This window comes from Miscanthus floridulus, chromosome 1, assembly GCF_019320115.1.
Source record: "Miscanthus floridulus cultivar M001 chromosome 1, ASM1932011v1, whole genome shotgun sequence".
NCBI classification, from domain to species: domain Eukaryota; kingdom Viridiplantae; phylum Streptophyta; class Magnoliopsida; order Poales; family Poaceae; genus Miscanthus; species Miscanthus floridulus.
The window spans coordinates 60,989,702-61,059,952 of record NC_089580.1 but is presented as its reverse complement, the minus strand read 5'-3'; the positions used below and the strand labels follow the sequence as shown (position 1 = coordinate 61,059,952).

The following is a 70,251-nucleotide window of genomic DNA, read 5'->3' as shown; positions in this document are numbered from 1 at the left end:
GAATGAAACAATTGAATAGATTGGTTAAGCATAACTTAGTTAAAGGCTTGAAAGATGTTGTGTTTGAAAAGGATAAGCTTTGTAGCTCTTGTTAAGCCGGCAAACAAGTTGGAAACACCCATCCTAAGAAAAGCATGATGAGCACTAGTAAAGCATTTGAGTTATTGCATATGGATTTATTTGGGCCAACATAATACACTAGTATCGGTGGAAACAAATATGGATTTGTGATAGTGGATGACTACACTAGATACACATGGGTATTCTTTCTAGTGGACAAGAGTGATGTGTTTGCAACATTCAAATCATTTCTCAAAGGCATTCACAATGAGTTTGAAACAACCATCAAGAGAGTTAGAAGTGACAATGGTAGTGAGTTCAAAAACACTAAAATCGATGAGTTGTGTGATGAATTTGGAATTAGACATCAATTCTTGGCTAAGTACACTCCTCAATCAAATGGCCTTGTTGAGAAGAAGAATAGAACACTCATTGATATGGCAAGGTCTATGCTTAGTGAGTACAATGTGAGTCAATCCTTTTGGGCTGAAGCTATCAACACAGCTTGCTATTGTAGCAACCGCCTCTATTGTCACCCATTGAAAGAGAAGACACCATATGAGCTCTTGAATGGTAGAAAGTCCAACATTGCATATTTTTGGGTCTTTGGTTGCAAATGTTATATCTTAAAGAAAGGCACTAGATTGGGCAAGTTTGACAAGAAATGTGATGAAGGATTCTTACTTGGTTATTCCACTACAAGCAAAGCATATAGAGTTTGGAATTTGGATAATGGTACTCTTGAGGAAGTTCATGACGTTGAATTTGATGAAACCAAGGGTTCACAAGTAGAGAATGAGAACTTGGAAGATGTTAGAGGCATTCAACTTTCAAATGCCATGAAGAACATGGATATTGGTGAATTGAGGCCTATGCAAGTGAGTGATGATGAAGATGATCAAGTGCAAGTACTCTCTAACTCAAATGTGCAAGATGATATAAATCAAGTTAGTACAAGTGGCTCTCATGAAAATGAACAAGATCAAGTGGCTAGTACATCATCTCAACCCAATGATCAAGCAAGTGCAAGCAATCAAGTTCCAATCCTCCAACCAACCAATGTTGCAAGGGATCATCCATTAGACACTATCATTGATGATATTTCAAGAGGTGTGCAAACTAGATCAAGATTGGCTTTATTTTGTGAGTATTTCTCATTTGTGTCATCCATTGAACCAAAGAAGATAGATGAAGTATTGAAGGATGTTGATTGGGTAAATGTTATGCATGAAGAATTGAATAACTTCACAAGAAATCAAGTATGGGAGTTGGTAGAAAGACCAAAGGAACACAATGTGATTGGAACCAAATGGGTCATTAGAAACAAGCAAGATCAAGATGGGATAGTAGTAAGGAACAAAGTAAGACTGGTAGCACAAGGATATACACAAGTTGAAGGACTTAACTTTGGAGAAACATATGCCCTGGTTGCTAGATTGGAAGCAATTAGAATCTTGCTAGCCTATGCTTGTGCCCACAACATCAAGCTCTATCAAATGGATGTTAAGAGTGCATTTTTTAAATTGCTACATCAATGAAGAAGTATATGTTAAGCAACCTCCTAGTTTTGAAGATGACAAGAAGCCCAACCATGTATACAAGTTGAAGAAGGCTTTGTATGGATTGAAATAAGCACCTAGAGCATGGTATGAGAGATTGAGGGATTTCCTACTCTCTAAAGGGTTCACAATGGGCAAGGTTGACACCACTCTTTTCATCAAGAAGATTGGAAAAGATCTATTTGTGTTGCAAATATATGTAAATGATATCATATTTGGATCAACCAATCAAGACTTTTGTGAAAAATTTGGAAAGATGATGGCTAATGAGTTTGAGATGTCCATGATTGGAGAATTGAGCTACTTCCTTGGTCTTTAAATCAAGCAATTAAAGAATGATACATTTGTGAGTCAAGGCAAGTACATCAAGGACATGATCAAGAAGTTTGGAATGATTGATAGTAAAGCCATTAGCACACCAATGGGAACCAATGACAACTTAGATAGTGATACAAGTGGAAATATGGTGGATCAAAAATTGTATTGGTCTATGATTGGAAGCCTACTCTATGTGACCGCATCAAGGCCGGATGTCATGTTTAGTGTATGCATGTATGTAAGATTACAAGCCTCACCAAGAGAAAGTCATTTGAAGGCTACAAAGAGAATATTGAGGTACTTAAAGCATACACCAAATGTTGGTTTGTGGTATCCCAAAGGAGCAAAGTTTGAGCTAGTTGGTTACTCTGACTTAGATTATGCAGGATGTAAGGTTGAAAGGAAGAGCACCTCAGGCACATGTCAATTGTTAGGAAGATCACTTGTTTCATGGTCATCAAAAAAACAAAATAGTGTTGCATTATCAACCACCGAAGCGGAATACATATCCGTCGATAGTTGTTGTGCACAAGTACTTTGGATGAAGACCACTTTGAGTGATTTTGGAATCAAGTTCAAAAAAGTGCTATTGCTATGTGATAATGAGAGTGCAATCAAGTTGACCAATAATCCGGTTCAATATGCAATAACAAAGCACATTGATGTCTGCCACCACTTCATAAGAGATCATCAACAAAAGGGGATATTTGTATTGAGAGTGTGGGCACCGAAGATCAACTTGCTGATATATTCACCAAGCCATTGGATGAGAAAAGGTTTTGCAAGCTAAGGAATAAGTTGAACATATTGGATTTCTCAAATATGTGTTGATGCACCCCCACTCATATGACATGCCTCTCCTTCGAGCTATTCAAGGTAAAAGTTGATTGGCATGACATACATCCTTGCTAAGGACATGTTTAGTGCATCTAGTCACCTTTTCAATTTTATTAGGACATTTAAAGTGGTTCAATTTTATTAGGCTCATTCGTGAAAATCAAATGAATTTGATGTTTGTATGGTACCACTATTGCTTCTATGCTTGACTTGATCTAGTGGTAGCATATGACATGTTTATAGGCTTGTAAACCTAGTGGTTGATCTAGAAAATGAGCTCTAAGTGTTTAACTCAACATGGTACAAGATAACCCTTATTTGGAGGTGTGAAGAAGATTATCCTTGGATCAAACCGAGTTAAATATCTTTGGTAAATGATCTAGATTGGACCAAATTTAGGAAGATAATCCTCACCCCATTGATTGACATTGATAATCTCTACCTATCTAAAATTTAAGCCTTTGTGGTCATTGATGACAAAGGGGGAGAGAAACAAAGATATATGTGATAAGGGGGAGAAATAACAAAGATATTAGTACATGGGAGAAAGACAAAAGATACATTAGTGTATTAAGATGGTGAAAAGACAACAAAGGGGGAGAACTATGACAAAGGAAAGGGATCAATTAAAATTTTGAGCACATAAGTAGGGGGAGCAAGCTCATGAACTTGTATGGTGCATTTGAATGTACATTTCATATGTTTGCTTGCATGACACAAGTTTTAAATTTCAATATCCATGCTTGTGTGGTGCATGCTAGTTGTAGATTTGAATGATAAAATGAAAAACTAGCATGCATAGGATATCTAATGATTTCATTTCCAAGTATTTCCAAGTGGTATCTTTTCAAAGTATGTTTCCAAGTCATATAGAGCTAACCACGGTGGTAAGGATGGTATAATGGTGCACTCCGATTGGTATCACGCTTCAAAGGTCCATCTTTTATACCTTAGCATCATTTGGTAGACATTGTCTCCTATATTTCCTATCTAAGCATATGTGCAAGCTACAATCCAAACTCTTAGCACATATGTAGGGGAGCATTTGCTACCATATGGAGTTCATGAAACTCGTCCATATCCTTTTACACATGGTAAATATGCTTGGGCAAGCAACATGGATTCAATAGAATTTCAATTCATATCTTTGTGAAAGGGTTGTCATCAATTACCAAAAAGGGGGAGATTAAAAGCTCTAGTTTGGTTTTAGTAAATTGATGAAACCCTAAGTGCTAACCTAGTTTATCAAGTGATCTTGAGATAGGTAGCACACTCTAAGTGGTGAAGCAAATAAAGATCAGAGCATGATGATGATGATGTCATGGTGATGATCAAGTGCTTGTACTTAGAAAGAAGAAAGAGAAAAACAAAAAGCTCAAGGCAAAGGTATAAATTGTAGGAGTTATTTTATTTTAGTGATCAAGACACTTAGAGAGTGTGATCACATTTAGGTTTAATAGTCATACTATTAAGAGGGGTGAAACTCGTATTGGAATACGGTTATCAAAGTGCCACTAGATGCTCTAACTCATTGCATATGCATTTAGGATCTAGTGGAATGCTAACACCCTTGAAAATGTTTGTGAAAATATGCTAACACATGTGCACAAGGTGATACACTTGGTGGTTGGCACATTTAAGCAAGGGTGAAGAAGTTAGAGGTGAAAAAGAGTTAGTCTCGCTGGTCACAAAGTGACTGGACGCTGGTCTCTGAGGAACCGGCGCGTCCGGTGAATTGTAACAGCGAAGACGCTGGCATCGGTTAAACGACCGGACGCTGGGTCTTGGATAGACCGAATGCTAAGGTCTAGGGTCTGGTCCTATTGTCGGGCAGCGCACAGAGGCTAGGGTATCTGACCGGACGCTGGCAGGGTCCGATCATGCATGACCGGACGCGTTCGGTGGGCAAAATACATTTCTGGAACCTTACTAGAAACGATCGGACACCGGTGGCTCAGCGTTCGGTCAGTTATAGCATAGCGTCTGGTCAACTCAAGTGACCATTGAGATCAGGACACGTGGCTATCGTCGGGTGATCGGACGCTGAGGTCCAGCGTCCGGTCAATATGACCAGAGCGTCCGGTCAACCCGCGTTGTGCCTAGTGAAGGGGTACAATGGCTCTATTTCGTGGGGGCTTCTATTTAAGCCCCATGACTGGTTGAAGCTTTTATCTTTGGCCATTTTCATTGACATAGCAACCTTGTGAGCTTAGCCAAAGCCCTCCCACCCATCTCCATCATTGATTCATCATCTTTGTGAGATTAAGAGAGAATCAAGTGCATTGCTTGAGTGTTTGCATCTAGAGGCACTTGGTGTTCGTGTTTTGCTATGGATTTCACTTGTTACTCTTGGTGGTTGCCACCACCTAGATGGCTTGGAGCAGCAAGGATCATCGAGCGGAGGTTGGTGATTGTCTCTGGCTCTGATCGTGGTGATTGTGAGGGGTTCTTGACCTTTCCTCGGCAGAGAGCCAAAAGGTACTCTAGTGGATTGCTCGTGGCTTGTGTGATCCTCATCTTGTGTTGGTTGTGTGGCACCCTATTGAGGGTTTGGCGTGTGAAGCCAATTAGCGCGTGAACCCAAGTGAGTGAATCGCCACAACGAGGACTAGCTTGCCGGCAAGCAAGTGAACCTCGGTAAAAAATCATTGTGCTCATCATTGATTTCGAGGTGATTGGTCTTCATTGTTATTCATCCTTGTGATTGATTGGTTCCTTCATCTACACGGTGGTATAACCTTCTTGATCACTCTCTTTACATTACCGCAGACTAGTTATCAAGCTCTTTAGTGTAGCTAGTTGTGAGAGCTTGCTTGCTTGCTTGGTGAGGCTCTTTAGTTAGCCTTTGAGAGCATACTAACGTAGGGTAGTGTCATAGCTATTGTGTGAATAGATACTATCTAAACTAGAATTGTGGTAGGTGGCTTACATTTTGAGTAGGCTAGCGCAACACTTGCTTCGCCTCATAATTGTCTAACCATTTTGTGAAGTGTTGTTGTAGAAATTTTTATTAGGCTATTCACCCCCCCTCTAGCCATTAGGACCTTTCATAGATTGATAAGCAGAGGAGCGTGAGATCAAGAACAAGAAGGCAACAGAGACACATGAGTTAGACAGGTTTAGGCCGTCAGTATGACGTAATACCCTACTCCTATGGTCTGTTGGTTTGTATTAGCTATCGTCTGATATTGCGTGTGTTTGGAGGGGGTCCCTGCCCACCTTATATAGTCTAGGGAGTAGAGTTACAAGTCGGTTAGATCTGAGAGATAACCAGAAAGTAATAACTGATTATAGGAATCTTGGGATCATACATATCCTAACAGATCTCATAGTATCTTTGGGATATCTTCTAGATGTCTTGCGGAAGGCGTCGACCAAAGTCGTGCCCCGCAAGGCTTCGTCTTGTGGGCTGGGCCACCCTTGAGGGCACAACCCATGTGGTCTGCCATGGGTATCCAGGGTCATACCCCCCACACTCTAGGTTTAGGCCTAGTGTTTAGTGAGGTTTGTATACCTCTTACCACTCGGTGCTTGCGCGCACTATTGTTGTACATTGGAGGGGCTTGTAGTCTTGCAAGATCACACCAACCACGTTTGTGGTGTGGCCGCCATCGTGTACTGGAGAGAACAAGACCCACGGCATTTTAGATGGAAGCTTGATAGTGAAGACGGCAGGGAGCATCTAGGAGAGGCTTGTCGGAAGGCACGTTGGAGACCCACTTGCACGTGGGGAAGGTCCAAGGCTATCCATGGAGTTACCCTACCAGGAGCTTGGCCCTTGCGGGGGATTCCTTGCGAGGGGCTCCAACGAGGACTAGGGGGAAACTTACGTGCTTCTCGATACCTTAGTAAAAATACCAGAGTCATCGATGGGAGTTTGCATATCTCTACCTTGCTCTTTAGCTTCTGCATTTACATTGATTGTATTACTCCTTTTGCTATAGAGATACCAACACACTAGCAAAACTATAGCTGCATATTTAGATAGTTTATCTTTTGCATAGGTTTTGCTAAGGTTAGAAAAAGAGGCCATAGGTTAAAGTTAGATTTTTAAGTTGCCTAATTCACCCCCCCTCTTAGGCGTCATGGTCCCCTTCACCTTCTATGCCATAACCAACCCATGCTAGACTTAGTGAACAAGCATGTAGATAATTTAGCTTCAGTAGCATTGAAATCAACCAAGTATAGATTCTCATATCTAATGCCTTTGAAGATCAAGTTAGAGCCATCTACACTATGATTTCTACATCATCTACCCCAAATATGCATTTGAATCCAAAATCACACAATTGAGCCATGGATAGTAAATTAAAGTTCAAGCTCTCTACTGATATGCTCATGTCATTGGATATTGCAATCTTACCAAACCCTTTGACCTTGCCTTTGCCATTGTCACCAAATGTGATACTATCATAACCATCATTGCCATTGGTGTTGATTGAGTTGAACATTCTTGCATCACCGATCATGTGTTGAGTACACCCACTATCAAGAACCCAATGCCTTCCTCCAGCTTTGTAATTGACCTACAAAAGAAGATCAATTCTTTTTAGGTACCCAAACTTGCTTGGGTCCTTAAAGATTAGTTACTAAGCTCTTTGGTACCCAAAGGGCTTTCTTCTTTGAACCCATCTATGGTTTATCAATGAACTTAGCCTTTACACCATTTGCACCCTTTGTAAGCATATAAAGAAAATCAAGCTTAATGGAGGATACATTAGCATTTTTGCTCTTATTTTTGCATTCATTCTCTTTATGACCAACTTGCTTGCAACTAGTGCAAAACCGACCATTGTTCTTCACAAAACTAGTCTTGTGAGGAGCAAAGGCCGCCTTGCCTTTCTTGGGGGTATAGCCCAATTCCTCTTTGTAGAGAGAAGCTCTTTGGCTACCCAAGCACATAAGCAAGCGGTCCTCACCACCATAGGCCTTAGCCAAGGTGTGAGTGAGCTTATTGACCTCTTTCTTGAGGTTCTCATTCTCAACCATTAGTGAAGTATCACAAGTGAGACCATCACTACTAGATGAGGTGGAAGTAGAAGTACTACAAGAAGGGTTAGCGGGAGGAACAATGATAGGCATAGATAATGATTCATCAATTATATCATAAGTCAAGCCTACATTGCAAGTTTCAATATGCTTCTTTTTATTTTGCTCATCAAGCAAAGAGGAATGAGCCTTTTCAAGCTTTTTATGAGCCTTACCAAGCTTCTCATGGGCTTACTCTAGCCTCTCATGAGATGCATTGAGCTCATCAAAGGCTTGCTTAAGGGCTTTTAGTTCCTTACATAAGCTTTTGCATTCCCTTCTCTTGATGTCAAAGTGTTCTTTAGCATCTTCTAGCATGTCAAATAGTTCATCCTTAGTAGGTTCATCATCATCACTATCACTTTCATTTTTGTTTTCATTATCATTTTCCTCATCACTTCCATCAACACAAATTTATACCTTAGTGGCCTTAGCCATGAAGCATGATGGAGTGTCGAAGAGAGAAGGCTTCTCATTGATTGCAATGCTTGCAAGTGCCTTCTTCTTGGTGGTCTTGTCATCATCACTATCATCATCATCACTTGAGGAAGCATCACTATCCCAAGTGACCACATATGAACCACCCTTCTTCTTCTTGAAGGTCATCTTGTCCTTCTTCTCTTTCTTTTCCTTCTTGTCCTTCTTCTTGTTCTTCTTGTTGTTGTCATCATTGTCACTATTGTATGGACATTGAGCAACATGATGATCTTTGCTTCCACATTTGAAGCACCTTCTTGACTCTTCCTTGTTCTTGGATGAAGATTTCTTTCTTCTAGCACGATACCCTTTCTCCATCATGAACTTGCCAAATTTCTTGACAAAGAGAGCCATCTTCTCATCATCATCATCATCATCATCCCATGAGCCATCATCTTCACTTGATGTATCTTGCTTTGCCTTGCCCTTAGATGATGTGGCCTTGAATGGCACACTCTTCTTCTTCTCATCTTTCTTCTCCTTTGTTTCTTCCTTCTCATCATCATCTCTATATGTACCATCGGTCATTATATCTCCCAACACTTGATTTGGTGTCATGGTGTCCAAACCACTCCTCTCTAGAATAGTGACCAATGTGCCAAATCTTGAAGGCAAACATCTCAAGAACTTGTGGGAGAAGTCCTAGTCCTTCACCTCTTATCCAAGTGCTTTGAGATCATTGACAAGCACTTGAAGCCTATGGAACATCTCCAACACACTCTCATCCTCCTTCATCTTGAAGCTTGCAAACTTCACTTTGATAATATATGCCTTTGCACCCTTCAGGGCTTGAGTGCCTTCAAATGATTTCTCCAATTTCTTCCATGTCTCATGAGCTCTCTCAACATTCTTGATTTGCTCAAATGTTCTTTCATCCAAAGCATCATGGATGGCACTAAGAGCAATGTCATTATTTTGGAGTAGTATTTCTTCGGCGATGGTGGGAGCCTCTTCATCTTCAATCTAAATCTTTGTCTCTACCACCTTTCAAACCTTCCTATTGATTGACTTGATATAAGTTGTCATCTTAGCTTCCAATAGGGATAATTTGAGCCATTAAATTAGGGTGGCTTCTTGGTGTTGTTGATTTGAGCCATTTTTACACCGAGGGTTGTTAAGCCTCAAATCACGGTGACCTCGGCTCTGATACCACTTGAAAGGTCCTAATGGCAAGAGGGGGGTGAATAGCCTATTAAAAATTTCTACAACAACACTTAACAAACCGGTTAGACAATAATGAGGCGAAGCAAGTGTTGCGCTAGCCTACTAAAATTGCAAGCCACCTACCATAATTCTAGTTTATATAGTTTCTATCCACACAATAGCTATGACACTATACTAAGTTAGTGTGCTCTCAAAAGCTAACTAAAGAGCCACATAAACCAAACTAACAAGCTCTCACAACTAGCTACACTAAAGAGCTTGACAACTAGTTTGCGGTAATGTAAAGAGAGTGAGCAAGAAGGTTATACCACCGTGTCGAGGAAGGAGCCAATTAATCACAAGAATGAATAACAATGAAGACCAATCACCTCAGAATCAAATGATAACACAATAATTTTTTTACCGAGGTTCACTTACTTGCCGGCAAGCTAGTCCTCGTTTGGCGATTCACTCACTTGGAGGTTCATGTGCTAATTGGCATCACACACCAAACCCTCAATAGGGTGCAGCACAACTAACACAAGATGAGGATCACACAAGCCACGAGCAATCCACTAGAGTACCTTTTGGCTCTCCACCGGGGAAAGGTCAAGAACCCCTCACGATCACCACGATCAGAGCCGGAGACAATCACCAACATTCGCTTGACGATCCTCACTGCTCCAAGCCGTCTAGGTGGTGGCAACCACCAAAAGTAACAAGCAAATCCCATAGCAAAACACGAACACCAAGTGCCTCTAGATGCAAACACTCAAGCAATGCACTTGGATTCTTTCCCAATCTCACAAAGATGATGAATCAATGATGGAGATGAGTGGGAGGGCTTTGGCTAAACTCACAAGGTTGCTATGTCAATGCAAATGGCCAAGAGAGCGAGCTTGAGCTGGCCATGGGGCTTAAATAGAAGCCCCCATGAAATAGAGCCATTGTACCCCTTCACCGGGCACAACACGGGGTGACCGGATGCTCCGGTCATATCGATCGGACATAGGACCCCAGCGTCCGGTCGTGTGATGCATGCCACGTGTCCCCTTTCTTTAAATACTGAGCGCCCGATCCCAACGGTCAACTGATGATCGGACGCACTACTGCGAAGTGACTAGACGCTGGACCTCAGCGTCTGGTCATTTCTAGTAAGCATCTAGAAGTGAAATCATGATCGGACGCCTTCGGTCATGCTCGATTGGACTCACCCAGCGTCCGGTCACTCAGTGTCTCCTCTATACATTGCCACGTCAGCAGGACCGGATGCACCCCTTCAGTGTCCGATCACTAAGTGACCCAGCGTCCGGTCATGGACCGATGCCAGCGTCTTCACGCATCCACTGACCGGACGCGCCGGTCCTACCGAGACCAGCGTCCGGTAACTTACAGTGTCCTCTGTATTTTCTGTATAGAGCGCCAGTGGTACTATCGGATTGTCTGCACTCTACGGGCAGACACTCCACTGGTGAAGTTCCTAATCCTTTTTTTCAAATATGCCAACCACCAAGTGTATCACCTTGTGCACATGTGTATTAGCATATTTTTACAAACATTTTCAAGGGTGTTAGCACTCCACTAGATCCTAAATGCATATGTAATGAGTTAGAGCATCTAGTGGCACTTTGATAACCACATTTCGATATGATTTTCACCCCTCTTAATAGTACGGCTATCGATCCTAAATATGATCACACTCACTAAGTGTCTCGATCACCAAAACAAAATAGCTCTTACCATTTATACCTTTGCCTTGAGCCTTTTGTTTTTCTCTTTCTTCTTTTCAAGTCTAAGCACTTGATCATCATCATGGCATCACCATCATCATGTCATGATCTTCATTTGCTTCACCACTTGGAATGTGCTACCTATGTCATGATCACTTGATAAACTAGGTTAGCACTTAGGGTTTCATCAATTCACCAAAACCAAACTAGAGCTTTTAGCATTGCGGTTCAGTCTGAACCATTCGCGCATAGGTGGTCGGTGTGGAGCAGGCACCGGGTCAGGCCATGATGCAACTGTGGCCTCTTGTTCCATGTTTGGTGACTATAGTGGTGTGTGGATGGAGCAATTCGACTGGTGTGCCCCCATTCCCCCAGTGGGGAAAGAGCCCGCGAGCCAGTGTCGTGACGCGAAGCTCTCTACTTGTTGAACGATGGCGGTTTCCACTAGCACCTAGAGGTTCTGGTGGATCCCTTGCTCCTGGGGGTTGACAGGCTCGGGAAGGCCACATAGAAGTATCGCTGCAGCAATGATGTTCTAGCCAGCCCAAGCGAACTGTGGGGAATCGTTTCCTCCATCTAGGATGTTACGCTAGACCTAATAGATGCGACCCGGGCACCATTCACCAGGTTACGCTCGCGTGGCGCAGCGTGCTGTGCCGAGCGCGCTAGCGTAGGTGGCAGCTGGCTCTACCGCCTTTATCGTAACTCCTCACCATGCTCCTATGCACGTGCGAGGGCCTCCACACGAGGGTCTAGAGGGGTGTGAGTCTGTAGAGACTCTGCTACCACCGACGGCTGTCCCAAAGCATCCACCATAGTGCACTCCCAGGACAGAGGGTGGCTAGGTGCCATGACGTTACCGATGTTGGAGCCGTCGCTTTCAACCTCATCATCCACGAGGTCGTGGAAAGAGGCAGGAGCGTAGCCCACCATTCCCACAAATTCAGATGTGAGAGGGGATGGCATCAGCATCTTTTGGAGCCCCCCCCATGTACGTGTCTATGGGGGACGCGAGGCCATAGGGGAACCGACCGCACGGTGGTTGTGGTGGGGACAACGGGCTCTCTCCGGAGAGTCAGCGAAAGATATTAAATAGTGAGTAAAGAACAATATGTACGTTAGTCACAGTGGGGTTTGAGCCCAGCGTGGGCTCGAAACAAAACGTAGGTGTCTTGTCGTTGAGGTCGCCGGGTGACCTAGAGCCAACGGAGGGCGCTCCTCCTCCGACGGGCGCCGGGACAAGTGCCTCCTTGCGGAGGTGAAGCACGCCGAGCTGGTCGGCGATGAAGTCTAGGCTTTCAAAGAGGAAGGTCCGGAACGGCTCGAAGACAGGAGGAACCCACATCCCAACAGGCGGGAGCATGGAAAACTCTAGCGAGCCAAAGCGAATCGTATCGCTTGAGCCTGTCATGCCAAAGATGGCAGAAAGGTGGGCCATCCGATGACCAAAAGCATGAACATATGGCGTCCTCCCTACGGACGGCGCCAACTGTCGGTGCGAAAAGTGACCAACAAGTAAATATTTGTAGTTTTGCCATGCATTGTGATCGGATGTGGCCTAGCACTCAATGACACATAGTTTATACTAGTTTAGGCAATATGCCCTACGTCCAGTTCTAGTCGGTCGGTGACTTTATTCCTGAGCCCAGGTGCTCGAAGTTTACTATGGGGTTATAAACGAGTGGGGATAAAAGGGGGTGTTAAAGGTCCGGTCGGGCTCTGGACCGAAGGGCCAAGAGTGATGGGAGCTCCTATGTGCGCTAAGTATTAGAATGTATGCTCTGTGTAGCTTTAGAGTTCTAGAGCCGTGGAGCTGTTTGAGTGCTCAAAATATCTAAAGCTTAGCAGAGAGAGAGAGAGAGAGAGTTTGAATGACCGTCCTCCATTGGGAGATAGCACATCCCCTTTTATAGGTGAAGGGGATGGCCTTACAAGTGAGAGAGAGTGTGTGCTCGTGTTTTACTAAGTCTTATTTCCCACACTGTCAGGTATAAGATGGTCGTCGGCGCCCATAATACTGTTTATGTCAGACGCGTGTGGCAGGCTTTACCGTGTTCGCCTGGTATGGCAAATGACGTCGCCCACAACACTATAAGACAAATGTTGGCACCCACAACACTGTTCGGGTGGAAGGTTGCAAAGCACCCTTCTGGCATGGCCTGGCGATACTGTCCTATAGGTGTGTAGGGTACGGTCCTCAGCATTGTGGTTGACTTGAGTGCCTTGCCTTATCTGCTCTGCCTAATTCATGGGTCCTCACCGAGCGGGCGTCCCTAATGTCGCTCGTTCATGGTAAAAAAATCTAACGTGTGGACCGCAGATCAGATGGTGCTCAATTTTATATATTCTTTTGGCCTTGAAAGAATCCAAAACCAGACAGTGATACAGGGTGGCGAAATAGGACTTCAAAGGCGTGTTTAGAAATGTGTTCATGCCCAGCCCGGCCGACTAGCCTGGCTATGGCTGGCCGAAGGCTATCCCCATGGTACAACTTCATGTGTTTGGTGTTGTGTTTAGTAGAGCTGAGCCCACTCCGGATCATGTTTGGTTTCCTGGACAGAGATATATGACCACTTGCTCCTGCAATTTGGTAATGTTACCCCTCAAAACTTCCCTTTCTCTTGTCATTAGCATTTCGTCGAGAACATGACGGGTAGGAACAAGAACATCGCCCGACGACGAGAATGAGGCCGATTTCAGCTAGCTAAGTGACGGCCACGGTGGTGCCGCGCATCCATCTAGGGGCCCACGTGCGTCCGTGGAGGGGCGCAGCTCTGCCCGCGATGCTTGGGGGCACGCGAGGCCATGGCAGCAGACGGCGGTGGCTGAGACTGCTCCAGCAGCCAGGTTGCAAGCGACGGCATGGCATGGGAAGCAGAGCGGCGAAGGAAGCGCGACACGAGGAAGGGATGGCAAGGTTGGTTGGTGCGGATGCGGTGCAAGGAGAGGAACGGCGGCGTCAAAAGGGCGTGCTCGGCTAGTGGCCATGGCTACTGTTCCACGCAAGCAGCAGAGAGCGAGATGGAGAGAGCGAGAGTGGATTGAGGGAGAGGAAATAGGGCTCGAGAAGTGGCTGTGAACATCCATAGCTGCAGTGATCTCAGGAGCTGTTGGTGTCTCATCTCCATCTACAATTCGTAGAGCAATGAGAAGTGGTTGTGAAGCTTTCAAGCAATATTCCAATTTAGTCCAAAATGGTGCAGACAAGATAATATCCTCAACTCGTTTGCCTTCAGTAGACAAAGACAGGGGATTATTATGCCATTCCTCGCTGACAACTAAAGCTCTCAAGCCATTCTTATTTTTATACATACTTGCCAAAGTGAGATAAGAGGTAGCAAACCGAGTCATAGCTGGCCTCACAAGATCCCCACCTATTTGTTGTCTCATTAGATTAAGTATCCTCCCATGCTTGTATAGAAATATGCTCACCTTCTTTGCTGAATTTATGACAATGTTTAACTCCTTAATCTCTCCAATGTCTTGCAGTAGCAAATTCAGGCAATGGGCAGCACAAGGTGTCCAAAACAAGTGCGGGATCCTATCCATTAAAATCCGTCCCGCTGCCTTGAAGTTGGACCCATTGTCTGTGACAACCTGCACCACATATTCCCTTCCAATCTTGTCAATTTGCTTCTCCAACAAATTTACTAGCATATCCTTATCAGCTACCTAACTTGATGCATCCACTGAACCTAGGAAGAAGGTTCCTACTGGACTGTTTGCAAGAAAATTGATTAGATGACGATGGCTAGTATCTGTCCAACCATCAGACATGAGAGTGCAACCATACTCTTTCCAAGCTTCCTCATGCTTCTTTCTCAGTTATGTTGTCTTATTGACATCCCTTTCTAACAATGGCTCCCTAATTTCATGCATGGATGGTGAGCGGTACCTAGGTCCATACTGTCCAATTAATTCAATCATAATCTCCCAGCTTCTTGAGTTAATGACATTGAATGGTATACGATTTTCATAAAAGAAATCAGCTACATGGTCATTAGCAACTTGTTTGTTCTCTTTCTTTGTGCAATGCTCTAGAGTAGGCTAAGAAGTCTTGAATTTGTGCCTTTCTGAAACTACCTCTTCTGGTGTCTTCCGAAGCATGACAATAACTGACTTGGTGTTCTTTTGATTTGCTGGTTTAGATGAACCAGCAGCAGCCATATAGGCAGCGATGGAAGCTTGAGCTATTTTCTTCTTTTCTTGTGCTTGCTTCTGCTCGGTCTTTGTCCCAGAACTAGGCACTTTCTCTGGTTCAACTTCAGTAACTTCATCACCTTCACCCTCTTCAGAATCTTGTTGAACTTCAGGAACTACCACAACTGCAGACCTTGTATGCTTCTTGATGTCAGCATCCATCTCTCTGGCAATAATCTCAGGGCAACTTCCACATTTAATTGCATCACCATAACCTCCAGCAAGGTGCTATTTGAACCTACTGATTCCTGATGGAGTTATCTTCTTACAAAAAATACATTGCACACTGTCCTTCTTTGCAATATCTGGCCACCACCCATACTTCCATCTAGGGTCTCGAGATTTGGCCTTCTTCTTGGGATCTTTGGCTTCAGCAGCCATTTCTGGAGGTAGTTTTGCTATGGCCTTCTCAATAAGAGATGCAACATCTGGAGCAGCTGAGGATGCTTAACCAGCAACAGCTGAGCCTGAGGCAACTAAGGAGGCTGGAGCAGAACCAACTTCTCCTTGAACGGCTTCAGGCATGTACACTTCCACTGCACACTGCCGTTGTCGATCTAGATCTACACAAGTACACAGAGAAAGAGAGCATAAGCTTCAAGCACAGGTAGAGCATCAAGCTTGAACGAGGAGGTGATGACTTATGACTGACCTGAGGAGGAGGAACTCATCTTCGTTGTGCAGTCCTCCTACCTTGCACAGTTGGACCTGTGCACCTGCTGGATCTGCAGGCATGCGCGCCTGCAGCAGCAGCCACAAGGAAGAGGGAGGGCAGCTGGAAGGGAGGGAGGAGAGGGAGCAGCTGGGAACTGGAAGGGAGGAGAGGAGAGGGAGCTACAGAACTGCAGCAATGGAGGCGGCCGCTACTGCTAGACGGGAGAGGTGAGAGGAGTGAGTGTGTTCTGCTGACTTTTGAGGGAGTGAGAGGCTGAGGGAGTGAGGGGTAGGAAAGAAGAGAAACCCTAATGGGCTTGGGCCAAAATATAAGACAACTAGATATGCCTAACTCTGAGATACAGCCCACTCTCTAGCTGGACGCCCACACGGTCTGGACGGACGATTAATCGCGACTGGACGACGACTAATCGGACGTCCAATTTCCTGGACGGTATGGCCGAGTCGGAGGCCCCGGTCGAGTAGCTCCAACCGTCCGCTCCAACCGTCCAGGACGATTAGTCGTGATTAATCGGACGTCTTGAAAACATTGGTGGACAAACATCTTGTGACTGCATCTGTTCTACTTAAAATATTTGGATTTGCTTATAATTCTGTAATGTGTATTAGCTTACACTTTACAACACTATTGTTTCTTAGAAGTTGTGTTAATCTTCTCATACATGAAAGTTTTAAGTATCTACCTTGCCCATGTGCTGTTCACCTGTCCGGCATACCAGCCTAGTTTACCATTCTTATCTAGACTGGCACCTGCTTGGCTGTGGATTACCTTGTTCTAGAAGTTCCCCAAACCTGAGGTGCCACCACACTAACGAGGATTTGTGCTGTTTGGTTCAGTATATTTGCCCCGTCATCGATTCACAGCTCTAAGAGATCACATTGCTTCACGTTTGGTTGGGCCTAGTATATACTCTCTCTGTCCCTTTTTATCTGTCGTTCTCACTTCTCAAGAAGTCAAACGTACTTAATTTTGACTAAATATATAAAATAAAATATTAATATTTATAGTACATAATTAATATCATTACAAATGTTGTAAATATTTTCTACAAATTTAGTTAAAATTGAGAAAGTTTGATTAGCACAATTCCCACGACGACACTTAAATAGGGACGGAGGGAGTAATCTGTAACAGAGGGATCGGATATGGGATGTGCAACGCCGATGCCACCCACCTCCCAGCGTTACCTGATTATCTCCTGTTCTCTGCTCACAACTTTGTCCTCTCCACTCAGCTCGTGGATCGCCCCTACGCTTCGTGTGCTGCCAGCCTGTTTGTTCCCAGCCAACCTTTTACCTTTGTTGCTAGCCAAACACGATTAAGGAAATGCAAGATGTTAAAAATCGAACCAAACAAATTCCGTTTTGCCTTACACTGTGACGGTGACGGATTGCACTGCAACCTTATTGCATTAGCAGTACGACTCCCAGGACTAAACCAAACAGCACCATTAGTTGAATAGCTTTGCCCCTAAAGGCTTGTTATTGTGCGTCATCATCTATTTTATTTTGTGCGTAATCATTCATTTTGTTTTCTGAATTCTTGACATTGTTTTCCTAGTATACTTGAAAAATCAATAGTTTTAAAAAATGCCACATGCATACCAACGCCTGAATGAAGATACCTGACCATATTTTTTGTGTGCACTTGTCAGTATTAGTTGGTACATACATGTTCTGAAGCCTATTTTCTTCTTGGTACTCAGGATTTATGTGGAAGAAGAGAATGACAACACAGCACGATGCACCACAGGCAATTCAGTTTCAAGTCAGTGATAAAGGCAGCGGCAATGTTGGTTCTGAGTTATCAAGTCATCCAGATGTCGTTACAGGTTCCATCCTTACTGCCACTGAGAAGCTTGGGACCGCAGTTCCATTTGATAACGCCAAAGTGCTCATTGTGTCATCTGAGTCTCATGAAGGCTTTCATGGTTTGATCATCAACAAGCGATTAAGCTGGGGTGTCTTCAAGGATCTGGATAGCTCGATGGAGCCTATTAAGCATGCCCCAATTTTCTATGGTGGGCCTGTCGTGGTGCAAGGTTATCACCTTGTGAGCTTGTCAAGAGTAGCCTGGGAGGGGTCAATGCAAGTAATACCAGGCGTCTATTACGGGAACATAGTTGCCACAAGCCGGGTAGTCACACGGATCAAGTTGGGCGAGCAATCTGTCGAAGACCTGTGGTTCTTCCTAGGCTACTCGGGGTGGGGATACAGCCAACTTTTTGATGAACTATCTGAAGGAGCATGGCTTGTTAGTGGGAAGCCGATTGAGCATTTGGACTGGCCGAAGAGTTGAAAGGATTCTCTGGACCTCAGCTGTTTCTTTAGGAAAATGTTCAGTTCATCTTGCACATATCTGCCCACACTTCAACGTAACATTATACTGAGTTTCTTTAGAGACATAGCAGCACTGTGTTTTCATAGCATTTACACACCGTACTATGGTCACACATTTTTTATACATAGTATTTTTTTTAATAATGAAGCCTTCGTTTTCTCTGTTCTTCTCTTTGACTTCATCTTTTGTTTGAGATTTTATCGGAAGTTTTATTTCCTTCACAATCTTGAGACGATTTAAGATGCTACCTTCACAACTCGTACAAATGGCGCACGAGTTAAATTATATATAGTTTCTAATTTTTAGCTTTGTGAGATGGTTACTTCTTGAAACAACTCTCAGCTTTCTACCCCATCTCCATGTCATAAAGAAAGAAATTATTACGTGACATTGCATAAGACACCTATGAGCTTGCTAACATGTTCATTTATGTCAACTTTCTTCCCTACCTCCATATACCATAAAAGGATCTTATGTGACAGTGCTGGAGATGACTAAGACTCAATGTTTGGTTTGAGGAACCACTCCATGACTGTAACAGGGTGTTTGGTTTGAGGAACCACTCCATTCTATATGAGGTGGTGTATCATGATTCATGAGTTGATTTCTCAAATTTGGTGGAATGGCTTTATTCCTCGTACTAGTATCAATTATTTACTTACGAAAAACAAGGTGATGATGCATCATCTTATCCCATTCCAAAAAAAGTAAGGAATAAGTATAGATGATAAATTACCCATTCTTCAAACAAAACACCCTTTGTGGCGCCGTGTCCATCCAATGTGTATTCCGAGTCCTTTTTCTCCAAACCAGTTACAACCCAGCCCATTTCACTAAAGATTAGCCTGTATAACGGTCAGGCTACGGCCCACGGGCCAATTTGAAGAAATCCAACCCGTAACTCTCTTCCACCCGGTCTACCGCTGCTTTCTCTCGCGCGAGGCACGACGCTCATCGATTTCACAAAACCCTAGGCCCCAACTACCACCCAGACATGGCGACGCCGGCGTCGGCCGTCTCCGACGTGGGCGACCCACAGGTCGAAGAACCCTCTCAGGCTAAGGCAGCTGTCGTGGTGGAACCGGCGGCCGCCGCGGCGGAATTGGCAGGGGCATCCGATCCATCTACCGTCGCGGCGGCAGCCCCCGGAGATGCCTTGTCCGGCCCCGCGTCCGCCACCACTTCCGATCCTGCGGCGGCGCCTCCTCCCGCTTCTCCTGCCACGCCCACAGCGCCTCCTCCCGCTTCCCCTGCCCCGCCCGCAGCGTCAGGGCCGCCACGGCCGCAATTTGCAGGCTCTCTATCCTACATGGCGCCAGGGGCACCGTCTCCGTCGCCATCGCAGTCGCCAGCCTTTTCTTATATTGTACTGCCGAGGGCGCCACCAGCGCCGCAAGTTTGTGGCGGTGCAGCTTCACTACAACCATGCTCTTCTCCGGTAGGCATCCTTGGCATATTCACTGCTGCAGCTTATACGTTTAAGGTTTTCTTTTTCTCTGTTGAGTTTCTGTGTATGACCACATGTTAGTGTTGTAATTTTGTTTAGAATGAGAACGATGTTAGCTATTGCGACTGAACTCTACTGATTAGCTTTTATGATGAGCAGCGGCCTTCGGGCCAGTCACAATAGTTGATCATTTCTGTATGCAATTGCAAACCATGTAAAGTCATAAACCTCTCTTGTGTGTCCTATAGAAACCTTTCTATATTCATGGGAACTCCATGCTCATAAATTCACCCGTGAATTTGCTAGCTGAATTGTAACACAGTATTTTGGTTTCTATATGGAGCTGATGACGTAGTAGTGGACTATTGCCAATGCCTTTTTAGCTTAAAAAAATGAAAAATGGCAGGCTAACCCATGCTTTGGGTTAAGTCATTGCCTATTTAACTATATGTCGCATGGCTCATGCTATTATTTTAGCTTTGTGATTTTCTTGTCATGCTAAAATACTTTATTTTGATCGAATATGATAGATAGCAAGACCAGTTTGTTATTTCTGTTGTATGTGATTAGCTTGAGGAGTCTTTGCACAAGGAATTTTTGAATTCTTCAAATGCGTAGAGAGTAGAAACCTACCCAGACAGTGATAGCTTTGCATTATGTCACGTCTATACATGCTTCATAATCAAAATTGATTAAGGGAAAGCTGATAATGCAACTGACCTTCCACATCTCGCAGCCAATTTGACATTTTTTTTGCATAGTCTGCAAAATTGTATGTAGAAGAATAAGGCCCTGTTTGGCACATAGTCGTAGTAAATGGGGTCGAGACCCTGTTCTATCCAGTTGGGTTTGATGAGGGTCGGCGTCAGGATTCACGTAGGGTCACCACACTGTTGGTGCAGGGTCATCACACAGAACAAGAAGAGCAATACAAATCCCATTTTCTCACAAAGTAGATGAAGAAGCTTACACAGATCAAGGGTTTATTTCGAATTTCAATTTTTGACGAGAATCCATGATATCCAGATCAAGCTTGATGTTCTCCAGTGATGGGAGGAGAGGTGAGAATGGTGCTGCAGCAAAGGTTGAATGGGGATTGTGCAGCAGTGGTTTTAGGGGCGACGGAAAGGAATAAACGGGAGTACTTTGTTCTCATGGGCTGTTGTTTGAGGGGCGATGGGAGGTGGAGATGAAGGCAGTGCTACTGTTGAAGGACCCAAGAACAGATAACGATGTTGTTGCCTTGCCTCCGTGTGTGATGCATGCCCTGTATATGGGTTAGGGCAACTAGTGTTGGGCTGGTGGGCCAAATATATGGCTGTCCAGCTAATCCTTTCTTTTTTCTTCTCTTTCTTTTTTCCTTTTTAAACATGTGATTGATTTACCATTGGTCTGGTTACATATGAACATGTGCTTCAGTATAGCTCTTCATCCCCTGGCCATCAACCCAGATTGCTTGGGGTCATGTACCATGTTAGGAAGTATCATTCAAAGGAGCAGTCTCATCCCTTGATCTGATCGACCCAGAGTTGTGGTGACTATGGTTTCGCATACCTTGCGCAGATTCCGCTTATTGGAGATCCTAGCGAAAAACAAATTCTGCTTATTTAATTCATTTTCAGATCTGCTTATTGATAAGCTGCTGTGGAATCCTGCCATTTGTAAACAACAACAACAACAAAGCCTTTAAGTCCCAAACAAGTTGGGGTAGGCTAGAGTTGAAACCCAGCAGAAGCAATCAAGGTTCAGGCACGTGAATAGCTGTCTTCCAAGCACTCCTATCTAAGGCTAAGTCTTTGGGTATATTCCATCCTTTCAAGTCTCCTTTTATTGCCTCTACCCAAGTCAACTTCGGTCTTCCTCTGCCTCTCTTCACGTTACTATCCTGACTTAGGATTCCACTATGCACCGGTGCCTCTGGAGGTCTCCGTTGGACATGTCCAAACCATCTCAACCGGTGTTGGACAAGCTTTTCTTCAATTGGTGCTACCCCTAATCTATCACGTATATCATCGTTCCGAACTCGATCCCTTCTTGTATGACCGCAAATCCAATGCAACATACGCATTTGTAAAACAGAGCCTAATACAAAATTAGGATACTGACATCCCAAATTTACTATTCCGTGTGGAAGCACAATATTTATGGTAAAATAGGATGCAATGATGGAAATTACAGACAAGTCAACTTAATCCACAGTGCTCAATTTGGATTATTTACCTAATGTTGGCATTACCACTTATGTATGTCTCATGAGCTTTTTTCCCCTTTCCAGGCTCTTACGGTTGCTCCTATGCCTGCGTCAGCTCTTCAGCCACCAGCCCCAGGGCAATATTTTGGGAACAGACCTTCTTTTTCATATAACGTTGTTTCGCATGCTAATGCTAGATTGCCTACTGGTCAGCAGTTTCAACTTGACACTGTAATTTCTCATGGCTTTATTATCATTACCATTGTTCTATATACATTTTTTAATCTTAAGCTTGTGACCTGATCCTATTATCTGATGCACTAACACTTAATATATTTTTGCTTACACAGGGAGCAAATCTTGCTGGTCAAATTTCTAGATTTGTTCCACCAGGTTCCTTGCAGCCTCCCACCCCTGGGCACATAACTCGCCCTAGTACAGCATTCCCAGGATCTATGGCACCAAATCCTCCTGGATCTATTCAGTTGCCTTTTTCAGTGCCAAGGCCATCCAGTATTCCTTGTGGTGCTAGTGCACAACAGGTGCAGTCACAAGCCTCCCAATTTCCATTAAGCACTATGCACCCTCTTTTTTATTTGTATGTTTGAATCTTGGGATTGGAGTAAAGCATTGCTAACTTAATGATTTTTATTACATATAGGGCAACTCGGACATTAATAATTTGAAATCAGATGGCCCAAGTGCATCAGAGGTTACCCCCCATGCCATGCAGTTATCTACTGGCATGCCATCAAATTCTCCTTCAACAATTGCAAGTGCTTCCGGAAATCCTTCAATCCCTATTCAAACGCTAACAAATTCGTCAGTGCCACCTCGCCCTGAGGTATTTGGAGCCAGACCATCTGTCCCTGGACAACCTTCTGCAATCGTCTCTAATCCAACAAGTCTCCTTGGGAGGCCTATAGTTCCATCTGCCGCTCCTTTGCCCCAAACAACGCCACCAATTGCAACCCAAGGTGTTACTCCACAGAATTCTCAACCACCATTTTATTCATCCTATCCTTCAGGACCTGCTATTGTCCCACCTCAACCTTTATGGCCACATCCTCATCCTCCACAGCCTACTGGATTTCAGCAACCTCCCTTCCAGTCCTATCCAGCTGCTCCTGTAGGATCTCTTGGCAGGCCAATAGTTGGGGTTTCTGCTGTGAATGCGGCCTTTGCCAATGTGCAACCACCTGGTGTGTCAACTGGTGGGGATCGGAAAATACAAGCATCAACAAATCCAGGATCTGAACAGTCCACTCATGCTTCAACTGAGCCAGATTCTACAGGCAACGTTTTCACTGGATTTGATATCTGGTCTTGTTTTTTTATTTTAACTATTATATTGATAATGTTTAATGCTGCAGGACATGAAGGTCAAGTCAATGAACGGCTTGAGGACAATAGAAATACTGGAGTTCAGGATTCAGATGCATGGTCTGCTCACAAAACTGAAACTGGTGTTGTATATTATTACAATGCTTTGACAGGAGAATCGACTTACCAGAAACCAACTGGTTTTAAGGGGGAGGTAGTTGCACAGAGGGATAGCTTTATCAAGTAATATGACTTCATTCTAGTTTGAGGACATGACAATTTACTATCACGATTGAACTAATCTTTTTTTTTAATGTTTTTGCTGCAGCTGGAGAAGGTTGCAACACAACCAGTTCCAGTTTCTTGGTATGTCTGAAAGTCCCATGTTTATACTGAACTATGTTTGTCTGATTTGCAAGTATTTTCTTGAAGTTAATTTGTCCCAATTTATTCTCTATGGAGTTCTTGAAGGCACACACAATCATGAATGATGCCATGATTTCTGAATTCTGATTGCCTCTGCGTTAACTGAAAAGTTGTAAAGACATTTGTTTACATGAATAGGAAGTCTCTAAAGCAATGATTCATTTTAGACTAACAGTTTGCCAGCTATGGATTATGATAGGAACCTGATCACTATTCTAAAATGAGGGCTGTTGGAGCCTCAGAATTCTTATGCCTTGCCATGCTGCTTAGCCACATTGTTTTTGTTGTGCTTTAAATTGGTGTTATGAAGACCTGACTTTTGCTGAGTTACCTGAACCCTTTGGTCTTTTTTAATTTGAACATGCTGCTAACATTTAGTGCTGTATTCCACTACTTTGCATGTTTAATACTCCCTCCGTTCCAAATTATAAGTCGCAAAATGGATAAACCAAAAAAGTCAAAAGGGCGTACCCAGTGCAGAGAGCTCCCGCTCTGTGCGGGGTCTGGGGAAGGGTGTCAGTGGCAAGCCTTACCCTCACCTGTGCAATGCGAGGAGACCGCGACTCGAACCCGGGACCTTCCGGTCCCCAGACCCCGCGCAGAGCGGGAGCTCTCTGCACTGGGTACACCCTTTTGACTTTTTTGGTTTATCTATTTTGCTATGTATCTAGACATATTATTTATCTAGATACATAGAAAAATGGATGTACCAAAAAAGTCAAAGCGACTTATAATTTGGAACGGAGGAAGTAGTCTTTTTAGTTAGACATGAAGAAAACTCTAGGCACAGAAAGATCCAGTTTGCTTATCAATGGTGCAGTCATAATGGTGATCTTAAATGCTATTGTATGATAGATCGTTTAGCAATTTTTATTGCAAAATTACTAGCTAAAAGTATGCACGAGATCAATGTTTTTGAGGCGCCGCGCCTTCACAACGCCTAGGCGTTTGTGGCGGACGCCTAGGCGACGCCATACACATATTGTACTCGCTGCGGCGCCCAACCCCCTTCACAACGCCTAGGCGTTTGTGGCGGACGCCTAGGCGACGCCATACACATATTGTATACCTCGTTTGTTGCCAATTCTTGAGCCCATGTTCCTTAGGAAAAGAGCAAATTTGCACACCTAAGGGAGCGCTACTAATCAGTAACATACTAATCAAAGCAAGTGTATACTAATCAAAGAAAGACCTGTTGCTGTAGCAACGGTAAACTAATCAAAGCAAGTGTATACTAATCAAATCCATGTTGCTGTAGCAGTGTATGTGGCAGTCCAAGCACAAGCAGACATTAGTATATGTGAGTAACACTAAAGAAAGACGGCTCAGTAATATAAAAGCAGAGCACAAGCAAGGCGCACGCAGCATGAGCAAAAGCAGAGCATGAGGCATTAAATACTACAATACTCAGAGCAGAGACGGGATACCAGGCACCAGGCCGGGTCATAACAGGCGGAGGGAATAGAGAGGAGGCAGGGGAATACCAGGCGGAACAGAGAGGAACAGAGAGAAGGCAGGGGCATACTAGGCTGACGGCAGATGGCCGGCGGAGGTGGAGACACGAGATGAACGGGCAGCTGTGGACAGGCGGACGGCCGATGGAGGCAGACAGTCACGACGGACGCGCAAATGCGGATGGCCGATGCCTGCAGCGGCAGAGATGCTGGAGCGGCTCCACGGCAGGTGCGGACGACCAAGCAGAGATGCAGGGGCGGCTCCTCGGAAGGGGCGGCTGGCCGGTGAACTCGAGTTGTCGAGCAGAGGAGCAGCAAAGCGGAGCTCAAGGTCCACCCACCGCCTTCTCTCTCTCCCCTTGCCCGCACTTGCGGTAAATGCCTCGCGCGGTAGATTTCTCGTGCGAAGAGCTTATCTAGGTCACAGTTCCCGCGCCAGGGGCGGACGCGCGGTCGATTTTCCGTGGGCCGCGGTCATTTTCGCACCCTTCCCCCGCGGCGTGGAAGCGTGGTCGATTTCGCGCCCTTCCCTCGCTAATTAGCATCTGGCGTCCATGGCGGGGGTGTAGGCGTCCGTCCGACGCCTTTCTACGCCTAGGCGACGCCAAATTCGATTAAGCGGATGCCATATGAGTGTAGGTCGTGGCGCCCTCGACGCCCAGAGCCTCTGCCACGCCACGAGATTCAGTATCCTTTTTTAATTGCTCTTTTTATCTGATGAATGCATCCTGGCTTGTCATCTATATTCGTTTATGTTCACGAATATAATGCGACATGGAATCTGAATTTAATCTGAATCTCTGCTAGGGACAAATTGGCTGGTACTGACTGGAGCATAGTAACTACAAGTGATGGAAAGAAATATTATTATGATAACAAACAAAAGGTAAGATCTAGACCATGGCTTAATAGCTCAGCAACATTCAACATATAATAATGGGGTTGCATTGGTCTTTTGGTATCTCATGAGTTTATGTATGTCTTATTGCTGTACGCTGACTTGCTTATAGGTTAGCAGCTGGCAACTTCCGCCAGAGGTGTGTGAGATCCTCAAGAATGCGGAATCTGGTTCCTTAAAAGAAGGTTCAACTTCAGTGCAGGATGCTGCTACTATAGAGAATAAGGGAGTAATAAGCATTGATGCAAGTGCTCCTGCCATACAGACAGGTGGCCGTGATTCGTTGCCACTTCGGCAAACAGTTGCCCCTGCATCGCCATCTGCATTGGATTTAATAAAGAAGAAATTGCAGGATGCTGGTGCTTCCAGTGCGCCTTCAGCTCTGGCTACATCTGCTGCTTCTGAATTGAATGGATCCAGACCAGCTGATGCTGCACTTAAGGGGCAGCAAGTGGCGAATAATGGTGAGAAATCAAAAGATAACAATGGCGATGTGAATATGTCTGATTCGTCTTCAGATTCAGATGATGAGGAACATGGACCAAGTAAAGAGGACTGCATTCGTCAGTTTAAGGTGGTTTTTGTGACATTTCTCTGGATCTTAGTGTAGATACTTTGAGGGGTTCATTGCTTCTCAATGGGTTCTTTTGCTATGCTGCCCCATACCTTCTGTTATCTATATTCTTTTCTTGAATAGAGATGATCATTCAAATAGTGAACTTGATGTTTTCTCATTTTGTTGGGTCTGATACCATAGACTTGTGTCTTTTCTGAGATAATATTGTACTATTTGTATATTTCTAGTTGGAGAATTGAAATAGCTAATGAAAACTGTATAGTTACTTTTTTTTATTACCGTAGATGAATATACCATGACATGCATGTGTGTTAAATTTCACAGGAGATGCTAAAGGAACGAGGAGTTGCGCCATTTTCAAAGTGGGAGAAGGAACTTCCAAAAATAGTGTTCGACCCACGCTTTAAGGTTTGCTAAAGTTTGTATTTTAATCTTGCCTGCGAATCTCCTGCTGCTGTCTGACTTGATTAGCACTTAAATTAGATGCATCTTCCCCTATGAAGAAACTTACATAATGAAAACTGAGTGCTGCAGTTGCTTTTTTGAAGAAGGAAGTTGTTTATGGATTTCTGTAGTATTAGTTTATGGATTTCTACTCCTTTTGAAGTAGTGGTGAAATTGTTGTTCACAGAAGCAATAGGTAATTGTTTGGTTAAAACTTTAAACAATGTACTGAATTCTGCATAACTGAATGTTATTTTTGGGAAAGCACAACTATGCTCCTATGTGTTGATCTTCTTTTAATTGAGTCTAGAACTTCTGCAAATTGTCTTCTTTTTGTGCTAAACTGAGGCTCAATTTTAGTACATCAAACGTATAACAAGAATAATTGAGCAATTAAGAGATAAATTATACTGAAGAACTAATGATTTTAAGTATTCTTTTGTGCATTCAAATCATAGTATGTATTTTTTTTTTTGAAAAATAAAGCATAGTACGATTTCATTCTTACAAAGCGGTAATTTTCTCTATAAAAACTCGACCTGCGGGGGGTATGACGGCCCTCGGGTTTTTCCCTTTAAGAAGATCTTCTCACACAGATCGAGAAAACCCCTGAACCCCCGCCCCTAGCCTGACGCAGTGGTACCGTAACCCTGTGAGAACCGGGCCGGGGCCAAACTGCGCTTTGGCACCTGGGGGCGGGCGAGGGGATTTTTTTAACCTCAGCCTGAAATTAAGAAACAGCTGTGACTACTGATTAACTCCAAAAGATATTTTGTTCCTTTTATAGGCTATTCCTAGTCACTCAACAAGGCGGGCTATATTTGACCACTATGTTCGCACACGTGCTGAAGAGGAGCGGAAAGAGAAAAGAGCTGCCCTGAAGGCTGCAGTAGAGGCGTATAAAGAATTACTTGAAGAAGCATCTGAGGTCTGTTATTGATACTTTGATTTTTTTTCCTGTAAACTAACTTGGCCATGTAATGATGGTGAAATGGCTTGCCTATAAATGTTACAAGATTATTGGATTCATAAGTGATAAAGTGTCATGCCATCTTAATATATGTTGCAGGACATCAACCAGAAAACATACTACCAGGAATTCAAAAGAAAATGGGGTGCTGATCCAAGGTTTGAAGCCTTGGATCGAAAGGAAAGGGAGATGCTCTTCAATGAGAAGTATGGCCAACCACTTTCCTGAACAAATGATTTTGAATTTCTTCTTTGAAATCAAATTGATGAACCATGTGTAAACATAATGCACTGTCAACTTTTGAGCAGGGTGAAGGCTGTTCAAGAAAAAGTCCAATCAATGCGCAAAGCTGTCATTGCTGATTTCAAATCAATGCTTCGAGAAAGTAAAGATATAACTTCAACTTGCCGTTGGGCAAAAGTAAGTATTTTGTCTCATTTCACTGAACATAGCTACTGCAATAACAAAGCCTTTAGTACCAAAGAAGTTGGGGTAGGCTAGAGCCTAGAGATGAAACTCAACAAGAGCCATGTTGCAAAAAACCGTGGTATTAAACTAATCACAGTAATTTAATAGTATTTATTTATAATATAGAAGTAAATAAATCGAAGTCTAGCTTATGGTTCTGGCATGTGGATTGTTAATTTTCCACATACATACTACTATCCAAACTCCAAAGATAATTCTTTGTATACATTGCACTCCTTGCTCTTAGGATTGCATCCTAAATTTATTCATGTAATTTCGATGCAACCAATCCATCTGACCCATCACATATTGACACTAGCAGATTATAATCTTATAGCTCTGTGATTCCATTGATGCACGTATCAGCTTTCGGTTCTTTTATCTTCTATTCCTGTTAGCAGGGATTAACACATAATCTTTTGAGATCCAAGTTAAGTCCTGAACTTGACATTTGTGTGCATAACTTGAAAATTAACTGAATTCTTCTTAGACTGACGTATCAAGTCAACAGCTGCCTTTAACCTAGGGAGGTGTTCTGTCCAGTAACTAGCATACACTGATCTACTGGTGACTGTTAGTATATCTGTTCTCAAGGTCCTGTTATCAATCTATCATCTGAATAACTTCACTAAAGTATGATCGCCTGTTTTGGTATGATAGTTTTGTCTGAGTTACATGTGGTCTGATCTTGTCATCCTGAATTCCTGATGTTCACATTTATGAATGCTCTTTATATCAGTAAGTTTTACAGTCATGGGCCAGTCGTGGCCCTGAAACAGCTCCTCCCATTTAGCATGTCATAAATAAATCTATAACTTGTGGTTATTTGCAACATCTAGTTAAATGCCTTTTTTTAAAGGGAATCACTAATAGTAATAATAATGTACCGATATTGTTCGATGTAAGTTTTGAGTTGTTTTTCTGTTCATGAATCAATGTTCATGTTCATACTCCGAATCATGTAGGTGAAAGAAAATTTCCGCAGCGATCCAAGGTACAAAGCCATGAAGCATGAAGAAAGGGAGACTATATTTAATGAATACATAGTGGAACTGAAATCTGCTGAACAGGAAGCAGAACAAGCTGCCAAGGCCAAAGTGGATGAGCAAGTTGGTCAACTTAACTGATAAACTTTATTCCTTTATTTACTATGTATAGATATAGATTTACATGTACTTTGGTATATATCCAGGCCAAGTTAAAGGAGAGGGAACGTGAAACACGTAAAAGGAAAGAAAGAGAAGAACAGGAAATGGAAAGAGTAAAAATGAAGATCCGTAGAAAAGAGTCTGTGTCATCATACCAAGCTTTACTTGTTGAAATGATAAAGGATCCCAAGGTGATTTGAGTTGCATGTTAAATTCTTTAACTGAGCATTCTTCAAATTCTCAGTATCTGTTAATGAAGCACTTATTGACTGTCTTTCATTGTTCAACAAAAGATTGTAATTCCATTTATAGTTCCCTCCATTGGTGAGTTTCTTTGCTATGACTGGCTTCAGTTGGCCAGTTGCTACTAGATGAACGAGTGCCATTTCATAATATAGGAGATATTTGCCTAGTGTTGTGTCCAATCGAAAGCAAATTTCGATGTGACTAGCCTGTTGGAATTGGCATTGGAAAGAAAGAAAAGCTACGAGAGTTGTATGGAGATAGAGAAAGAGAGATGTTGCCAACCATAAAGCCCTACCTTTTCCTGAGACCTATGAATCCATGGTTCTGCTTGAAAGGAATAATAATATGAACAGGCGTTAGCTGGTTTCTGGTGGTGTGTTTGTTTTTGGAAATCTGAATGCTGGATCTCTCCCAAAATCATCACATGTTACTGGTGAGAACTATGTAGTATGCTGCTGTAGATAGGATGGGTCGTCACTTCTCTGGTCTTGTTTGCTTGCATTAATTTTTGAACCTAGTTTATTCTTTTTTTCCTGGCTTTAACTGACATTGTTTTGCTGTACCTGCTATATTTAACTTCACATTGGCAAGTTGGTAATTATGCATTGTACAATTTAACAATTTACATTTTTTTCTGTAGGCATCATGGACCGAATCCAAACCGAAACTTGAAAAAGATCCGCAAGGTCGTGCTCGAAATCCTGACTTAGGCCGAGGTGATGCAGAAAAGTTGTTTCGTGACCATGTCAAGGACCTATATGAGGTAAACCCAAATGTTATAAATGCCTGTAGCTACTGAACTAAGAATTTGAAATTACTCTCGTACCGTGGCTGTTTGTTCACTGAGGTTTGCTTTGTCATTGAGATTTTGCTTTGTGGTTTCTGTTCTGTTCCAACCAATTCCTTTAGGCTCTAAATTGTTTTTTGTTATGCACACATTTTAGCTGTTAAAGCCTTACTTGTGGTCTTGTGGACACAGCCACTGCCTGGGCACTAGGCACACAACCTGTGTATCAGCAAAAACAACCGGCTACTTTTGTCAATAAATCAGCTAAAGGCAAATATTCAAATTTACAGTGACTTTTGTGTTGCTATTGGCACATACTCAATAGGCAGTACGCATGAATTTGATTGCATATTTTTGTTTGACATTGTAGCCTTGAATGCTTGAGTAGTCTTGGTACTTATAAATAACTCATTAAGCAGCTGCTGTAGGATCTCCATTGTAATGCATTTCACAATTCTTCCTGGATGCTTACCATTTTGACCCTTTGACTTCCCTCAGCGGTGTGTACGTGATTTCCGGGCACTTCTATCTGAGGTTATCACTCCAGAGGTAGCAGCTCGGACAACAGATGAGGGGAAGACGGCAATCAACTCTTGGAGTGAAGCAAAAGGTCTTCTAAGATCTGATGTAAGGTACAGCAAGCTGGCGAGTAAAGACAGGGAGTCTATTTGGCGGCGCTATGCTGATGACTTGACGAGGAAACTCAGGCAATCAGACACGAAGGAGAAGGACAAGTCCCATACAGATGGGAAACAACCTAGGTCCTCTGATCGGCCTAGGCGGAGGTAGCTTGTAGTTGTAGTAACAGCCGCTTGTACTTCCTAGTTGCTACTCCTATATTTCTTACCGTTGATAGTTAAGGGCCTGCTTACACTCATCTGCAACATTGAATAGTCACTGACTCACTGCCACTTTCGATACTGAGTTTCCATGTTATAGGTTTTGCTTTGCAAATCTATTTCCCGTTCTGGAGCAGATCATATATTGTTGCAATATGAGTTGACCTTGCACTTGACGAGTTACATTTTTTTCTCCCACGCCGTTGCCAGCTTCTGGACCCTGGGTATCTTGTTATGGGATCTATGTTTTTCTGTATTCAGGTTGCGATCTACTTGCAGCGTTCTCTTGTAACACATTTGACTGGAACATCTCATCGAAATTTTTTTATTTTTTAGCCTTTTTTTTTTTTGAAAACTTTTCACAGATATGACCCTGGAGGTAAGATTTTAAAATCTAGACCCTTAGCTCGGCGTCATCGTTGCTGGCGCCGAGCTTACACGTGGCGCCAAGCTCTTGGGCTCGAAGCAGACGTGGTGGTGATATGGCAGGCAGCTCGCGCGTCAGTAACCTTACGCCGAGCTCGGCGCCGTAGATCTTGACGTCGAGCTCGATCTCCGCATTCGTACAGAGGAGGTTTCTCGAGTTGTCTAACTGCGGCTAGGTGCTTTTCCTTAGCCGTCATTGGCGGGGGGTTACGGGAGTGGAACCCACTGCTTGAAGTGCTCACGTGGATGTCTTCCTCTAAACCAATCGTCGAAAAGGAGGTACTTAGGGTCAAACTTGTCTGTACCGTCGATCCACTGAAAGAAAAAGCAACTCTCATGGTCCTACACAGTAGGATTCCAACAAAATATTAGTAGCATACTTACACAAATAAAGAAAAAAGAGATAGTGGAAATAATTTCTTACATTAAAACGACTGCATGTGTAGAAGCAACGCGCCGCTGTGTCCAGATATTTCGATTGAAACACGTGGGCCGGGAAACCACAGTCACAGTTAAGGACAGGGAGGTCAGGAGGGACAGGGGCATCCCGTTTTCGCCAAAACTCATCCCGATACATTTCTTGCATCTAACAAAACGGATGTAATTTAATAAACAAAAATCAAAACATCACAATTTAATGTCAATGAGAACCATAACTACAATACAACCAATTTCGTTCTAAGAACCGAAATCAATTAACATTAAACCCTAAACCTAGGGTTTTCAATGTTATGCACCACAATGAACCTATAACATAACAACATGCGCTGCGGTTACCTAGGTATAATACAAATATTAAAAATTGTATGAAACTCTAAGTAATGACGATTCTTAGGTTCAAAAATCCGACTAATATATACCGAATCGATGCGAAAAAAACTAGAAGGGAAGCGAGGATACCTTGCTCTCGAAGATCTACGGATCAAATCAAAGTTTCCAAGGTCCAATATGCCGATTCGTAAGGTAGGGCGAAGTGGGGAGAGAAAAAGCCCGAAATGGAGGAGAAAGAAGAGGAAGAAGGCTCGGACAGGAAGGTTGGGGTCGGAGTTAAAACACCACATCGGCGCCAAGCTCAACGCCAAGATCTACGGCGTCGAGCTGCCTGCCATGTCACCGCCACGTCTGCTTCGAGCCCAAGAGCTCGGCGCCACGCTGACGCCAGAACGTGTAAGCTCGGCGCCAGCAACGATGACGCCGAGCTAAGGGTCCAGATTTTAAAATCTTACATCTGGAAGCATATTTGTGATTTTTTTTTAAAAAAGCTAAAAAATAAAAAATTCGGAACATCTCAATATTTCGACTGAAGAAACAAAGTATGTCTAGTGCAGTACCGGACCAAGTTGCCTCTCCCAGGCGCCAGGCCTCAAGCCTATCATCTCTCTTTCAAACTTCAAACCGAAAAACTTTATTAAAAACAAAAAACAAAATCAAATCGTCATATGCAGTTTGAAACAAAGATTTGTCAACTTCTACTGAAAAAAGTTTGGTGGAACTCTGGGCAGCTTCGGCACCCGTTCCTTATCGCTTTTCTTTCTCCTCAATAATCTAGGAGACGGTGAAACCACTAATTTTTGCTTCACCATCTTTAGCTTCTATAAATGCTGTAACAAAGAGCGAGAGTCATCTGGAGCCAAGTTAAATAGGGCTCTAAGGTTTATATGAAAAATAAATTTCTTTCCTCTTAATGAAATAAGCGTGATCCAAGCGTGTTTGTGAAAAAAATATAAAAATAAATTAATTTATAATATGATTTCTGCGAAATGATACTACTATTCGATCATGGACGACAACAGCTTTCCCTTCTCTCGCTTTCCGTTACAAACCCTAACGCTACACTGATACAGTATTACAGTGTGAGTGAGAAAGGAAAGAAGAAAAGGAAGTAGGCCCTTAAGGCCCAAACCCTGCCAAACCCCGTATCAGCGTAGTCCCCGGTTCCCCACCATGACGTCCCTCCTCCGCCGCCGCCGCCACGCTGCGCACCCACGCGCCGCCGCCGCGGCCTGCGCTCCCCTCCTCCGCGCCTTCTCCGCGCTCCCCGACGTCGATCCCTCGGCGTCCTCCACCGCAACCCCTACCCCGGCCGCGCCCACCTCCACCTCCGCCCGCGCCCCCGTGCTCGACCTCCAGCTCGCCGTGCGCGCCGAGTCTGACCCAGCCCGCATCCACTCCCTCGTCGCCTCCGCGCTCTCCAGCGATGACTTCCAGCGCCTCCACACCTCGCGCCAGCTCTTTTCGCTGGCCACCTCCCGCCTGACCCGCCTCCGCCGCCCCGACCTCGCCGCCTCGCTCCTCGACCTCCTCCTTGCCTCCGCCCCGCCCTCCCCGGGCCTCCTTGCGCGGGCGCTCTCCCTCTACCCGGGACCCGACGACGCGCTCCGGGCCTTCTCCTCGTCTCCCCCCGCCGCCCGCTCCGACGTCTCCCTCTCGGCGCTCCTTTCGGCGTTTCTCCGCGCCGGCCGCCTCGATGACATCAAGTCCACCATTTCCCTGGCGGAGTCCTCGCACGGAATCGCGCCCGGCCGCGCCTCCCACAATGTGCTCCTCCACGCGATGGTCAAGAACTCTGAGCTAGCTGCTGCCCGGAAGCTGCTCGACGAAATGGCCAACAAGAAGTTGAAGCACCGCCCTGCGCCAGACATCATATCCTACAACACTGTCCTCGCCGGTTACTCCGTGCAGGACGATGAGGAGGGGTTTGAGAAGCTTTTGAAGGAGATCAGCTTGAACAACCTGGAGCCAAATGTTGTCACCTACAACTGCCGGATACAGTGGTTCTCCAAGAAAGGCGAGACAGTCAAGGGGGAGGAGCTGCTTGATGTGATGGAATCAAAGGGGGTAGCGCCGAATTACCTTACCTACAATGCTCTCGTGCAGGGGTACTGCAAGGAGGGAAATGTTGGGGCAGCGATGCGTGTGTTCAAGAGGATGAAGGTGATGAAGAGGCGGGAGGGAAGAAGTGACTTGGGTGTTTCCGCGCATTCGCAGGTATATGTGGTGCTGTTTAGGAGTTTGGTGGAGAAAGAGAAGCTTGATGACGCGTTGTGGATTTGTAAGAGCTGCTTTGCAATGAAGGCAGCACCACCGTTTGAGGCTGTTAAGGGTTTGGTCGAGGGTTTGGTGAAGGCAGGCAGGTCAACAGAGGCCAAGGATGTTGTTGCCAAGATGGAGTTTCTTGTGAAAGGCGATGCTAAACTTGCTTGGGGGAAGGTTGTTGGTGAACTCTCTTTCGAAGAGGGACCGTCAAATTCGAATCCATGATTTGCTAGAGGCATCTGCGTTACTTTGATTCATGCATTTTGGACTTTGAATGATGATGGCGAAGAAGATAGGCTTTCAACGTGGGATCCAATGTTGCCTTCTTGTTGTCGCTGGACTGTATTTCGCAAGGTCCGTGGTTAGATCAGGATGTAATGGATGCCCCCTTTACTGTAAGAACTTGCTCAATTTTGTGTCTTTCAATAATACTTGAAATGATGTTAAAGTTTAACATTTGTCGAAGTGCTTAGGAGATCATGATAGATGATACATCTACTATCTATCATTGTAACATGTTTTTGTTGTAATGTGTGTTTGATGCCACATCACATAATTACTCTGCTTTTCCTTTGAGAATATGATAGTTGCATTGTAATTAGTGCACTCATGCATACAATCAGTATTGAAGTAATCCTGCAATCAGCGCATAGTACAGTGGAACAACAGGCTGTATAGTGCCTTATTTCTACAATGTCTAGGAAGCAAACTCAAGCACCTTACACTGTTTGATAGAGAAACACATAAATACAGTAAAATGCTAGCGATGTACTATGTGGTGCACAGCTGCCACCAAGACATCTATGCTCTTTATGCGATGTTTCTGTGTATATATAATTAATCTTCATGCTTGCCATGTAAATCTTCCCACCATTATATTAGCTTGTGAAGGTTTTCTTAACACCTCGGACTAGCAGTCCTTCAAAGGTGATGCCTGGGCCAAAAGCCAAGATCAATCCCCACTCTTCACTTATTGCCCCTTTCTTTAACTCGTCCCTCAAGTACTCCAGCACATAGAAGATTGTATTGCTGCTCACGTTTCCATAGTTCTTCAAGGCTTTTCTGCTAATCTTGAGCTTCTCTGGCTGAAGTTCAAGGCAGAACTCAAGCCTGTTCAATATTGCTGGTCCGCCAGGATGCACAGCCCAAAATACATCATTGAAATCCTTTATCCCTACCTGGTTCATGAGAGTCCTGCAGAAACCTTCTATGTGGCTTTCAATCTTCTCGGGCAAATCACGCCTTAGTTTAAAATTAATTCCTTCCTCTGCGATCTTGCCATCAATTACCTTATCAGTCCCAGGTAGGAACTCTTGCGTGGAGAACTCAAGCTCTAAGAAAGGATCTTCTGCTGGTGCCATGGGGCCTGCTCCTATAATCACAGCTAAGGCACCATCACCAAACAGGGCAGCACCAACAAGGTCATAAGGACGGTCATAACTTGGTGGCCGGAAGCCTAGCACAGTGGTCTCAGCAGCTGTTATTAGGACACGGCTCCCTGGGTTGTTCTCAGCAATGTCCTTGGCAGTGCGGAGGGCAGCAGCACCACCGGAGCAACCAAGGAAGAGAAGGGAAGTGCGCAAGGTGTTTGGACTAAGGCCAAGGCGTGCAGCCAGGTGAAGGTCGCCCCCTGGGAGACGAAGCTCACTGGATGAGATGTAGATGAGGTGGGTAATATCAGCTGCAGGGCGGCCCCAGTCGTCAAGGGCAGCATGAGCTGCGGCAGCACCAAGGTCGATCACCGCGGCATTGCAAATGTCAAGGCGTGGTGTCAGTGTTGGAGTCCCCTCCATCTTCAGCTCTGGGTGCTTGTCCAGTAGCTCCTTGGACATAACAGTGTACCTTGTCCTCACTGTAGTGGTCGTGCCTGGAAAAGAAAATCATTTGGGCAATACTCATCTGTTCATCGGAGGTAAATCAAATCATCACATAAATACTGAAGGCTATATATATGGTGATCTTATACTCATAATTCTTATTCAGTGAGCCAGGCAGCCCTAAACAGGATGCAAAAAGTGAACTAAATCAGCATCATATGGATTTTCTTAGAGCAACAGTTCACTGAATTTGTGTGCCCGTGTTTTTTTTTTCTTTTATAAGGAATTGTATTGTATTTTTTCTTCTTCGTGCTAGTTCCATTTTCCACTTTGCAATAGACAATTATATGATCAGGTAATAATATTTAAACATCATGATCCTGTGACAACTGAACGTTGTTGTTTAGACCATAGATCTTTATGACGAGAGCTAATCTGCATTTGTCGACTTAAAATTCTAAACGTGAAGATAAAATGAATTTACAAAACAGCAAGTGTGATGAAATAACGAAGCAAGTTTACAAAGGCGCTCAAGCTTGGCCCTGGTGGCGGGATCGTCGCAGCTGCTGTCTTGGAGGTAGCTCTCCACAACCTTCTCCTGAGGCAGAACTTGGTCAGGGAAGCCCTTGCCCAAGGCGAGCAGCATCGCCTTGCCCCTGGAGCTCTGGCTCCTGCCATTGACGCCCGTGCTGCCACTGCCCGTCGTCATTGTCACCGCACTGGCGCTCCTTGGTCTACCTTTCTGTTTCTAGTGCTGTACTGCTGCTGTGATTTTTCTTGTGCGGCGAGGCCATGGCAGCAACATCTTGGGCGCTTTAATAGGCGGCGTGGTTGGGTTTGTTTGGTTTCGGTTGTGCAGGAGACTAGGGCCTCTTTGGCAGGGCTCCGGCGGCTCCGGCTCCCGCACCTGTCGGCCGCTCAGGGGCCGATAGGTGCCAGGGGAGCCGGAGCCGGTTTATGTGAGAGAGGAAAGGAGGAGAGAGAAAAACGGCTCCGATGAACAATAACCGGGCGTCGGCCTCGGGCGGCTGACAGGCCGGAGCCGGAGCCCTGCCAAAGAGGTTAGGCATGAGCGAAAACATGGTAGGTCGCGGGCTGGTCGTCTCGTTCCCCCTTCTTTCCTGGGGGAGATGGTTCATTCTTTCCACCCCTTCTTTGGTTTGCCCAGTATTTTTGCCCATCCAGCTGGTGTGATCTTTATTACTTGTCCTTGTATGATCTTACCGTACGTGTGAGGGTGATGCTAGAAAATACTTTCCCTTTGTAATGCCGTTTACATGTGGTCGTGTGGTTGATGCTGAAACCTGTGGGTAGGTGCATGCTCTATGTTGCAGATGTTTCTTTTAGCGCAATGTGGCAGGTGTGCCGTTGCATTTCATATAGAAGGAATTGAGCGTATGTACGAAGGTCTCAGCCGTCGGAACTGATCTATGAGAAATGACGAGAAGTAAAAAGAAACCAAAACTGGAAAGCAAATGTCCTGTTCGTCAGGTGGCCCTTACGTGCTCGCACCAGATCAGTCAGCTACTCAGCTGAGCGGCTCGATCGCGCAGTCCTATCGGATCGGAACACAAGTACGCAACGCCCCACGGATCCGATCGCCCAGCTCAGAATGTGGTTGCGTTGCGTGACGTCCATGCCTCGCCGGCGTGTTAGGCTGACGAGACTGGCAGCTCGCGGCGCATGGAGAATGTAGGCTGCCAAAGCAAAAGCTGCCCCGCGAACCGTGGAACCGGGCGCTGTTGTGTGCGCGATGGTGCCCACTGGCCAGCAGGAAGGCCGACGCCGGACGAGATCAGGAGAGCCTCCAGAATATGGAAAAGCGATCAACGGTGGTCTAGAGTATCTCCAACAGCTCCCTAATACCATCCGTCGTCCTTATAAACCTGTTATATTGAAGGTGATAAGACAATTTCATTGCTCCAACAGCTCCCAATAGCTCTCTTTTTTTATTAAAAAAAACTCCCACCTTCCATCGAATAAAGGGGCAGTTGCATCTCCCCGATAGCCTAGGGCCTACCATAACTGCCATCTTCTTCCCGGTTCGCATCTTCTTCCCCGTTCGCAGCTTCCAGGACGGTGGCTGGAGCTCGTCCACCAAGCTCTCAGGGAATCAGCTCGCCGGACAGATCCCCGCCTCCCTCGCGCGACGGGCCCGACGCTAGCTGCCTGTGTTTCTCCGATCTTGTTTCTCTGTGAGGATGCCTGTGTTTGGATAAGTCTTTGTACATGTCGTTAAAAACGGATCACAACGATAAAAACAATTAGAAATGATTTGACTTAAGGTAAATCTTAGGAATGTAGGTATTAGGGAGCAACCTAAAGAAAAGACTTAGACTTCCTTTGTAATGTGATCTATTTTCTGTGTTTTTCCCGTTTCCATGACATTCGTGCACACTAAGACTTCCTTTGCAATGCGAGAACGGGACGACTAGCGCCCGAAAGTCCAGGACGCAGCATCCATCCGAACGTAGCTCCCACACCCGCGTCCGACGTATAAATGTCCATGCAACCCGAGGCACGGCGACCTGGCACGAAGCCCGCAATTTTGGCCCGGCTCAAGCACGGCACGGCCCGATGGACAGCGGACCCGGGCTGGCTCGGCCCGGGGCAACAGGCTGTGCCTGGGCTGCTACTCAGGCCCGCGGGTTGGCACGGCACGGCCTGACTTTTAGAGGTCGGCCCGGCAGCAGCCCGAGGCTCCCCCCATCCCCAGTCCCCCACACCCCACGGCCCAGCGGCAAAGCGGCTCAGCCGGCCAGCCCCAACGGCTGCCCGCCTGCACCCACCACCGCGTATATAAGCCACGGCCGTGGCGCTCTCCCTCACTCCGAACCCTAACCCTAAATCATTTCCACTCCCACCGCCGCGCCGCTCTCGCCTCGCTCTCACCTCGACGTCTCTTCTGCTAGCGTCTGACCTCCCCGACCCTGACTTCGGTGACCTCGATCCGCCTGCCGCCGACGAGCTGCTCCTACCTGATCCCCTCCCTCTCTGCCTCTCCCTTCTCCCTATCTCCCCTCTAGATATCTCGGTGATTATGTGAGTTCGTTGTCCCCATCTGTCCCTCCTCCGCCGCTCACCGTCCTTGCTAACTGGTGTGTCTTCTTCTCTGGGTGGCCCTCGTCTTCTTCGGCACCGGGCTCCGGTTGTGTAGGTTGATAACCCTAACCCTAACTCTTTTCTTTTATTCTTGATTTCTCATCTCTGATCTGTTGTTTTCCTCCTCCTTCATCTCTTTGCGTAGGTCGGTAGCCGATGCGTCGTCCTCTAGCTCTATCTGTGGCTTAGAGCGACCTAGGCGGCCCCACGCACCATTGAGGAACGGTGCTGGAGAGCCCTCCACGGTCGAGGGCACCATGGCTGCCGATGACGATATCGTCTGACTGCTCACCGGCAATGACGACCTGATCGTGGCAGGCCTGGCCCCTGAGGACGATGACGACACCCGAGAGGACGCTGCTGCGTTGTTCGGTGTCGATGTCGGTAGCGGCTCTGCTGCTCCGATCGATCTGGACTGCGGCGGTGGTGAAGGGACGACGGTGATTGGGAACCCAGTCGGCTCCAACTCCAATGGCTCATCTCCATATGTTGCTGGTAACTCTAATATTGGTAAGCGTAAATCACCTGTGTGGGTTGATTTTGATGAGATATATGAGACTGTGAATGGTAGGCAGGTTTACACTAAAGCTACCTGTAAAATATGTAAGCAAACATTGTCTGCTAGATCTAATGCTGGCACTGGCCACTTGAAGAGGCACCAGAAATCTTGTAGGCAGAAAATTGATCAACGTGCTAGGGTTCAGTCTAGGCTTGCTTATAATCCTGATGGTTCTGTGCATAACTAGGATTATAAACCTAATGTTGATATATCTGAGTTGTGTCGCTTGATTGCTAGGCTTGATTTGTCGTTAGGTATTTATGAGACAGAGGCATGGGAAGAGTACATTGTTTGTGCTCATAACCCTAGGTTTGTTAAGGTATCTAGACAAACCACCACTAGCGATCTTAGCAAGCTTTTTACTGAACGTCGTAATATTATTAAAAACTTTGTGTTGTGTGCTGCTTCCTCTGTTGCTCTGACATCAGACATTTGGTCTGGTAATGCTAAGGAGGACTACATTAGTATTGTTGCTCATTATGTGAGTGCTGATTAGGAGTTACAGAAAAAGGTAATTGATCTTAGGTTGATTGAGGTAAAACATATGAATGAAAATATTGCTGAAAGAGTTGCTTGTGTAGTTCAGGAGTGTGGCAGGATATACCTCTGTTATATTCATTTGTATTCATTCTTAATCCTAGAGCTAAGTTGAGAGGTTTGTTTAATGTTCTACAAATACTTAAGGAGAACACTGGTTGTGACTACAGTTCATATTATGCTGATGTAAAAACTAAAATTTACATATTGTTTAACAAATATGAGAGAAAGTTTAATGCAGCTAGGTCTCAAAGGATTGCACAGCCTGCAAGCCATTCAGGTAAGAAAAAACATGCATGGGGAAGAATCTTTGGAGATCCTAGATCATCTGGTGTTGTTGGTCCTTCTCCTGCCTCTACCCCCACTCCATCTCTATCTGCTTCTGCTGCTGCTTGTGAGCTCTCAGCTTACCTGGACAGTGACAATGCCACTGCATATGAGGATGACTTTGATTTACTTCTCTGGTGGCGTTAACACAAACTAACATATCCAATGCTTTCTATAATGGCTAGAGATATTATGTCTGTTCCTATTTCTACTGTCTCTTCAGAATCATGTTTCAACTTGACAGGAAGGATAATTAAAGAGCGGCGGCGACGCTTGTTGTCTAAAACTGTGGAGATGCTGGCCTACATAAAGGATTGGGAGTTAGGAGAAAGAAAGTTACAGTATACTGTTGACAACCAAGAGTTGGAAGACTCCTTTAAGAATCTGTATCTTGATGAAGATACATCTGGGGTTGCTGCTGGTACTTAGTGTGAGACTTAAGAGTTGAGAGGAGAGAGTTATCTATTATTTCAGTTATCTGTATCTTGTGATCTGTGAGGCCTTTGAACAATAATGGAAGACTTAATTAAGAGTTGTATTGCACTCTTTTTCTCTTTCTAGGGTTTCTCACAAGGATGAGTTTTACCTATAAATGTTTTTAACGATGCAGTATTGCACAAACAACTCATTTATCTTAATTGTCTAGTCTCCTTTGGTGCTTTTGGTTAGAAGTTATAACTTAGAATCTGTGATAAGTTTGGAATGTTATATTTGTGATTGTGAATGAGTTTGGCTAATGGCTTGTGAATGAGTGTGAATGAATATGTGTAACTGTGAAAATTGAGAAGAGTGTTATGGGAGCAAATTTTTGAGGTGTGTTAAGGTCACCGGGCTGTGGGCTGGCACGGCACGGTGATTTGGCCGTGCTTAGCGGGCCAGCACGGCACGATTTTTGGCCCGTAGTGCTGTGCTTGAGCCGAAGGCCAGGCACGAGGCCCGTAGAGGCACGGCACGGGAGGCATGGAGTGTCGTGTCGGCCCGACCCCCTACGGGCCGTGCCTGGCCCATGCCCGTGCCGTGCCGGACCAGGGCGGCCCGATGGACAACTATAGTCTAACGCACGCAACTCCCTTCGTCTCGCACCAAATCCTGCTCCGGAGGCAGTGTCCGTCCGAACAGAGCTCCGCGCCTGCACTGCACCCGATGCCTGTCCGCATCACATCCCATGCCCTGTGCCCACCTGCATCGTGCGCCAGCGTTTGGTACCGTGCCCCCGCGTCCACACGTGAACCATAGCAGTGCCCCGACAGCAGCACCAGGCCTACCGCGCCCATACCCCGCTTTTACAACATAAGTTTGAAACATTTGAAACACATGAAAACAAACACTTCAAACATGTGTGTGCAGCCATAGCAGACATATAGGACATTGTCGACGAAATATGGTCGGCAGTCCACCGAGGGGGGTGCCCGTGGTGGTAGATTGTCGGTAGACGATGCGTGTAATCAGGAACCAGATGGTGACACAAGGCGCAGAGACAGCGATTTAGACAGGTTCGGGCCGTCTGGTCGACGTAATACCCTACGTCCTGTGTCTTTGGTGTATTGTATTGAGATGTATACTGTATGATCTGTCCCTGAGGGGGACCCCTGCCTCTCCTTATATACTCTAGAGGAGGAGGGTTACAAGTAAAGTATCCTATTTGGTACTATTATAATATATAGTACAACTTGTAATCTTGATGTGCACGCCTTGATCTTACGGGCCGGGCCACCTCGGATGGTGCGGCCCATGTACCATCTTGTGGTACCCGGGGGTATATCCCCCACAGCTAGTCCCCGAGCGTCATGTATTCTGATGCGACACGCCGTTTCAACCTTCTCCGAACAGTGAGACTTGAGTTCTTGACATCTCCAACCACCGTTGTCGCCGGAGAAGTAGGTTGTTCAAAGAATGTATGGAGCTCTTAAGAAGAAAGAAAAAGATTTCCGTCCTGGGAAGTGTGCCCACTTGTATTTCTGAAAAGAAATGTAAGTGTGTCTTGAAGCGTAGCGTCTTTGATCGTCAGAGGCGTAGTGGTCGAAAAACAAACACATTCACCGCAAGGTGAAGTGTGCCCACTTAGTCCCCGAGCCTGGTAGTAGGTGACGTAGGCACGTGGTGCCAGGGTCTAAAAAGAAATCCCAGTTAAGTTGAGAATCCAACCGTCGTACAGACGATACAAGATGCACCGGCAGGTGCATCGTACCGATGTAGTCCCCGAGCTTGCTGGAAGGCGAGGTATGAGCCTTGTAGCAAGGTCTAAATGAGAAAGAATATCCCCAACTGTATGCGAGTTGCCTGTCGCATGTAGTCGAGACGCAAAGTCCCTGAGCCGTGGTCGGAGAGTGGTCGAGGCAGTCCCCGAGCATAGGTCGAGGAGCGAGCGATGAAGTCCCCGAGCCGTGGTCGAAGAGTGATCGAGACAGTCCCCGAGCACAGGTCGAGGAGCGAGCGACGAAGTCCCTGAGCCATGGTCGGAGAGTGATCGAGGCAGTCCCCGAGCATAGGTCGAGGAGCGAGCGACGAAGTCCCCGAGCCATGGTCGGAGAGTGATCGAGGCAGTCCCCGAGCACAGGTCGAGGAGCGACCGACGAAGTCCCCGAGACGTGGTCGGAGCTCAGCGGAGCTGCTCGAGATGTGATCGACGTGGTCAGAGCTCGGAGTGGTCTGGCGAGAAGTCCCAGAGCACGGAGTGGTCTGGCGAGTCTCCGAGCACGAGCGTGGTCTGGCCAGAGTCCTCGAGACGAGCGTGGCCTGGCCAGAGTCCTCGAGCACCGTAGGGGTTTTGGCGAACCATGAAGCATGAGCTCGCTGACCGAACTGTGTTCCTGAAAAATAAACACGGAGAGCGGTAGTACATGATGGTGTACGAAATATATTGACCTCTCTATAGGAGGTGAAGTAAACACTTGGTGTTCGGTTGGCAATGAATTATACTTGGTGCAATATTCGAAAAATAACATTAGTTGTTTTTAGCCCTTTTGTTATGTAGAGGCGTAGCGCGATGTATTAACCTGTCCTGAAGAATGCGCCAGCCCTGGGCTGACCAACATCTCGTAGCGCGAGGTACGGAACGCTGCCGCGCGTAGAGTGCCAGTGTTACCAGGGAGCGACTGCCGACTACCCGTAGCGCAGAGGGCGGACTCTCATGCACGCGTGGGGTGGAGCCGGAGACAGTGCCGGCTCTGGGATTCTCAAGCAGGAAGGAAAACGTATCGGCGAACCGTTGTAAAAACTTATACATGTTTTGGACTGTATGTATGGAGAAAATTCGACGCGGAGCGCACCCTAAGGGTGGTCGGCGGAGGTGTACGATGATCGAAGAAATTTTCAATTAAAAATAATACTTAGCTTTATTGACGATCGGTGGGTGTAGTCGGTGTGTTGCGATGTTCGAGAGATGGCTTGACGTGTCGTTGGCGATGAAGTTGTCCAGTCCTCGAGCTGTCGTCATGACTGTGGTCGCGATTGTCGTAGCGCCGTTCTTCGCGGCGATCATCATTGGGACGTAGTCTTGTGGTCGAGGTGGTCGAAGCTCGGCGGAGCTGCTCGGGACGTGGTCGACGTGGTCGGAGCTCGGCGGAGCTGCTCGGGACGTGGTCGACATGGTCGCGGTCGACGTGGTCGGAGCTCGGCGGAGCTGCTCGGGACGTGGTCGACGTGGTCCGTGGTCGACGTGATCCGGATGGCTTGCTTGTGGCTCGATGCAGTCGGACGGGCGCGTGGGGTTGTAGTTGTAGTCGCGCTTGCGTCGGAGCCATGATGACGTTGAGGTCTTGATCTTCGAGAATTGTTGCCGCTGCGGATTTGTACTCCTTCCCAAACGTCGGCACAGTGTTGGATCTTGTCGTAATACACGCATGCATCTTCCTGTATCTGAGCGATGCACGCATGCAGATACATATACATGTACACGCAAGAAGCCAAGTTCGGACCGGCTTGCATGCTGCTACATATTGTCGGAACTTCCGGGAAAGTCAGAGTTGTTGATCGAGACGGAGTTGAAGTCGAGCTCAGCGGGCAGAGTCGGAATCGGTACCAGGTGAGTCGATCCCAGTACGGTGCTTGATGATGCCGCTGATGAAGTGGTTTACGATCGAGACGAGGCGGTTGCTCATGGACCAGGCGATGAGCACGTGTGAGCCCGAAGGAGATCTGAGCTATCTTCAGCTTGCATGGCACTGTAGATCACACAGCCTTCGATTTCTTGCTTGCCTGACAGCTTGCACCCGAACGTTCATGCATGCGGTGGACTGGTAGCCAGCAACAACCAACATGCAAGTCCAATCTAGTCCTGTAGGGTTACGATGAACTGACGTCATGGTTCGTAGAAGTAGTGGCCGATGCCAAATCTGCGGTAGTAGATTCTGAACGCCCCTTTCAATGACGCTGCTGAAGCTGGGAAGCAGACCCGATCTCGTTGAAATCTCGGCTTGCTTCCCAGGTATACGACGCCGGAGACGACGCCGTAGATAGCCGACTTAACGACGAGTTCGCGCAGCGACGTCAAGCCACTGCAAGAGCCTCAAGACGACGACTCCATCGTAGGTGAAGGACGCCGCCGCCAGAAGCTAAATTGCCACGGATGGCATTGATCTTCAGATCCCATCTGGTTCGCCGTAGATCAGCGCGCACGGTCCCCTAAAGGGGTCCCCTACCTGGCGCGCCACTGTCGACGAAATATGGTCGGCAGTCCACCGAGGGGGGTGCCCGTGGTGGTAGATTGTCGGTAGACGATGCGTGTAATCAGGAACCAGATAGTGACACAAGGCGCAGAGACAGCGATTTAGACAGGTTCGGGCCGTCTGGTCGACGTAATACCCTACGTCCTGTGTCTTTGGTGTATTGTATTGAGATGTATACTGTATGATCTGTCCCTGAGGGGGACCCCTGCCTCTCCTTATATACTCTAGAGGAGGAGGGTTACAAGTAAAGTATCCTATTTGGTACTATTATAATATCTAGTACAACTTGTAATCTTGATGTGCACGCCTTGATCTTACGGGCCGGGCCACCTCGGATGGTGTGGCCCATGTACCATCTTGTGGTACCCGGGGGTATATCCCCCACAGACATCTAGATGAAAACACTTGAAACATGCGTGTGAAACAACTGAAATAATTTAAACATAGACTTAAAACATATGTATATTGTCATTGCAACATATGAAACCTCCCAGATCTACTTTTGCACTACCTCCGTCCCTAAAATAATGCAACTATGGGTTGCGTGCCACAAAAAGTGATTTATGTTTGACTAAGTTTCTAGTGAGTGGTATTCACATTTATGGCTCTAAATTAATTTATTATGAAAATACATTTCGTAATTAATCTAATAGTATTAGTTTGAGATTATAAATATTTATAATTTTATATCTATAATTGGTCAAACTTGATATAATAAAACACGTCACTGTTCCAGAATTGCATTCTTTTGAGGACGATGGTAGTAACATCCATACGAAATACTTGAAACATAAGTTGGAAACGTCTGAAACACTGCGAAACATAGCGTCGCTGGCGGCCACAGCCTATCTGGTGGGGAACTCCGGTAGCCAGCAAACTCGGGTTAGGGAGACGTCGAGAGCAACGGTCCAGCGTACACCCCGGGCGGAGCAGGCCTCCCCTTTCTACCGACGGGCGCGCTGGATGGGGTGCAAGCACAGACCTCCGCTGCCTCTCCTTCTGCGACGGGCGAGGTGGATACGGGGGCGTAGAGCAGCGCGGGATGTGGCCGGGCGCGGCAACGGAGAGGAACGCGGACGGAAGGCGTGGTCGCGGAGGGCAGGCACGGGCTCGCGGCGCTGCGTTGATATTTTCTTTTAAGAAACTAAGGTACTTTGAGGGGGAGCGGATAAGAATGCCTCGTGGGTATTGCGGCCCACCAATAGGATGTGTGAATTTTATCAATTTTCTGTGTTTTTTTTTCTGTTTCTACGATATTCGTGTACAGTTCTATCAAATTCGAGGAGCATCGAAGAATCAACACAGCGCTCTCTGTCGGACGAGCTCAACCCAGTCGAATTGATAGATCTACATATATATAATTGGGCAAACAGAGATACTCCAACAGGTTTCATTTCGTCTCCAAATGAATTTGTGTTCCAGCCGATCGTCATCCTAGCAGCCTAGCACGCACAAGACGCGGAATTTTTACATATTTACCATCACGGCGATGTGAGTGATATAAGAAATATCATGTCAGTGACTCATGTGTCAGTGAGATACTGTAAGAGTGATAAATATGTAAATGGCCCACAAGACGCCGCCCTTTGCCCTTTGCAGAATTGCAGCCGCCAGCCAGCCGGCCTCCTGTCTCTTTTCCCCTGCGTTGCCGTCGTCTGCGTGGCAGCTCTGCAGCTGCAGATGCCGATCAGGTGACGCGTCACGTGACGGCGACGCTCCCATGTAGACACGGCCAGGGCAGCAATGCAAACAAAGCAAAACTCCGCTGCTCCGGATCGCGCGCGCGCGCGTGACAGCAATAGCACGCTGCTAGCTGACCTCACCTTATCCGGACACCCACACGGACACGGGCGCTAACAAGCGGCGGCGGCGCCATGGAGCGGAGGCTGTCGGCGGTGTCCAGGCGGTCCGCGCCGTCGCCCATCCAGCAGCTGTCCCACCTGGCGCAGCGCGTCGGCGCCGTCAACCTCGCCGAGGGCTTCCCCGACTTCCCCGCGCCGCCCCACGTCAAGGCCGCCGCTGCCGCCGCCATCGCCGCGGACCTCAACCAGTACAGGTTCCTTCGCCACGACACCTCCTCCTCCTCCTCTAGCGCAGTAGGCAGTAGCGCTCAGGGCCGGGAAATGTTTCCCGTTCCACTTCCATTTCCACTTCGACTCCGCCGCGACTGACTGCAGCGGCGCGTAGGCATGTGCAGAGGATCTGCGACATTCTCGCCAACACGATGAAACGGGACCATGGCCTCGACGTCGACCCGCTCACGGACTTCGTCATCTGCTGCGGTCAATCCGAAGCATTCGCTGCAGCTATCTTTGCAAGTACTCCCTCCATTCCAAATTATAAGACGTTTAGCTTTTCTACATACATTGAAGTAGTAGAGTACAGACTAGTCGGCAATTGTGCTAGTTTCAGAACCTTGTGGGCATTCTTCCTGATGATGGATATGCATTTGCTTCTCCTTCCTTGCAGCAATCGACCAAGGAGATGAAGTTTTGCTCTTCGACCCTGCTTATGAAACGTATGAGACATAAATTGAGCTAGCTCGAGGCGTCCCTGTAAGATCATTTTTCTAGTTCAGAAATTCAGAGTTTTGTTTTGTTTTGAATGTAGCAAGCATGATGATTCAGAATTCAGTATCCGATCCATAATTAAATTTTTAGGTGTATGTGCCATTGGATCCACCTTCTTGGACTCTGAACGAAGACAGTTTTCTGAAATCTTTTACAAGTCGGACCAAGGCAGTGGTCTTGAACAGGTCATTGTTTGATTCATGCTGTTACCCGTGTGTGGATATGTTTGTGCATAACTTTTTTTTTGACTTGTGAAACGACCAAATCTTACACCTGCAGCCCGCACAATCCAACAGGGAAGGTCTTCAGCAAAGAGGAGTTGCTTATTATCTCCCAGGCTTGTCAGAAAATGGACTGCTTTGCGATAACTGATGAGGTACATCTGTGATGTGATGAGCAATATGGATTGTTCTTATCCCCACACATAGTGAAAATTCGTGAGCTTTTTTTATACATATTTTTCCAAAGAAAATTTTCATAAAATCTGTCTACCTCGTCTCAATGTGTGTAAATATCTTCCAGGTTTATGAGTATATTACTTACGATGCGAACAAGCATATCTCACTGGCTTCTCTTCCAGGGATGCAAGAGAGGACCATCATCACATCCTCACTGTCAAAAACTTACAGTGTAACCGGTGAGCACAACTCGGAATTTGCTGCGCAGTTTGTTGTGACACAACCAACAATAGAAATAGCAACTTTTTTGTGACTTGTGAGATGACACTTGACAAATTAACTGTCTGGACTGACTAGGTTGGAGACTCGGTTGGGCTTGTGCAGCAGCAAGCATCGCCTCAGCTATTAGAAATACCCACATAAAATTAACAGATTCAGCTCCTGCACCATTCCAAGAAGCTGCGTTGATTGCATTAACAAGCACAGCAGATTACTACACATCCCTGAAAAAAGTGAGCCTTAATTCTAACCATGTTTCTTTCAGATTGAGCTATCTTACCTTGCAATTGTGATGACTTTGGCTAGGACTATGAGGAGAAAAGAGACTTCATCCTTCAGTTGCTGAAAGACTTAGGCTTCAAAATCAGCTTCAAGCCACAAGGTTCAGTATTTGCGTTTGCTGAGCTGCCAAGGTCCTGTCAACTTTCAGATGTGAGTTTCTTCAATGAGAAATCGAACTACATCTGAAGCATTTTTCTCTGTACAGTGGAACTCAGATGGGACCATTTTTCTTGAGCTTAAATACGAAACTTTGAATTTGCTAATGTTGAAAACAAAAATCACTTTGTTTCTAGTAACACAATAACATAAGTAGCTAGTAACACGAGTTTGTACTATATTGATCTTAACTTCACAAGCTTACACACATTGCTTGATCTTCACAATCAAGCTTTACTATCACACATACACATTAGCTTACTATACACCATACACTAGCTTGATCTTCACAGCCAGGCTCTATCTTCTATCTCAAACTCACTTCTACACAGGAGGATTGCTGCCTCTTTTATAGGACTTTCAGGTCAGTTGCTACAGGAACCAACCTGATAGTACACAGCTCATATTCTCCCACTTGCTAGTTAAGCAACCTGTAAAAACCAAATTTGCTCCATTTTCACCCCAGCAGCTTGCTTCTTGCAATGGTAAACTTCAAGTTCACTAACAACTAGCTAGTACTAGAAACTTCATAGTTCATAGCTGCTGTCTTCATTAGCTTTCTCACCCATAAACCATATAGGCCTATACATGGATTGTTAACACTAATATACTTATATGACAAGATAAATCCTAACAGCATTGGTCCTTTTTTCCCCTGGACTATGCAATTCAGATAGAATTTGTGATGAAGTTGATCAACGATGCTGGTGTGGCTGCCGTGCCTGGCCGTGGGTTCTTCCACAAGACGTTTGACGGTGAAAGCTACTGTCACCGGTATGTCAGGTTTGCATTCTGCAAAGGCGATGACACACTGAAGGCTGCTGCCATGAAGATGAGGAAGCTGGCAAGCAGGCAGGGAGAACCATGGCTTACTGGCAGACACGAAGATCAGACTATGCCCGCCTCTAATTGATCAAAACCTTTTCATTGTTTTACTAGAATAGATTTATTCCTCTTTTTAGTTTCTGGATACAACTTTGATGTCATGTCATGTCATGTTTCATTCCGTACAATATACTCTACTTTGACAGAGCAACCACATGAACGCGTCCCATAAAAGTGTAACAACTACTTGCATCTTTTTTGTGCTGCTGCGTTGTGATGCCTGCTAATGCTAACATGATATCGTAGGATCGTGTGTTTTTTTTCTCCTTGGTAGCACAAATCCTAGCATGTTTTAGTTGACTATATTGAAACCACTATTGTTTGATTGTTTAGGTTAGTAGAGTTTTATAATAGTTGGAAAAAATATGGACTGTTCATTGATAGAGATCGGATTGTGAAAAAATAGAAAGTCCTAAAGAAAAGGTACCTGGAACCTCATACCATGCTCTAGGTGTTTGCTTTAATCCATATAGTGCCTTGCTAAGCTTGTATACATGGTTGGGTCTTTTAGCATCTTCTCTCCAAGTTGTTCATTTGTTGTAGTGATCATTCTTTGAAGAATTGGGGATTTGCATTGGTTATTTGCAGTTTTCATAATGCTTATTCACTAAATTGCTTCATATCTCATTAGTTCTTTATTTACAATTGTCACTAATTCACCAAAACCTATGATAAGGTCAGATGCACTTTTAGGATTAGTCTGTTGGTGAATTTTACTTCCTTTGTTGTGTTTGGAGCTGAGGTGGTCGGTTTCTTTGTGTATGTTCTAGCATTGTGTTCTTGTATTCCCACAAGCTATGTGGTAGTGCTCGTATCTTTGCGCTTCGAGGTTCTCTTGAAGTTATGTTGTTGTAAATCTCTTCCTCTGACGAAATATGTGCTCAGGCACGGTCACATAATGGTTGTCATGATTGCTCTCCTGGTACTGATAAATATGCAATGATTACCTTGAAATTTAGCTTGAGTTGTGCAGTTAGAAATCATTTAAGATATAATGTGTAACTAGATCTGTATAATGTTCTGATCACAAGCTTACATGTGGAGTATGTTTCAGACTTGGGCATGGCCCTGGTTTGATAAGAGTATAACTAAAATAAAAAATGATCTACTTCTGAGAATTTTTATTATCCCTAGTGATATAAGGGCCCGTTTGGATCCTTGAATTGAATTCATTCTAATAATTACAATTTAGATATAGATTAATTAAGCTAATATAGTTGTATATGGAATATATTTGTATATTTATTGTTAGGCATACAAGGGACATACTTATATGTTGTATTTCTATTGTAGGGAAGTGAGTTGAAGAGTGTACTATAAGTTGGAGAGTAGAATTATAGCATAGTGATCTATAGAATCCATTTTCATTTCTCACCCTATGAATTTGAGATATGCTTATTTGTGAACTTGGAAAAGTTATGGAATGTCAAATTCCAAACCAAATAGTCTAATCCATTAAGTAGATTTCAATTCCTTCAAAATGGAGGGATTCAAACGGAGATTTCGTACTGTGTCTGTTCTATCTCCATTAAAAGATTTTAGCTGTGTGACTGTCCTAAGCTACTTCATTGCTCCTGTAAAAGAACCTTGCCAGATGGGGAGTGCACTAATAAGCTCTGAAAATCCCCGACTTTCTCTGACATAGCCGCACCATAACCGGCTGACATGATCTGCAACTACTTCATAGTAGGAGAGCCCACAACAATAGTCCCTGTACTGATTTTTTTTTTTTAATTTCAGGTTGCGGGTGTCTCTTTGAGCTTACCGCTTCACTTCAAGAGTGTCGACCGATGTTTCACTTCATTGCTCTTGTACAAGAGTAAAAATCATGAATGAATATAACAATTTTCATGAATAATAGCTTCCTCAGATCTAAGTTCTGAACAATCGACCACACAGCTACCACAAAAACTTGCGTTGGTCCAAGTTTTCAAAATCGAGACATGTTTCAAACAAATGTGAAAGGCTGACATGTCATCAAAATTTCCAAAGACTACTTGCATCTTTTTCGTGCTGCTGCGTTGTGATGCCCGCTATTGCTAACATGATATCGTAGGATGGTGTTTTTTTTTCTCCTTGATAGCACAAATCCTTATGTTTTAGTCGACTATATTGAAACCATTATTGCTTGATTGTTTAGGTTAGTAGAAGCTTGCCTAACAAGAAACTTAATTGTTCCCTGTGGTTCTGTTACAAGTTTTATAATAGTTGGAAAAAATATGGACTATTCATTGATTGATATTGGATTGTGGAAAAATAGAAAGTCCTAAAGGAAAGGTATATGGAACCTCATACCATGCTCTAGGTGTTTGCTTTAATCCATATAGTGGGTTGCTAAGCTTGCATACATGGTTGAGTCTTTTAGCATCTTCTCTCCAAGTTGTTCATTTGTTGTAGTGATCATTCTTTTGAAGAATTAGCGATTTGCATTGGTCATTTGCAGTTTTAATAATGCTTATTCACTACATTGCTTCATATCTCATTAGTTCTTTATTTACATTGTCACTAATTCACCAAAACCTATGATAGGGTTAGATGCACTTTTAAGATTAGTGTGGTGGTGAATTTTACTTCCTTTGTTGTGTTTGGAGCTGAGGTGGTCGGTTTCTTTGTGTATGTTCTAGCATTGTGTTCTTGTGTTCCCACAAGCTATGCGGTAGTGTCTGAATTTTTTATATTTTAGCTCTTTTTTTAAAAGTTTATCACAAATAGACCCCTGGCGGAAAGAATTCAGAAAATGGACCCTTAGCTCGGCGCCATTGGTGCTGGCGCCGAGCTAACATGTCTCGGCGCCATTGGTGCTGGCGCCGAGCTAACACGTCTTGGCGCTAGTGTCTCTGGCGCCGAGCTCCTGGGCACGGTAGATGATATGGCAGTGAGATCGGCGCCATAGTGACTGGCGCCGTCACTCTGGCGCCGAGCTCACTACCATTTAACCCCGGCCAACCTTCCTGCCTGAGCGTTCTTCCTCTTCTTTCTCCTCCCTCTCGGGTTTTTTTTCTCTCCCCACTTCACCCTACCTCACGAATCGGCATATTAGACCTTGAAAACTTTGATTTGATCCATAGATCTTCGAGAGCAAGGTATCCTCGCTCCCCTCCTAGTTTTTTTGCATCGATTCGGTATGTATTAGTCAGATTTTTGAACGTAATAATCGTCATCACTTAGGGTTTCATTGTATCCATCAATATATGTATTATACAACCGTAGGATGATGCCAAGGCGTGAAAAAGCTAGCAAACCTAGGCGCATGTAGTTATGTTATGGATTCATTGTTGTGCATCAAATAGGAAACCCTAGGTTTATGGTTTAATGTTAACTGCTTTTGGTTCTTACAACGAAATTGGTTGTATTGTAGTTATGGTTCTCATTGACATTTATTTGTGATGTTTTGATTTATGTTTGTTAAATAACATTCGTTTTGTTAGATGCAAGAAATGTTTCGGGAGGAGTTTTGGTGAAAACAGGGTCGTCCTCGAGAATTATACCCCGATGCGTCTAGCAAAGATGCCCCCGTCCCTCCTTACCTCCCTGTCCCTAACTGTGACTGTGGTTTCCTAGCCCATGTTTTTCAATCAAAACATCCGGACACAGCGGCACGTTGCTTCTACACATGCAGTCGTTTTAATGTAAGAAATTATTTTCACCATCCTTTTTCTTTATTTGTGTAAGTATGCTACTAATATTATGTTGGAATCTCGTTGTGTAGGACCATGAGAGGTGCTTTTTCTTTCAGTGGATCGACGGTGCAGACAAGTTTGATCCTAGGTACCTCCTTTTCAACTATTGGTTTAGAGGAAGACATCCACGTGAGCACTTCAAGTGGTGGGTTCCACCCCCCTAACCCTCCGCCAGTGACAGCTAAGGAGAAGCACCTAGCCATAGTTAGACGACTCGAGGAACCTCCTCTGTGCGATTGTGGAGATCGAGCTGTGATAAACCCTGAGAATACGTTGGAGTTTGTGTGTCCAAACAAGCATGAAGTAAGTGCAAAGTGTATGTGTTGAAATGTTGAGCTATATGTGTTCATGTACTAATGTCTACTTATTTAGGTGTTTTCAATGGCGAAGTGTCGTTTCAAGGAGTGGTTGTATGGTCCTAAGAACCAATGGCCGGAAGAACCGCGAAAGGTTAAGGAAAAGAAGAAAGAAAGGGTAATTTACAAAACACCTCCTGTCATGTGCGAATGTGGTGTTAAATCCAACTATGGCCTAGTCCCTTCGGAGCTTGGAATAGGCCATTATTGCGGCCATATGGTTGAGTATGATGAGGTTGGTTATTTTTGTGGTAAACATGAAATCGTATTTTATTTCTTTTGCTAAGAGTCCTAAGACATATATGATAGAATTTTCCGTTTGAATAGAGCACTAGGAAATGCAGGTGGGAATGTTATGGTGGTCAAGCTAAGTTCTTGGATGAACTGAAGAAGAGGCAAGTAATTGCATGGAAGAGGGGATATGGACCTGACTATGTCAACCTATTCGTTAAACATTACAAAGAAAAGATGCGTGAGTTTACTAGACAACGCGGTATTTGTAACTTGATCGATGTTGGGCTTAACAAATGGGGATTGGAGATACAGATAATGTTAGAGGAGGAGAGGGCAAGGAATGAGGCAAGGGAGGAGACAAGAGTACAGATGCAGGTCTTGAATGAGCATGTTGTTGCATTATGTGGCACTGAGTGCTTGAAAGCATTTTATACATGAAGGGATTTGTTGCAGCGAGGAACATGCCGCAAAGCTGGCTCATGCAAGGTATGAGGAGAAGAAGTTAGATGAGCATAGATCACGAGTTGGTCGCACCATTCAATCACCGATTGTATTGTCTAATGAGGGGGACAAGGATGAGGACGACACTGGTAGACTCAGTGAGCTCATTGCTCTAGCAGAGGTGGGCTTGCAGGCACAGGAGGCTGAGAATGATACTGGTAGACTGAGCGAGCTCATCACTCTAGCAGAGGCGAGGTTGCAGGCAGAGCAGGCAGAGGAGGACACTGGCAGACTGAGCGAGCTCATCGGTCTAGCAGAGACGGGCTTATAGGCAGAGGAGGATGATGACGCATTCTTCACTTAGGCCGTAGATGAAGCGGAGGCCACTTACTACAGGCGACAGGCAGGTCAAAGCAACGTAGGTGAGCCTAGCCACGGCAACAGGGTTGTAGTAGAGGACTGATACTCGGATGATGAGTTGCTTACTCAGTACGTTTCAGACTGAGGTTTTGGAAGTGCATTTGCCCCTATGTCTACTGTCGGCACGTACTTCTAGTATTATTATGTTGTGTAATGTGGCATAGTATTGAACTTTTCATTATGTGGTTGTTTTCATTATTTATGGTCTTAATATTCCGCTTAATGATATGGACGTATTGAAATGTGAACACATGCTGCAAATAAAACCTAACGACGTATGACATTATATAATTCAGCACACGAAATAAATGAAATGGCATGTGAGAACATGTACCGAACCTAGGTACAGAGTTTCCTTCGACTAAACCTAACATGCCTTAGATAATTAAACCAAACAACAAGCACATAGATGTGGCATGTGAATAACATAAAGTCATCCTAGTAGTGTGGCCACATAGCAAATTGTGTTGCACCTTCTCCATAGTAGCCTCCCGTTGTTGTTGGTGGTGGTGGCGAGGGTGACGGGGGAGGCCCCTTGTTCTTGTGGTTAGGGCAGGTGCAATATGGATCATTGCAGAGTGCCTCCTATGAATCGGCACCATTGTTGTTGTCGTCCTGTCCGTCGTCCTTGTAACCGCTGCTAACTTCCCTTTCTAGATCGAAGATACGGTCCTACAGGTAGTAGATGTACTTCGCATGTGGATAAATAGGTCAAGGATCGACCCACCTACTGAACCCACAGTTGTCTTCGGCCAAGGAAGACTACAATAAATATGTCATGTAAGTTATATACAAGAGGAACATATTGAATAAACTAATAGTAATAGCAATTACCCATGCTCGCGGGTATTTGAAGAAACGACGACCTCCATCTATTCCCTCAGTGAACATCTGCACTAGGTAGTCCTCACCATGCATGCATTTTGATCACTCTTCTTTTCATTTATCGTATCCTCTCAGTGGTGCCTCTTTGGTGAAATTACTTTTGCTCTCAACTGGGAACCTCTCATAAAGAGCTTCCTCAAAGAAATCGGGATCAAGAGGACCCTCTCACCTAATGGTAGTTCCCTTCCCCTTTCCTCTTCCTCTGGACAACCCTCCAGACATTGGTACTACAACAAAAGAAAATGCTGAGGAGTGTTCTTCTTCCTTGTTGTGTGTGTGAATGAGAGGGAGTGAGTGGTTATTTATAGGTTAAGAGGAGGAATGGAGGCCTCTCAATGTGCCATGTCAGCGATCCGTGTGCCTCTTCACCTCGGCCCTTGGATCAAACAATCATAAGATGGATGGTGGAGATAGAGTGGAGTTGTGCTTCCTTGCATGCCAGTACTATGTCAGTGTTGTGATAAATCACTGTTGTCCTTGTATCTAAAAAGTCTATTTTTATTGTCTAAAAAGCATAGATTCGTTCACTGTTGCTTGGTAACCCTAGATTCATCTACAAAGCGTATGTACGGTACATTTGGATTATACATGCTCTAATAAATTTATAGTTAATCTGTGTACTACATTTGTGCCTTTGTAGCAGTGTAGTATGATTAATGTTTTATGAAAAAAATTCGTAAGATTTTCCATTGTTTTGTGAGCATCCACAGTTACAAACAGAGATATCATTATATATTCCAAACATTTAATCATCCAAGGAGCAAAATGCAACCACAACGAACATCACAACCAACATAATATGTCCTGCACAGTCCAAATAGTCCACAATGTCCATACAATCCCAAATAGTTATAGAAAAGTAAATACAAAATCCATAATAGTGCATACTAACAGGTACCAAATTCCTCACTGCCTCCTACTCTTGCCCTTACCCTTGTGACCCAGAGCGCTTGTACCTAGAGTGTAAGGGTCACGCGGACGACATCACCTAGTGCCTAGAGGTGGTGTAGGATGAGTCGATGGAGCATCATAGAGCTAAGAGGGCCCAAGCTCCTCGCGCCTTTTGTCCACATCGTTGTCGTTATCTTCCTCGTCCTCATCCCCATCCCCTGTAGCTGCTTGGCTAGAGGAACCCAAGCCTCCTCTGCGTGTGGAAGGAACGTACATGTCTTGCGTCGTGTCTGTCCTGCAACCACAACGACTAGCCGCACGGCGTAGATGACGTGACAGCCTCTATTGTACAAAACTATGTTAACTGAAAGAATCTAACGTATTAATGATATGTTTGAAAGAATATTTTTAATCTTATGTCTAGGAAGCCAAGTATATAGTCGTTACTGACTCTCGGCCGAATGCGCTCAATCTCTTCAATTGAGCATTTGAGTGTATTGCCCTGCAACAAAGTTCTCAGTAATAATACTTCTGAACAGATAGCAATAGGTTTTGTTTTCTTTTGTACAAGAATCTAACATATTATAAGGGTGATATAGCTTGAAGGTGGCACTAACTAAAATAGATAACTCCTAATGTCGGTCCAAGAATGGCTAATGTACTGTTGTGCAACTTAACGTAGAAAAATAAGGCAATTGGCTTACCACTCTGTCCAAGATCGGTCCTACCTCCACCTGCCTTTCTGCACGAGTCGATTGGTCGTATGCCGTGTCTTCATCATCGAAGGACTCGATGTCGGCATAGTCATCTTCTATCCACTGTACCCTCAGCCTGCAACGTGTCGCATGTTGGTACCAAGCTTGGTACCACCTGAACTCACGGTTCGTGTGTGGCTCGTTGTTGCCATCCACGTTGTCGTGCATCTCCTCCCATTGCTCAATGAAGGACTGGTGGTGCCTCTCTTAGTAAAAAATCTTCTTGTTCTTCTGACGATCCAACCTGCACATAGTTACTTGAATTCATGTACATGTCACCATATTAATAGAAATGGACCATCATGAGACATTTGAAATATCAAAACACTTACTTATATAAGTCAATGCCAGTCGAGAACAGAGCCATAGACCAAAGCTGTCTTACTCCAAATTGGTGTGCAACCCTATCTGGTAGGTGAAACTTGACAGCATAGAAGCAGATTAGAGGGCACCTCATCCTATAGAAGTCATCATCGAACCCACAAACGTTGCTCAACTGAAAAGGAAGTGCGCCCTCTCCACCATATGGCTCCCACTCCACCTACAACATGTCCAAAAAGGATGTTAGATGGTATACTAATCATTTTCAAAGCAGCATAGAAAATAAAATTTACTTACACTAGACACCATCAGCGTGTCTAGCTCATACATGAACTCAATGTACTCCTAGTCTAACCTCCCGTACGGAACCCTGACCTGGTCCTAAAGGTACGCCCACATCGGCTGTCGACTTGGAGGCTGACCTTGGAACCACTCATGACGAGCTAGAACCTCTGAACGGCCAACTAGAAGACGAGCCCACATCCACAGTTGTAATAGGTACATGCATCCACCAAGTGATGGGTTGGACGAAGACCGACAACACCCCTCGCACAACTGTCAGTATAGAAAACACAAGACTACAGAGCCCCAGCTGTAGTGACCCACCTGGTCCCAATCACTGAGGCAGTGGATCCACATCCAGGATGCATTGTCACCCGTGGCATCAGGGAAGAGAACACAGATAAATAGGTGTAGGATCCACGCCCTGTAGTAGTACCCAACTGTCTCCTCATCTGCCTCCTCGGGGCACTGTGCGAACTCTTCCCGTAGCCAGGAGATGGGAACTCTAGAAGTGCGAGCCCCTTGCTCGCCAAGCTCACGCCCAAGGAAGGCCTCCACTCGTGCTCTCTAGCCCTCTGACCTGCACTGCCCGGTGACTGGGTTGCCATGAATCCTTAGGCCTAGCATCTTCTGATAGTCCTTGAAACATCCTCAATTTTCCTTGAAGGGAAAATCCATAGAATAAATTTTAATATGATAAAACCAAGAACTGATTCCATCATATTATCATATTTCAGTCGATGTCACAGTCATACATCATAAGATTACAAGAATACAAGATATTACATTACTAGGGAACACACCTATTACAGAGGTAATCTAGCGGAAGACTATCGAGTGAAGGCTCCTCCTTCACGGGCATCATCAGAGTTGGCATAGTGCAGCGTAGATTCCATCTCCGAACCAAACTTGAGCGTAGGCATGAGACCTCCTAATCCTTCTAAAGTCAGCATCTCTAAGAAGCAGGAAATCTACACACCACCAGATGTGTGCAGGCCATGGTCAGCACCGATGAGCTTTAGTGGAAAAAGATAAACAAGGGATCTGGCGATCCTAATATCTAGCTGTAGTTTGCATTCTTAGCGCATGAGAAGTAAATAGCAATAGTAATATAATAATAATATCCAATTTTTAACACATTCACCACCACACCATCCATATCCATCCACCAACCATCCATCCCAAACCATCTCCACACCACCACACCACATCTCATCTCACACACTTAGGTCGACAGGCCAACTCCCTCTCGGCCTTATCTCAATGGCCCACAGCCCCCAAGGCTCATGATTGGAAAAATACCCTAGCCCTAGAGGGAGGAAAGAAGGACTCATCTCCTATCTAGTTTAAACGAAACCCAGGAAAGGTCCATAGCCGACAAGTCAGCATATGTATCGATCGATCAACTAAACACTATGCAGAGGTTTTACATACCCACAAGATTAGCCATCCTTAGAGTATAGAATCTCCTAGGCAGAATTCCGGTCGCTTGCTAGCCTAGAATGATGCCACCCTACCTCTCAGCCCTGGAACATCCCAAGTCTAGTCTGGGATGGCTGATACTGTGAGTCGTAGATAGAGCCGAGGCCCTCCGGATGTCAAGAGCCAGGTCCACAAGGCCTCCTGAAGTCTTAGAAGGGTGTGGGGGAAACTGTGTGCCCCGTACCTCCTTGCATACGTTTGCCTAGCAGTAGTGGCATTGTTCTACCAAGTAGTCCGACCATCCCGCACCATATAGGGTGAGTGGGATGTAAAGGATTCCCAATGAGTCTGAGTACTAGTAAGTCCTTAGGGATTGACCAAGCCAGAATGTCTTCATCAGGGTTTCCATTTTATGTGCCACCACAGCACCTCTACCTCGGGCTCCACCTCACCAAGGTTCACACCCAAGGCCACCTCCAATTACCATTTACCCGCCATAGGTATTCCATATCCAAGTGCCCAGGTAGCACCACATGGCAAGACTCGCCCCAAGCTCGTCATTATTCCTGCTCGGTCGACGCAACCCTCACTCTCCACGTACCCAAGGCACACACGCAGCACGCTCATACACCACCAAGTCTGGCTTCCCAAGCCAAACCATTCCCAGGGGTTCACCACCAGCATCACATCCCCGATATAATGCAAAGTGGAGTTAATAATAAGTATAGTGGTGTAATATGCAAGCAAGCAGGCAAGTTAGCAAGTATAAGTGAGCGAATGCGCAAAGTAGGGTGACGTGGTAGAATGGGTTGCATCAGGGTGATAACGGCTCAGGTAGTAGCATGCATCAATATACTAGCAAATGATTAAATATAAAGCGCTAGCAGTTCTAGATATTATGCAATGTCTAATAGGTTTCTCTAAAAGAGGGTGCTACCATGACACCTGTGATGTCGAGGTAGTAGTGGTACAAATCTTCGTTAGTTGATGTAGTCGATCAGCAAGGTCTCCTCTTCCTAGGGTTCTATCATTGATCACGTTCTCCTTCTCCATCAGGTTCCGATCCAACGTTGTCCTCGTGGCAATTACCTCCAAAACACACTCAAGGCAAGAGAACAAACAATATTCCAAAAAGGCGACAAGACCCAGAAGGAACACAAAGAGGAAATGACTTGGCCCTCTTGGCTGATGTCTGATCCATGGGCCAAAGAAACACGAGTGGTGATATGCTAAGCACAAGCTTAAGTCATGGCCAAGGCAGTATGGCTTTACGATAAATGGTTTAAGCCAGAGCTTATCCAGAGCAAACACCACGGCTCACTATCTTTCGATCTGGTATCATTGAATTGACAGGGATTGGAAGTCGGGCCCCAAGAAAGAAGATCGATGGGGTTTGGCTCTTATATCCTTATCCCGCAAGTCACAATTGGACATGAGTAGCAGACAAGAATGATTAACACTATTGTAACTTGGCTCCAACGTACTTTGGCTCGCCCGCTATGGTAGAAAGCGGTAGCACAAAGAGATTGGACATCAATGGTTTCCCCTCGATCCACATGACACAATAACATCGGGAGCCGAGAAGAGAGTCGCTCAACATGGCAAAAGATGTAGGGGTTAGCTAGGCACATCCATGTCGTGTTCTTAGACACATCTTTAGGAAAGATGGTTTTAGACGGTCGATCGGGTCGACACGCACGGGTCGAAGGTACGACATAGACCATAGCTTCGCTAACCCAAAGGGAATAGTCTAGTCTTTGATCCAATCGTCATGGGCAAGATGGAATCGAACAGAGCGGGCTAACGGTGCAACAAGAGCAAGAACAACAAGGGACAAGGTCTACTTCTTCCAACACTCACGCCACGACAAAAGACGGGGCACTGGAAGGAAGCGACAAACACCAAGTGCGCAAACCACTCGTAGGGTACCCGACTTAGGTGCACTGGCACTAAGACATCTTTCTAATTCATAGCGGTGCGGTTGTCACCGCGGAAATCAAAGAAATGCGATGGTCATACAAGGTACAAGCATACGGGGGTTTGAGCATGAATGTAGGGTGTTATCTGCACCAATGTTCAGTCCACAATGGCCAGGTCCTAGGGCCAAATCGGATTACTAATAATTTGTAGTATGTCGAAGACAACTAAAAGCGAGGGAGCGAGTTATGCTCGTCATTACAGCCATGGTGGGGTGAACCCACGACTGAAATGGTCGAACGAGGTACTATCCCTCGACCGGCTTGAAGGCACGGTCCCTAAGCACAACATAAGAACACGAATCCCGACAACCCAACATAAGAGCTAAGACATGACCACATGAATGGATTTGCACATATCCATAGCAAGGGGGATGGGTAGACCTACATAAGGGCACGGTGCAGACAGATATAAATAGATCAAGATCACGTATTGTAAGTGTATGAACGAGTATAAGAATGAGCTGGAAGGGGCTTTCATCGGTGTACAGAATGGCGTTCAACTAGGATTCGACTTTGCGGCAAAGATGAAGATGGCCATAGGTAGTTGTGACTTGTCCTAGAGGGTTGTGGCTTCTTCTGGCCAAGTGAGGCTAGCTACGGCCTGCTGTGGCTAGCTGTGGCTTGCTACGGCTTGCTGTGGCTAGCTGCGGCTGGCTACAAGTGGCTATGGTTGGCCAAAGGCTGGCTATGGCTGGCCGGGCATGGTAGCGACTGACTAAGATGTGCCTACTGCTGTCAAACACCGCTAGGATTGGCGACGAAGGTGTCTCGCAAGACGGTGGGGCCAGACCGTAGGTCTAAAAGAGAGGCAGGTCTCGGTCATGCATTGTGTGGCATAAAACGGGTAGGCAAGAACATGTTCATCACGTAGCGCTTGATTTTAGAAAAATGTGAGAACTAGTTTCACATTTTTCTGAGGTCGTATGAATTTTCTATGATTTTTTGAAGTTAAATCCATTTTCTGAAAAAGAAAAAAGGATGGGGTGAACCAGGGCTTGACACGTGGCAGCGCAGGATTGGTCCAGCTATAACAGTGGCTGATAGGTGGGCCTGGTCAATGGTCAATGGGGCTGGGCCCAGAATGGGTTTGGATGGGCCAGATCAGGGCTGGATTTAGGCCGGCCTAGACACGTGTCGCGCGGGGAGGCCATCCATGTGGCGGCGCTGGGCTCCTACTAGGCTCAGGTCCACAAGTGTGGCTCATGGTGCACCATTAGGCAAGGTCTAGTGGACTGAAGGCTCGGCTCATGGTGGTCCAAGTAGCCTAGGACATCATCCAACTATGCGGCTAGGCTCAAGGGGCGACGGCGAGCTCCATCAGTCTCTTCCTGAGCCATACGGTGGCTGGGGTCATCGAAAATAGTCTTGCCATGGCTGCGACAAGGGGGAACATGATGGGCCAATGAGGTGGTTGTGAACGGTGTCGAGCTAGGGCACTGGGGGTTGTCCAACTAGTTGGCGGTGTTCGAGGGCTCGCGGTGATGCTCGATGGCGCAATCCCGGTGGGAAGGTCCGCGACACGGCAGCGCTCCGGAGCGTGTTCATGCCGACAAGGTCAAGTGGCTAGGGCGGTCAGGGTTCATCTTCGGTTACAGCTAAGGCAGGGTGTGTTCTAGGGTGAGGTGAGTCTCATGGTGGGCTTTCCCCTAACCCTACCCTCCGGGTGTGGGCGGAACGGCCCCACCATGGCCGTGTCCTGGCCATGGCGAGAGTGCACGGCGCTATGGTGGTGACTGTTGTTCCCTAGCTGCTAGGGGCTCATCAAGGCTACAACTTGGCTCATGTTCGTGGGTGCGAACGTGGCGTGCATCTAGGGGGGGCGTGGCTTGGTCCTGTGTACGTGCGTGTGGTGGAAATAGGAGGCTACCTCGGGTGTGGACGTAGCGCGGTGTTCAGCGAGGATGTAGACAAGGTGCAGAGGGCGATGAAGCATGGACGCTGAGGCGAGGCATCGTGGTTGCCGCTTGAATTGGCGAGGATGACATTGGGCGTGGACGTAGCTTCGGCGGTTCGTCATGGACGTGATGCTTGGGGATGGGGCGAAGCTCGATGTAGTCACGGCTCCATCGGCGGTCCTCACAGATGCGTCATGGCGAGGACGACGCGATGTTCGTGGCTGCTGGGGCGTGTCCCTTGGCGCGGTACAGCTCCAGCTCGGCGTTGCTGTCCTCGGCGCACGCAACGCGCGCGCGGGCTCCGAACATCATGGCTGGCTACGGTGTGGCACGGCGAGGCACCAACGGTGTGGCCGCGGTGGCTGGCTGAGGCCGTGACTGAGGAGTTCGATGAGGAGGGCTGCACGGTGGCACTATCACTACCGGGCTAGAGGCGCTCCCGGTGGCGAGGCTTAGAGCAGCGCTCGCGGGCGACGGAGGCAGAGGCAGGTAGGGCGGCGGCGGCTACAGGGAGTGGTCGAGGGTGCCAACTACTATGGTATTTATAGGGCAAGCGGCTAGGGTTCCTAAGGTGCCGTCCATCCTCGACATTCATGCATGGGTAGAGACACGCAGCGTGCATCAAGCGGCGCGAAAGCCGAGGTGCGTGGGGTCATGAGCTTGCGTGCGGTGCATGTGCAGGGCGCGTGCGCGTGTGTCAGAGCGAGCGGCGACGGCGTCTGGAGGCCAGGGCACGTGCGCCCTAGGGTTGGAGTGGGGGCTTCGGCTGCTGGCCAGGCTAGGCCAAAGGGAGCAGGGCCGCTGCCTCGGCTAGGCCAGCGGAGAGAGCAGGCCATGCGCGCACGTGGGCCAGAGGGGAGAAGCTGGGCCAGGCTAGGCTGCTGCACTGGTTGGGCCAAGAGAAGGGGTGAGCGGGCCATGCAGTGGATAAAGAGGGAGGGGATGGCCTGGTGGGGCTGGTGCTTCGTCTTGGGCCGAAAGGCTTTTCTATATCATTCTCCTATTTCTTGTCCTTTTCTATTTCTATTTCCAACCTATTTCCTTCCATGGTTCCTATATTGTATACATGTGTCGCCAACATGTACACCTCCTAGTGGGGTCCACTAGAGGTCAACTAGGGGTAGTGGGGTCCATGTCAAAGGTTGGCAACTCACGGGCATTGAGTTGATAAAGATAGTTGGTTGATTATAGAATTTAGGTCAAGGGGTTCATGAGAGATTCTAGAAGGAGTCAAAAGGATTCGCTATGGACTTGTGCTCTCCAACTCAAAACCCTAAACCAAATAAGGAACTCTGGCAAGCTCCTACAAGCAACACTATATGTATGCAACAATTTATTTATAAATTGTTCTTTGTTTGACCTAGCATCTACATGCTTCACACATTGCAGGAAATTTTTTAAAAAGTTCATATTTTGGCTTCTCCAAAAACCCAAGTTGTTACAGTCCTAGAGCATGACTGTCATCTCCCCAAAAGGTAGGTGGAAGCTGTGAGTCTCCAGTCACCACCTATATTAAAGACAAAGCAAGATTACTTGTCAAAAAGTCAATCGCATGAACAAATGGCCACGAATGGAGGCAATGGTTCAATATAATACCTGTCAACCAATGCAGTTATGTCCGCTAAGTTAAACTTGGGCAACCCACGATGGACCTAAAAAGAGATGACATCTAGGCCAGCTCTTTGCAGGAAAGGAGTATACCTGTCGTCGTACCGCATGTCCAAGAACCCATTATGGGTTCTAGGATGAAGGAGCGGAAGGTCCTGCATCGAATAAAATATAGTCTCCTGTTACTTCACGAACACATGTACGCTCACCAAATTTTGAACAAAACTTAAAGATTATTACCTGCCCTAGCGCTATGAGACATCCTCGGTGGGTCGTCTCGTACATCGGGTTGAGCAGGTGGAATTGCTCCATCCTAGAAAAAAGTGAATGAATTAGAATTTCAATATACAATGAAACATGAACTTAGAAATATATAAGTAATTGACACAAATACAAGCATAAATTGAGACATGCATAATTAATTAAATGAATATGACAAATATAAAATAATAAAATCAACCAATAGTCCCACCTCACTAATCTGCCAATGGCAACATCATGAATTGTGGCCAAGTCTACCGCACTTGCCGCACTCGTACTGCTCGGGGTCAGTAACAAATGGAGTTCCTCTCCCACGCCTTGTTCTTTTGGGTATCTAATCCATAACCATCCTGTGCCTTGTCCTCTGACTTGATCCATGCTTGTTCCAATGGTAAGCTAGGTCCGCAATGTACTTCAACCCATCATATGGAGGCCACTCTCTAGGGTCCCAGAAAGGCATGAAGCGGGGGCTCCATGTGTGCACAAGCGTGTCGACACTGAACTCGTGAGGTATCCTCCTCTCGATATTATAGTTGCAATGCCTAGCTGCTACCACCAAATGAGAACATAAAAAGTGGTACTGCCTTGGTTTACCACAAGTGCACTTGAAATCTTGGAGGACAACCACATGTATCCTCGACTCTCAAACCTCGCCATTGGATGTTGTACCATCCCTATGCTCGACCTGATAAGTCCCTGTGGCATGGTCAAAGCATGTAACCTCATGTGTGCCAGCCCTTTCTCTTGCCTTCTCTAGGTGTGCCTTTGGTTTTGGAGCCCATATCTCTCCATCACTCCGCAACTGCAATGCATGAGCGTGTCTATCGTTGAACCAGGCAATAAGCTTATAGAAGATGAATTGAATGATTGCATTCACAGGCATACCACGTATCCCCAATAGCAACTTATTGAATGACTCTGCCATGTTGCTGCACTAAAACTCGTACCTCCATCCATCGGTGTCGTGAGCTCTCATCCACTTCTCCAAATCCCTCATCAAACCTATGATCCATTGTCCACCTTCTGCATCTAAAGCAGTTCTGACCTGCTCCAATTTTTCTAGAAAGTACTTGTCCTCAAGCTATCGAGCAACCTCCTAGAATAAATCAAAGTTACCCTTCACACCATCCTTCTAGAGTAGATTCTTGGTAAGGTGCCGAGTACACCAACGATGGTGCAAAGGTGCGTACCCTATAAGGCCTCTTTCGTATAAGGCCTATGATAGTGTAATGATGCTCCGCATATGAATGCAATACCCTATAAGGCCTCTTTCGTATCACTGCAAAAGCCTACAACCACCTCTTCAAAGCAGGGAGGTCATTGAACATCCTCCCATTCTCAATTACCATGTTAGGACTGGCCTCAGGAGCTTCTATAAGCTCATCATCACGTCCTTCTACAAACGCCTGATCGGAATGAGCAAGATCACTGAACTCATGAACTCTAGGATCACAACGGTTGGGAAAGATACGCCTCATCATCTCAACATCACTATCTGTCAGCTCTCCAATAGGGCGATCATCATCAGAATCAAGAGCCCTAGCCATCTCATATGGCTCCGAATCATGCATAATTTCAACACTATTAGAGCCACAGAATCCATCTCCAAAGTGCACTTGCACAGCAACAGGGGGCACATCCACATTCTCAGGAATGTCTCCTACAACATCAGTAGAGAAATGAGGAAAGAATGAAAGAAATAGATGTAAGAAACGGGGTAAGCTCCCAAAAACCATGCAGTTAAGACACTTACTCGGATGATTCTGTGCCAAAGGGATCTCATAAGGAGGATCTACCATGGAAACATGAGTCTGACAACCATCTCCAACTACCGCATTTGAGGCAGATTGAGCATCGGGAACCATAGGTGCAATCTGCACATGTAGATAAGGTTCCAGAACAGGAGGGTCAATGTGTGCCTAATGATCTATTGCTGGGGTAAACCCATGAGGGATGGGATCGACTAACACCCATGAAAGCTCTAGTTTGGTTTTGGTGAATTGATGAAACCCTAAGTGCTAACCTAGTTTATCAAGTGATCATGACATAGGTAGCACATTGCAAGTGGTGAAGCAAATGAAGATCATGACATGATGATGGTGATGCCATGGTGATGATAAGTGCTTGGACTTGAAAAGAAGAAAGAGAAAAACAAAAGGCTCAAGGCAAAGGTATAAATGGTTGGAGCCATTTTGTTTTGGTGATCAAGACAGTTAGAGAGTATGATCACATTTAGGTTCGATAGTCATACTATTAAGATGGGTGAAACTCATATCAGAATGCGGTTATCAAAGTGCCACTAGATACTCTAACTCATTGCATATGCATTTAGGATCTAGTGGAGTGCTAACACCCTTGAAAATGTTTGTGAAAATATGCTAACACATGTGCACAAGGTAATACACTTGGTGGTTGACACATTTGAGCAAGGGTTAGGAACTTCACTGGTGGAGTGTCCGCCTATAGAGTGTGGACAATCCGACGGTGCCACCGGCACCCTAGACAGAAAAGATAGAGGTCACTATAAGTGACCGGACGCTGGTCTCAGTTGGACCGGCTTGTCTGGTCAGTGGCAGCAGAGGGCGCGCAGCATCGGTCTCTGACCGAATGCTGGGTCACTCAGTGACCGGACGCTGACAGGACACGTCCGGTTAGTAGCAGCAGAAGAAGCACAGCATTGGTCGTCGATCGAACACCGGCGCTAAAACGACCAGACACTGGTTGGCTGTGTCCGGTCACACTGACATGGTCATGCACAGGGGAAACGCCAAGTGACCGGACGCTGGGTGAGTCCGGTCGAGCATGACCGGACATGTCCAGTCGTGATAAGTCATCTCTGGATGCTTACTGGAAATGACTGAACTTTGGGGTTCAGCGTCTGGTCACTTTGACCTGCTGCGTCCGGTCATCACTTGACCGTTGAGATCGAGCGATCAACATTTGAAGAGAGGGGACACGTGGCATGCATCGTGTGACCGGATGCTGAGGTCCAACGTCCAGTCAATATGACCAGAGCATCTGGTCACCCCATGTTGTGCCTAGTGAAGGGGTATAACAGCTCTATTTCATAGGGGCTTCTATTTAAGCCTCATGGCTGGCTCAAGCTCACTCTCTTGGCCATTTGTATTGACATAGCAACCTTATGAACTTAGCCAAAGCCCTCCCACTCATCTCCATCATTGATTCATCATGAGATTGAGAGAGAATCCAAGTGCATTGCTTGAGTGTTTGCATCTAGAGGCACTTGGTATTTGTGTTTCGCTATGGGATTCGCTTGTTACTCTTGGTGGTTGCCACCACCTAGATGGCTTGGAGCAGCGAGGATCATCGAGCGGAGGGTGGTGATTGTCTTTGGCTCTAATCGTGGTGATTGTGAGGGGTTCTTGACCTTTCCCCGGCGGAGAGCCAAAAGGTACTCTAGTGAATTGCTCATGGCTTGTGTGATTCTCATCTTGTGTTGGTTGTGCGGCACCCTATTGAGGGTTTGGCGTGTGATGCCAATTAACGCGTGAACCTCCAACTGAGTGAATTGCCACAACGAGGAGTAGCTTGTCGGCAAGCAAGTGAACCTCGGTAAAAAATCATTGTGTCCATCATTTGATTTTGAGGTGATTGGTCTTCATTGTTATTCATTCTTGTGATTGATTGGCTCCTTCCTCGACACGATAGTATAAACAAATTGCTCACTCTCTTTACATTACCGCAAACTAGTTGTCAAGCTCTTTAGTGTAGCTAGTTGTGAGAGCTTGTTAGTTTGGTTAGTGTGGCTCTTTAGTTAGTTTTTGAGAGCTCACTAACTTAGTGTAGTGTCATAGCTATTGTGTAGATAGAAACTATATAAACTAGAATTGTGGTAGGTAGCTTTTATTTTTAGTAGGCTAGCGCAACACTTGCTTTGCCTCATAATTGTCTAACCGGTTTGTTAAGAGTTGTTGTAGAAAATTTTAATAGGCTATTCACCCCCCTCTAACCATTAGGACCTTTCAAGTGGTATCAGAGCCAAGGTCACCATGATTTGAGGCTTAACAACCTTTGGTGTAAAAATGGCTCAAATCAACAACACTAAGAAGCCACCCCAATTTGATGGCACAAATTATTCGTCTTGGAAATCAAAGATGACCACACATATCAAGTCAATCAACAGAAAAGTGTGGAAGGTGGTCGAAACCAAAATTGAGATTAGTGATCCGGAGA

At 45.6% G+C, this 70,251-nt stretch overlaps 5 protein-coding genes across 10 annotated transcripts; 4 read left to right on the top strand and 1 right to left on the bottom strand.

Annotated features, from left to right (window-relative positions):
- Window positions 1-15,771: 15,771 nt before the first annotated feature.
- LOC136457633 (uncharacterized) lies at window positions 15,772-18,506 on the top strand. Its single transcript, XM_066457666.1, has 4 exons — window positions 15,772-15,877; window positions 16,084-16,234; window positions 16,384-16,460; window positions 17,734-18,506. The coding sequence occupies exons 1-4, from the start codon at window positions 15,772-15,774 to the stop codon at window positions 18,324-18,326; spliced, it is 927 nt and encodes a 308-aa protein (XP_066313763.1). The 3' UTR covers window positions 18,327-18,506.
- A 781-nt stretch (window positions 18,507-19,287) lies between these two features.
- Window positions 19,288-31,724, top strand: LOC136529625 (pre-mRNA-processing protein 40C-like). 2 transcript variants are annotated; one of them, XM_066522730.1, is made up of 16 exons: window positions 19,288-19,806; window positions 22,091-22,237; window positions 22,357-22,548; window positions 22,668-23,301; window positions 23,380-23,543; window positions 23,658-23,695; window positions 26,017-26,095; window positions 26,220-26,681; window positions 27,009-27,092; window positions 27,916-28,056; window positions 28,198-28,304; window positions 28,407-28,518; window positions 29,532-29,675; window positions 29,759-29,905; window positions 30,601-30,723; window positions 31,246-31,724. In XM_066522730.1, exons 1-16 carry the CDS (start codon window positions 19,363-19,365, stop codon window positions 31,534-31,536), a joined length of 3,309 nt encoding a protein of 1,102 aa, XP_066378827.1. In that variant the 5' UTR covers window positions 19,288-19,362; the 3' UTR covers window positions 31,537-31,724. The 2 variants fall into 2 exon arrangements, with proteins under 2 accessions (XP_066378827.1, XP_066378888.1); XM_066522791.1 differs by having other exon boundaries at window positions 19,370-19,806; window positions 22,091-22,214.
- A 2,182-nt stretch (window positions 31,725-33,906) lies between these two features.
- Window positions 33,907-35,643, top strand: LOC136484988 (small ribosomal subunit protein mS86 (rPPR1)-like). Its single transcript, XM_066481942.1, has one exon. It carries the CDS (start codon window positions 33,957-33,959, stop codon window positions 35,271-35,273), a length of 1,317 nt encoding a protein of 438 aa, XP_066338039.1. The 5' UTR covers window positions 33,907-33,956; the 3' UTR covers window positions 35,274-35,643.
- Window positions 35,644-35,926: 283 nt separating this feature from the next.
- LOC136484975 (type III polyketide synthase A-like) lies at window positions 35,927-37,562 on the bottom strand. The gene is made up of 2 exons (XM_066481934.1): window positions 37,388-37,562; window positions 35,927-36,900 (listed from the first exon to the last, which is right to left on the bottom strand). Exons 1-2 carry the CDS (start codon window positions 37,509-37,511, stop codon window positions 35,927-35,929), a joined length of 1,098 nt encoding a protein of 365 aa, XP_066338031.1. The 5' UTR covers window positions 37,512-37,562.
- A 10,236-nt stretch (window positions 37,563-47,798) lies between these two features.
- On the top strand, window positions 47,799-50,783 carry LOC136484940 (uncharacterized). 5 transcript variants are annotated; one of them, XM_066481919.1, is made up of 9 exons: window positions 47,799-48,113; window positions 48,255-48,375; window positions 48,527-48,612; window positions 48,718-48,812; window positions 48,907-49,003; window positions 49,150-49,264; window positions 49,383-49,537; window positions 49,611-49,736; window positions 50,416-50,783. In XM_066481919.1, the coding sequence occupies exons 5-9, from the start codon at window positions 48,977-48,979 to the stop codon at window positions 50,653-50,655; spliced, it is 663 nt and encodes a 220-aa protein (XP_066338016.1). In that variant the 5' UTR covers window positions 47,799-48,113; window positions 48,255-48,375; window positions 48,527-48,612; window positions 48,718-48,812; window positions 48,907-48,976; the 3' UTR covers window positions 50,656-50,783. The 5 variants fall into 5 exon arrangements, with proteins under 5 accessions (XP_066338016.1, XP_066338007.1, XP_066338022.1 ...); XM_066481910.1 differs by having other exon boundaries at window positions 48,245-48,375; window positions 48,924-49,003; XM_066481925.1 differs by having other exon boundaries at window positions 48,245-48,375; window positions 49,208-49,264.
- The last annotated feature ends 19,468 nt before the right edge of the window (window positions 50,784-70,251 follow it).

Coding starts and splice junctions, on each gene's coding strand:
- LOC136484940 (XM_066481919.1), top strand. CDS start 48,977: ATGGACTGCTTTGCGATAACTGATGAG. Junction 49,004..49,149: donor GCTTTGCGATAACTGATGAG/GTACATCTGTGA, acceptor AATATCTTCCAG/GTTTATGAGTATATTACTTA. Junction 49,538..49,610: donor ACTACACATCCCTGAAAAAA/GTGAGCCTTAAT, acceptor GACTTTGGCTAG/GACTATGAGGAGAAAAGAGA.
- LOC136484975 (XM_066481934.1), bottom strand. CDS start 37,511: ATGCTGCTCGCCTTGGGCAAGGGCTTCCCTGACCAAGTTCTGCCTCAG. Junction 36,901..37,387: donor GGCCAAGCTTGAGCGCCTTT/GTAAACTTGCTT, acceptor CGACCACTACAG/TGAGGACAAGGTACACTGTT.
- LOC136484988 (XM_066481942.1), top strand. CDS start 33,957: ATGACGTCCCTCCTCCGCCGCCGCCGCCACGCTGCGCACCCACGCGCC.
- LOC136457633 (XM_066457666.1), top strand. CDS start 15,772: ATGCAACATCTGGAGCAGCTGAGGATGCTTAACCAGCAACAGCTGAGC. Junction 15,878..16,083: donor CCTTGAACGGCTTCAGGCAT/GTACACTTCCAC, acceptor CTGGATCTGCAG/GCATGCGCGCCTGCAGCAGC. Junction 16,235..16,383: donor GCTACTGCTAGACGGGAGAG/GTGAGAGGAGTG, acceptor CCCACTCTCTAG/CTGGACGCCCACACGGTCTG.
- LOC136529625 (XM_066522730.1), top strand. CDS start 19,363: ATGGCGACGCCGGCGTCGGCCGTCTCCGACGTGGGCGACCCACAGGTC. Junction 23,696..26,016: donor CAACCAGTTCCAGTTTCTTG/GTATGTCTGAAA, acceptor AATCTCTGCTAG/GGACAAATTGGCTGGTACTG. Junction 29,906..30,600: donor AAATGATAAAGGATCCCAAG/GTGATTTGAGTT, acceptor TTTTTTCTGTAG/GCATCATGGACCGAATCCAA.